General features: G+C 36.6%; 6 protein-coding genes across 6 annotated transcripts; all 6 read right to left on the bottom strand.

Annotated features, from left to right (window-relative positions):
• Positions 1-15863: 15863 nt before the first annotated feature.
• LOC113093054 (C-type lectin domain family 4 member M-like) lies at positions 15864-18810 on the bottom strand. Its single transcript, XM_026258884.1, has 5 exons — positions 18736-18810; positions 18326-18596; positions 16403-16548; positions 16224-16330; positions 15864-16045 (listed from the first exon to the last, which is right to left on the bottom strand). The coding sequence occupies exons 1-5, from the start codon at positions 18808-18810 to the stop codon at positions 15919-15921; spliced, it is 726 nt and encodes a 241-aa protein (XP_026114669.1). The 3' UTR covers positions 15864-15918.
• A 675-nt stretch (positions 18811-19485) lies between these two features.
• Positions 19486-20589, bottom strand: LOC113093081 (C-type lectin domain family 17, member A-like). The gene is made up of 4 exons (XM_026258928.1): positions 20294-20589; positions 20087-20214; positions 19887-19993; positions 19486-19784 (listed from the first exon to the last, which is right to left on the bottom strand). The coding sequence occupies exons 1-4, from the start codon at positions 20295-20297 to the stop codon at positions 19649-19651; spliced, it is 375 nt and encodes a 124-aa protein (XP_026114713.1). The 5' UTR covers positions 20298-20589; the 3' UTR covers positions 19486-19648.
• Positions 20590-22348: 1759 nt separating this feature from the next.
• On the bottom strand, positions 22349-23460 carry LOC113093082 (C-type lectin domain family 17, member A-like). Its single transcript, XM_026258931.1, has 4 exons — positions 23165-23460; positions 22958-23085; positions 22758-22864; positions 22349-22655 (listed from the first exon to the last, which is right to left on the bottom strand). The coding sequence occupies exons 1-4, from the start codon at positions 23166-23168 to the stop codon at positions 22520-22522; spliced, it is 375 nt and encodes a 124-aa protein (XP_026114716.1). The 5' UTR covers positions 23169-23460; the 3' UTR covers positions 22349-22519.
• Positions 23461-25287: 1827 nt separating this feature from the next.
• On the bottom strand, positions 25288-26675 carry LOC113093075 (CD209 antigen-like protein C). Its single transcript, XM_026258925.1, has 5 exons — positions 26537-26675; positions 26027-26404; positions 25820-25947; positions 25619-25725; positions 25288-25516 (listed from the first exon to the last, which is right to left on the bottom strand). Exons 1-5 carry the CDS (start codon positions 26673-26675, stop codon positions 25381-25383), a joined length of 888 nt encoding a protein of 295 aa, XP_026114710.1. The 3' UTR covers positions 25288-25380.
• An 11808-nt stretch (positions 26676-38483) lies between these two features.
• Positions 38484-41163, bottom strand: LOC113093076 (asialoglycoprotein receptor 1-like). The gene is made up of 5 exons (XM_026258926.1): positions 41126-41163; positions 40156-40295; positions 39134-39261; positions 38922-39028; positions 38484-38816 (listed from the first exon to the last, which is right to left on the bottom strand). Exons 1-5 carry the CDS (start codon positions 41161-41163, stop codon positions 38636-38638), a joined length of 594 nt encoding a protein of 197 aa, XP_026114711.1. The 3' UTR covers positions 38484-38635.
• A 3862-nt stretch (positions 41164-45025) lies between these two features.
• On the bottom strand, positions 45026-52348 carry LOC113093077 (asialoglycoprotein receptor 1-like). The gene is made up of 5 exons (XM_026258927.1): positions 52271-52348; positions 51902-52029; positions 51690-51796; positions 51518-51584; positions 45026-45112 (listed from the first exon to the last, which is right to left on the bottom strand). Exons 2-5 carry the CDS (start codon positions 51992-51994, stop codon positions 45026-45028), a joined length of 354 nt encoding a protein of 117 aa, XP_026114712.1. The 5' UTR covers positions 51995-52029; positions 52271-52348.
• Between the last annotated feature and the right edge of the window lie 14564 nt (positions 52349-66912).

Genomic DNA, 66912 nt, shown 5'->3' on the forward strand with positions numbered 1-66912 from the left:
CGAAATAATGAAGGCTAAAATGCCTGTAGTCTAAAGCAAAATGTTTACAAACATGATAAAAACAGCTATAAGTTTCTCTCGAAAACAAAACAAGTTTAGGCTATAAAAACGTAAATCCAAAAACAAATTAATTTAAGCTGAAGCATATTTAGTATATATGCCTATATTCGTTTTTATGTAAGCCTACATGGGTTCATTTTTCAGTTTTCTCCATTCACAGAAGTGTTGCAGGTGTGTTATCTGTTGAATTCATCTCACATATCCTCAGATAAACTCTAAGGGAGTTGCATTGCCATTGCGACTTGCCTATGATAAGAGTAATATGTGCCTTGAGTTTGCTTTCACATAAATCACACCAACCAAACTGAGGCCAGCGCTGTAGGATGTATGTACAGTATAGAGGAAGTCTTAGTTTCAGTACCCTGGTGATCTCCCAGGTTTGTATGACAGCTTTCAGCAATTTTGTGTGCTGTACAAACCATGACTTTTTCAAACCTAAATTGACATTTGCTATTTTAGTCAAATGAGTTTCAAAGTACCTGTGTTTTGAGTTGTTCTGTGTTTCTTGATGTCCTTGTACTCTTTTCCTGTATTGGCATCTCTGCGAATATTCATTTCTTCATATTCTTCTTCCATTCCATGTTTCCCAGAAATGTTTATATTGCCATAATAAGACATATTCAGTCTGCTGGTGCTGAGTGTGAGATTATTAAAAGTTGTTGCTTCAAGTAGACTGGACCACTCTGAACTTCTGCATTATGGATTTTAGTTTTATAAGTCAACACTGTGGTCATGTGACATCTTGTTCAGGCACTGTTTTTTTTTTTTGGGGGGGGGGGGGGTGGGGGGGTAGAATTCATTTTGACTATGGATGTGAGAGTGGCCAAATATATATATATATATATATATATATATATATATATATATTTTTTTTTTTTTTTTTTTTTTTTTTTTTTTTTTTTTCTGTGAAATTTATGTTGATTTACTCACCCTCAAGCCATCCAAGATTTAGGATATAATATTTTTTTTTTAAGATTTTATTTCAAGTGAGTTTCATGTTAACCCATTTAAGCACACCGGCAACTATAGTTGCTAACATTTTTCTAGATGTTATCAATGTTTACAGGTTTTGGTCTTATAATTAGAATATCATCAAAAAGTTTATTTACTTCATTAATTCCATTCAAAAAGTGAAACTTGTATATTATATCCATTCATTACACACATACTGATAGATTTAAAATGTTTATTTATTTAAATTTTGATGATTATAACTGACAACTAAGGAAAACAACCAAATAAATATAAAAAAAAAAAAAAAGTATTCACTTTTCTGTCACACGAGGCTGTCACTTTCCTATCCCTGCTTACAGGAACAATGGCAAAGGCAAACCCTCCCAAAGAAGAGTAAATTTCAAGTTACTAATTATTTTGTTTATATATATAAACTTAGAATCAGCTGCAGGGCGGGATTTGCGCTGAACGCGGAGACTTCCGACACTTGATATGTTATTTTGAAACAAAAAATGTACCTATGCTCCAAAAACAAAATATTTAATTCGGTCATTCGGTACACACGTGCACCGTACCGAAAGCCCTGTACTGAAACGGTTCGGTATGAATACATGTGCCGTTACACCCCTAATATATATATATATATATATATATATATATATATATATATATATATATACATACATACATACATACATACATACATATATATATATATATATATATATATATATATATATATATATATATGTATGTATATATATATATATATATATATATATATATATATATATATATATATATATATATATATATATATATATAATCATGAAGATCTCTAGAATCATCTAAATGAAACAAATCTTCCAGGAGATCTATAGTTTTCTTTCAGGTATACCTTTTTATGATATAGATGTAATATTTTCTTCATTCTTTTTATTTGTATTTTTATTTTCATTTAACACACTAAGAATGAACATATCTGCATGTTCAATAATAAGTACATAAATAAACAAACAATCATGGGTGCAGCCTACAAATTATATGTATTTAAATAATCATATATTTTACAAAATAATATTATTAATTTCATGAATGGCAAAGACTTTTGTCAAGGTTAATCCATTTGACCTAATCAAATTATTTAAATATATGAGATTGTATATATTCACATCACAAAGTGCATCTATGTTTTATGTTAATTTATAAAACTGTGTACCTTCACTGCATTACTCCTTGTAGGCTACTTCTACATAAGGGAAAGTTCACCCAAAAATAGAAATTGCGTCATCTTCAAGTTGCAAACCTATGAGATTATTTCTTCTGTTGAACACAAAAGAAGCTATTTTGCATATTTTTGTTGGTAACCAAACAGTTAAATGCATAATTTTCATTCAAGTATACCCTTTTTATTATATAGATGTAATATTTTCTTAATTCTATTTTTATTTATTTTCATTTAAAACACTTATTAATACACAATACCTTGTTAACTTAATGGCTGTACTGTGTTCTGCACTGTTACACCATTTTAAGACAAATGGATTTGTTGTGTTATCATATTCAAGAGATTATAAGTTAGATGCAGCCTTTTATGGGTTTGCATAAAATGTTCTTCGACTTTTATGGATGATAACTTTGTTTACGGATAAAGATTGATCTGTTGAAAACAGTTATTTTGAGTTCAATGCCAAATGATCTCCTCCTATTCATATTTGACATTGAAGGGGTGAATACAACATATTTGGCTGCACATTCAAATACACTATTAACATGACTATATGCATGTAACCATAACCATTCAGAACAATGGGTGGGTTTTCTTTAATGTTTCTTAATGTAACTGTTGCAAGTGTAATTGTTTGCTTGTTTGTTTGTTTGTTCATTCATTTATACCTGTGTGGACCTTCACCATGTGATGTAGTTAAGATGTGTGAATGGAAATGGCTGTGTTATGATGGCAGGACTATTGAGGTTGTTTCAAATGGGATAATTAGTATTTTACCGCTTTGGAAGTAAAGGTAAACAATTTACCTTGCACATTTGATGTACTGTATGCATTTAAAAAACAAAATGTTTTAACACTTCATACTTAATGTGTTGCAATAAACAATGTAGACAAGATGGCTAGACAGCCACACTAACCATAAGAACCTATGACTTGTGTAACATCTAGTCTTGAGTAACAAGATTGTTGTGTCTTCAGGACATATGTGACAGAAAAGACAATACTTGAGCATCTTGCTAAACTCTGTGTGAACAGTGTGTCATCCCACAGTGCTTCTCTTCTGAAGAATTCTGGCATTGGTTCTTGTCTAACTTCCTAATTATGATAGACGTGGTCAAATGAACCTAAATGAACCTCTTTGCTGTTGTTCTTCTTCATATGTCATTAGCAGATGAGTCCAAAGTGTGGGAAAGTATGTACATGTGTGAAGTCTTGCATAGAGGCCATAAGTCAGAAAAGTATTAATCTAAAGTATAAAACCTAGTCTAAAGTCATAGTCAGTGTTGGGAAGGTTACTTTGGAAATGTAATGGGTTACAGATTACAAGTTACACTATTTAAAATGTAATAGTAGTGCAACCTTTTAACAGATTACTTTTGATTACTTTTTTATTACTTTTCTAAATTTCTAATGAATGTTTATTTTCAACTGTTAATTATTTTCAAACATTTACACCACACAGGGTTAACCTTACAGCAGTGCTCAACACTGTCAGACTTTCACCATCTTTCATGACTTGAATTAAGATGATTGGAATGGGGAATATATATATATATATATATATATATATATATATATATATATATATATATATATATATATATATATATATATATATATATATATATATATATATATATAGGCCGAGAAAGCACACTCATACACCCAAAACATATTCTGAAACATGGACATCTCTATTTTTTTTTTTTTTTGTATGAGCTTCACATAAAACATTTTTTAAATCCTTAAGTTGGGGACATGCAAAATACTCAAAGTTATCTCCTGAACTGCAACTTCACTTCCATTTTTCTTTTCATTTTATTTATTTTGCCCTGATTTCTATTACTCTAATGACTTTAATACTCAAGATTTAACAAAACATTACTTTCTAAATTGCCTACGTTTCAAAATTAGTAATCACAACAATATATGTATAAAACAATCCTAGTACTGAACATGAGTCATGTTTTTACCATGTTTTGTGTAACCAAGTTTTTTTTTTTTTTTTTTTTTTTTTCGCAAATAAATTACAGTTTGTATTTATTTTAAATACAAAATTCATAAATAAACTATGGTTAGTGTAGCAAAAACCATGGTTAATGTTTGATAACCATGGCATACCATACATTTATTTTCATAAGGGTTGTGTTGTTGTCTGCCCTTGCTCCCCCTAAACCTATTATAAAATATGATTATTTTTCTGCTAAATTATTACTGTAACATTACAACAGATAATAATGATTTCCTTTATACAATATTTTGAGTGATTGTGAACAATGGGCTGCTGCTGCTTAACTAAGTGAACAAAGGCAAAACTAGAATAGCATATAGCTGAAACTGACCTGCACTTGAAACCCTAAACAGAAGTGTCAGTTCTCTGCTCCAGCTCTCTCTCGCATTGATTACTCAGAGTCTGATCCAAACCATTTGGCGGAGGCGAGGAGAGCATGCGAGCTGAACCATTGCAGTCATGACTAACCGATTCATGACTTATTAAAGATTTAGCTTATCAAATGGCGGATTCAGAAATAATTGCTTTAGTACATTCGGCGTGCAATTATACAACAATATAGTTAAAATAGTGGGCCAAATCAGCTGCCAGGCCATCGGGAACAATGGCAAAGGCAAACCCTCCTAACGAAATTTAAATTATTCATTTTCATTTTGCAACATACGTTGCACAAATGTATTGGAAAATGTAAATGTAAATACAGAAATGCATTGCAATTTTACATATTGCATTGTCCTTTTGCATATTACATTCCAAATTGGATATTGCTACCCATATGCTTCCATACTTATAAAACTACATAAAAAGAAGAAACCTACCTTTTCCAAAATTTGGAAGGTGGTCAGACTTGTTCTGATCTTTCTTTTGTGTCCAGTTTGTATAGATGTGGACAAACAGCACTATGACTGCAGTCAGCAGAAGAACACACAGCAGAACCAAACACACTACAGCTGCTCTGTAGTTTCTGATCCTCACTGAAATAAAGGTGAAATATAAGAAATGAAATGTTAAATTGACCATATATCTGTAAGTATGTTTTTTTTACACTGGACAAATTTGTTGTGGTCCGAATTCAAATACAATTGTTTCTAACAAGGATTAAAATATTTCAATCAAAACGTTGCATCCACTTTTACAATGAATTCTATTTCTCGTAGTTTAAATCTGTTATAAGTATCATATCTTGCCATTTTGCTTATGCTACTTTGTTTAAAGGGGTCAAAGACCACTTATAAGTAGTATTAATAATAATATTATCTCAAATAGCCATAAGATCAGATCAGATGAATGTGTAATATGACACATTTGCTTTGAACTATGTGGTGTTCATTGTGTGTTATAAATCTAATATAAATACGGGTTTCATAGAAAGTGATACCAAGTATTTTTCAAGATATTTAAAAATGTTTGCTGCATGGTTAATAACAAAACTCATATAAAATTGCGTTTTGATAGGAAAAAATAGTCGTGTAGGCTGTATGTTACAAATTTTATTAGTAGCCTACATTTAGAAATAATTTAGGCAAAAATGCCATAAAGCTAAATGTTTTAAACAATATTAACACAACTAGGCTATTAGTTCCTTTCTCTCAAAAACAAATCCCCTAAAGTTAAAGTCATCATGAAATCAGAATTTTAAATTCTTATTTTTTTATGGACTACTGCAGTGTTTTATATACATATATACTCAGAATCAGAATGAGCTTTTTTGCCAGGTATGTTTACACATACGAGGAATTTGTTTTGGTGACAGAAGCTCCGCAGTACAACAGAATGACAGCGACAGAACATAAAACACATAATAAAAGAATAAAAAATACAAATAAGTAGATAGTGAATGACAATATACAAATGACAATTGTAGGCAGGTATATTACAAAATGCAGTTATGTATGTACATATATATTGTGTGCAAAATTTAAGTGTATACTAAGTATGTGTGTTAGATAAATAAAGTGTATGTGTATATAAATATAAAGTGTAGTGTGTTCGCCGTTATTATCAGCTGTTCATAAGATGGATTGCCTGAGGGAAGAAACTGGTCCTGTGTCTGGTTGTTCTAGTGCTCAGTGCTCTGTAGCGTCGACCAGATGGCAACAGTTCAAAGAGGGAGTGTGCTGGATGTGAGGGGTCCAAAGTGATTTTGACAGCCCTTTTTCTCACTCTGGATAAGTACAGTTCTTGAATAGAAGGGAGGGTTGTACCGATGATTCGCTCAGCAGTCCGGACTACCCTCTGTAGTCTTCTGAGGTCAGATTTAGAAGCTGAGCTGAACCAGACAGTTACTGAAGTGCAGAGGATGGATTCAATGATGGTGGAGTAGAACTGTTTCAGCAGCTCCTGTGGCAGGTTAAACTTCCTCAGCTGGCGGAGGAAGTACAACCTTTGCTGGGCCTTTTTCACAATGGAGTCAATGTGAATGTCCCACTTCAGGTCCTGAGAGATGGTGGTTCCCAGGAACCTGAATGACTCCACTGCAGTCACAGTGCTGTTCATGATGGTGAGTGGGGGGAGTGCAGGGGGGTCTCTCCTGAAGTCCACGATCATCTCCACTGTTTTGAGCGTGTTAAGCTCCAGGTTGTTGAGACTGCACCAGACAGCCAGCTCTTTTACCTCCTGTCTGTAAGCAGACTCGTCACCGTCCTGAATGTGGCCGATGAGTGTGGTGTCGTCTGCAAACTTCAGGAGCTTGACAGAGGGGTCCTTAGATGTGCAATCGTTGGTGTACAGGGAGAAGAGCAGTGGGGAGAGAACGCAGCCCTGGGGAGCTCCGGTGCTGATTGTACGGGTGCTGGATGTGTATTTTCCCAACCTCACTAGCTGCTGCCTGTCTGTCAGGAAGCTGTTGATCCACTGACAGACGGAGGTGGGCATGGAGAGCTGATTTAGTTTGGGCAGGAGGAGGTTTGGGATGATCGTGTTGAAGGCCGAGCTGAAGTCCACAAACAGGATCCTCACATAAGTCCCCGGTCTGTCTAGGTGTTGCAGAACATAATGCAGTCCAATGTTTAATGCATCGTCCACAGACCTGTTTGCTCTGTAGGCAAACTGAAGAGGATCCAGCAAGGGCCCAGTGATGTCCTTCAGGTGGGCCAGCACCAGTTTTTCAAATGACTTCATGACTACAGACGTTAGAGCCACAGGCCTGTAGTCATTTAGTCCTGTAATTTTGGGTTTCTTAGGGATGGGGATGATGGTGGAACGTTTGAGGCATGAAGGGAGTTCGCACAGCTCCAGCGATCTGTTGAAGATCTGTGTGAAGAAAGGGGCCAGCTGGTCAACACAGGATTTCATACAGGCTGGTGTAACACAATCTGGGCCTGGTGCTTTTTTCCTTTTCTGCTTCCGGAAGACCTGGCGCACCGCATCCTCGCTGATCTGAATTGCAGGTGCCCCACCTGAGAGGGGGGATGCAGGAGGTGTGAATGGTGAGAGTGCTTGATTGGAGAGGTGTTCAGGATGGGTTGCAGGAGCTGTTAATGGTGTGAACGGTTGTTTGGAGAGGCATTTGGGGCTGGTTGCAGGAGTTGTGAATGTTGTGAATGGTTGTGTGGGGAGGCGTTCAGGGCAGGTGATGGGTGTTCTTTCAAACCTGCAGTAAAACTCGTTCAGATCGTCTGCCAGTCGTTGATTCTCTACAGTGCTAATCATTAAAACACTCCTCTTCATAGTTTTTTTTTTTTTTTCAAAATGACTCATCTTCTTTTCCGGTCACTGCCTATGGCGTAAGGGCAAATCAGAGAAAACATGACAAGTAACATTTTTGCCTTGTTTTCCTTTCCGGAAACCCTGCAAGAGCGGGAAAATTCGGACAACATGCTTGATAAGATAACATTTGATTTATGATACCCTGAGCCAGGACAATATCTGATTGGCCAAGACAACATTTGAGGTGTGGTCAACAGGCCAGTTTAAATACTTAGGACAACCATAAAATCTTGCTTTTAGTTTTAGCTTTGCTTTTGCTATCAGTGATGCCAGCTTTTAGTTTGCTTTTAGCTTTTAGCTTTTAGCTTGCGTTTATCTTCTGCTCTTAGTCATGCTTGCTTTTAGTTTGCTTTTAGCTTTGCTTCTTAGCTTTTAGCCATTCTGTTAGTCATCACTGTTCTTTGAGTGTGGTTCCAGCGTGCTTCGGCCTGCACGCCTGCTGTTACTTAGCCCCGATGAGAAGAAATACCGCCTAGTCTCGTCAAACTTTACTTTTCTTTCTGTATGAGAGTTTTGTGTTCTGAGTTAAGTTTTGTAGCGCCGGTCGTTGAGTCCGACCTCGACTGCCCGTTCAATTTCGATTGATTCAACTCAGCATCATCAGCCAACGCCAAACCACGGGCTTCCCAAGACGTCACTTCAACGACTACTGAACTTCCAGGCAATCAGCAACAAAAAAGAGAAGTATTGAAAAGAGAAGTATCTTGTGTTTTGTGCTTACAAGTTAATGTCTTAAACTGCCAATCTTGTTACTGTGCTAATTGATAGTGTTTTCACTAAACTTTGGATATTAATGTCCAGTGCAGATTTAATGTTAAACAGCTCGTTCAGTGAATCGCAGCACGTCTCAGTGATCAGCCGTGAAACAGTGATTCTGTTTAAATTCCCTTTAAAATCTTAAATGATTCCCTTTGAGCTAAATTGACCTGTTTCCCTTACATTTGTGAATCTGTGTTCTACTGCTCTATCATGCAATTTTAGCTGGTTTCAAGCAGCATAATATATAAGCTAAATTTGTGGAGGTTCATGGCATATTCTCGGATAAACTAACACCAGGGCATTGACTTGTCACAAGGGAGCACAGGGGTTTGACTCGTTGGACATCAACATCTTATTTGCATAGGCCGTACTACTTGAAATCATGATTGGTTGACTGCAAAATTCACATATTAAATCGAATGATAAAATAACGTCGTAAAACGGTTAATGGTCATTTAAAATTTTCTGGTTATGTTCTTGTCAAAATTTAGTTTGTTTCTGGTTTCCGGATTTGTTCCTTGAACTGATTCAGATCACTGGTTACGAGTGCTTTCTTCAGAGTTGGTCTAAAGTCCCATCTTCTCATACTAAAGGCACATATTACTCTAGGTACTTGAGTTTGAGTTTGCTTTCACATTCACATAAATCACACCAACCAAACTCAGGCCAGCTCTGTATGATGGATGTATATAGCAAGTCTTAGGTTCAGTACCCTGGTGATCTCCCAGGTTTGCATGACAGCTTTCAGCAATTTTGTGTGCTGTACAGACCATGACTTGTTCAAACCTAAATTGACATTTGCTATTTTAGTAAAATGAGTTTCAGTACCTGTGTTTTGAGTTGTTCTGTGTTTCTGGATGTCCATGTACTCTTTTCCAGTATTGGCATCTCTGCTCTGAATATTAATTTCTTCATATTCTTCTTCCATTCCATGTTTCCTAGAAATGTTTATATTGCCATAAGACATATTCAGTCTGCTTGAGTTGAGTGTGAGATTATTAGAAGTTGTTGCTTCAAGTAGACTGGACCGCTCTGAACTTCTGCTTTATGGTTTTTACTTTTATAAGGCACCACTGTGGTCATGTGACAATGTTCAGGAGCTGTTTGTGTTTTTTGTTTGATTTTTCTGGAATTGAATTCATTTTGACTATGGATGTGAGAGTCATCTTTAGGTGACTGTCTTTAGGTGATGCTTCTTAAATGACTCTTATGGCGGGATTTCTTCTTCTGTGTATTCTGACCATTTGAACCGTCAATTTTAATCATAACTAGATAGTTCACCTAAAAAAATGTTCTTTCTGATATACATTTTTAATTATATAGATGTAATATTTTCTTCATTCTATTTATTTGTATTTATTTATTTTCATTTAACACACTTTAACACACTAAGAATGAAAATACCTGCATGTTCAATAATAAGTAAATAAATAAACAAACAAGCATGGTTGCAGCCTACAAATGATACGTATTTAAAGAGCCACACCGATGGGAAATCAAAAATTACCTGTATTACAGTGTATGATGTAGCTGTCCATCTGTGTAAACAATGTGCAAAGTAATTCAACCAAAAAGTACACGATTTATAAAGTTATTGGCTTCTAAAGTAAGGAGTCGACTCTGAATCGCTGAAACGAGTCGTTATAGATTTCAAATCTTTTGCCCATCTCTATGTACGTCACTAGGAACACTTTGCATAATAATCTCCGCCTACCGTCTCGGGAGAAACGGAACTCTGATCTGCCCCACCCCCCACACAGACGCTCTGTTTGGTGTGAGAGCATCATGTCGAGGAGACAGTGTGTTTTTAATTGTAAAGGCAAGTTTGTTTTATTTTCACTGCCAAAGAATGAAAATCAGAAGAACCAATGGCTAAAATTCATTTTTACCACAATACTAGAGCAGTACAACAAATCCCTTTTGTTGTGTTCACAACATTTCACTGATGACTGCTTTTCTAATCTCGGTGAGTACAGCTGGATTTTTAAAGCGTTTGGCCATAAAAGATGGTTCATTACCAACTTTATTTAGAACAACGAGCATCTCCGAATCACAACACGAAGTATGATTATGAAGTTATGTGTCTGTTTTCTCCCGAGCGTCTTATCAGTATGTGTGCTGTCTGCAGCCTGTCTGCGCTGATCGTAATGTACAAACACGTCATTAAAATGAAGTGTAACTCCGTGAATACTCAACGAAGAGACATGAGAGAGATATCTATAGAAAGCTTGACATGTCTGCTTTAAAACTAAACAAGTGCTGCCAAAAACAAATATTCTGTGATAAAGTAATCCATATGAAAACAACGCGATGTCTGTTTTTCATGTCTCCCTTCGTTATATCTAATGTGACCACGCCCCCGTGCTGAACGCGCTATTCAGATTCAAACTGAAGTGTGCGACTTGAATACACCCACACAGAAGAAAAAGCAGCGAGACTGTTCAAGTTTTTTATTTTACTGTTTGCTTTGCGGTGAGAGGAATAAGACATAATTCACCCCAAACAGATGCTAACGCATAGTTTACCGTGGAGGTGTGTGCGGAACAACCAATCCAAACTGCTTATGTTAGGGATGCACCGATTGACCGGCCATAAATCGGAACCGGCCGGTTTTTGATTAAAATACGCGATCGGCAACCGGCCGGTTTTTGGTCTATTTTCGGCCGATTTTTCCAGAAGTGCGCTCGCGTGCACATACTACATTGTAATGGTTCGCTATGTCATTTGTGTGGAAGTATTTCGAAATCTGTGCGCAGGACACAAGCAGCCGATCAGAACTGGAAATGCAGAGCTTCATGTCTGAGGCACAGATAGCAGGAAGCGATCAGCCGTTGGTGTGCTGGTGCACAAATAAGAGCCCCTTTCCTGTGCGCACTAAAGCTGTGCGAGCATATACTGTACCGGACCGGTCCACGCCCTGAACACGAGTAGACCGTGAAGAGATGTTCAGATCAACTTCTCACGTGTTGGATGAGAAACGAAACGGACTAAACTGTGACAAAACTGTTTTTTTTTTTTTTTTTTGTAAAGTAGAACTTGCATACACGTTTGAAAAGCCAGAAGTAAACGTCAGTTCTGTATAGGATGATTATTTTTATTTTACCTTGAAATTACATAGACTTAATTTGATTTAAAAATCACCATGTAGCACATTCAAAGTGTTTCATTCATCCAATATTTTTTTTTTAGGTTAATGATTCAAATCTATATTTTTTTACTTCAGACAATAAATTATTTATTTTTCATTGGCTCAAGTAAATAAATATAGATGTGAATCATTTCCCTACATTTTTTTTTTTTTTTTATGAAATACTTTTTGCATCTTTGTTTTATTTGCACCAACATTATTTGATTTTAACATTTTGGAATAATGTATTTATATAGCATACTTTTGTTTAGTCTAACTGGTAAAGACCTTTTTTTTATTTAAAAGCAAATTTAAAAACTAAAACAAATACTGAACGCTGATTAAGAAACATCTTATTGAATGTGTGTTGATTTTGTTGTTTGGATTGTAGACCTATGCAGTTGTTGCCTTTAATTCACATGGTTACAGTTAATCTTTTAATTTAAGGCCTGTTCTCTGTAGTTTCAGCACAATTCAAAAACATAAGCTAAATGCTGATGTCTATATCATCCATGTTTGTATTGATTGTAGTCTTTTTGCTGTGCAGTTACTGCTGTTAATTTCAGATGGTTATGGTTATTCTTTTCAATAGCCAAAAGCCAGTTTGGCAAATTCAATACCAAATAAACATCTTGTTTATGCATATTTTCCTTCTTTCTTGTTTGTTGAAAGATAATTTTTAAAAAATCGGTATCGGAATCGGCCATGAAAAATCATGATCGTGCATCCCTACTTATGTTAGTTGACCCATCAGAACACAGTGTGCTACCGAAAGGTGGGGTTTAAGGAAACTGAATCTTTTGAACAGCTTCGCGCGAACCGTTTGGAGATCTCTGAGAATTGAGGTCATTTTAAAATGATATTTTGACAAAATGATAATGTTTTTTAACCTTGGATGGATTTAAAAATATTGTACAGGACTTATAAACAGTGATAGGAAGCTTAGAATTTTCATCTTACTGGCTCTTTAAATAATCATATATAAAAAAAGAAAAGAAAAAAGAAAGAAAATTAAAAAAAAAAGCATGGGACAAATAAATGCAGAACAGGTTCACATAGGACACTATTAACATGACTACTGTATATGTATGAAACCATTCAGAAAAATTTGGGCACAAATGGGTTAAGCACAAAGGGTGGGTTTTCTTTAATGTTTCTTCATGTTAATGTGGCAGGAGTAATTGTTTGCTTGTTTGTTTGTTTGTTTGTTCATTCATTCATACCTATGTGCACCTTCACCATGTGATGTAGTTAAGATGCTGTGTTGTGATGGCAGAACTTTTGGGGTTGTTTTAAATGGGATAATTAGTATGTTACCGCTCTGTAAGAAAAAGAGAAAGAAGTACAATATACAATTAATTATAGCTTAAAGTCCTGTAATATTAGAAGAACACGCCGCAGAACCATTGTGTGATCTTCACACAATCACTTACTGAACACCACAGACATGATGTTAAATGAAAGAACACATGCAAACTGGGATGATTTTCCATAAAAAAAATGACTGTGATAACCTGTACGCTGATGTGGTTGCTGTGTGTTTGTCTCTGTCCATAAGTCAGAAACTTACACACAGTCTGCATTCTCATAGATGACCACTGTCATCTTAGCTCTGTTCATCTTCATCCTCTCAGACTCAGCTCCGATCACATTGTAATACATATCATCAGACATTTCTATTTAGATGTTTTTGACATCAGTGCCATGTTCCTGTGTAGATGCACTTGCCTTATTTTTAAAGCTAGCGAGAACCAAACTTGAGGTCAATGCATGACAACTAAATGGAAGTTACAATATTCTTTCATTCCCTATTGTGATGTATGTCTAAGTGAAATGGCTCTTTAAACAAGAGAAAGTTTATGACGGGACATGATTTTGGCGTGGAGGGGGAAGATGTGTTTGCGTGAGTAAATGTAATACTTTATAATCTCAAAATGTGTGTATATAATCGATAGATAAGTTCTTCTCATTTGAAAAACATGCTGCCGCTGCTATTAGACTGTCCTCAGTCAGTAAGAGCTGAAACTTATAGAGATATGGAGACAAAAACACTACTGCATGAGTCCTTGTTTTTATTATTAACTTGAAATTTCAGCGATATGATATAACATTGTCAATAATGATGGTTTCACTCTCTTTTGCCAATGAAAATGGTTCTAAACAAAGTAAAACTGTTGCAATTCTTCAAGCAATACACAGCATTATTATGTTTCATTTCTGAAAGATGGGAATATGCATGAAAATTATATGCAGATTAAATTATGCATCTTTGAATGGGCATGACGCCTCTGGCTGCCACCCCTAATATACAGTATATATATATAATTATAACATTTGTACACTGCTTATCTTTTACATTTTACATTGGTGTTAGTTTAAGGTTTTTTTAAGAGCTTGATGTAATTATTATAAATGCTAACCACATCTTGTTCTTGAGAAGTTACTGAGACCACAACCAGACTACACAGAATGAAGAAACGTATCCTTTTTACAAAGAACTGAAAGTTGATTTATTATCTGGTTTCTCTCGTTTAACAGAGGTTGGTGATCTTGGTTAGTAGCTGATTTCTCTCTTCTGTGTAGTTTGTGTTGTTTCTATGGATGTGGACACAGCACTATGACTGCAGTCAGCAGAAGAACACACAGCAGAACCAAACACACAACAGCTGCTCTGGAGCTTCTGACCTTCACTGAATCACTTCCTGAAAATGACAGATATTTTCTAAAAATTGCGACGTCACCAGAATGATACAAATCTTGGTGTCTTTTTGCATCGCTTGCTATGTGATCACAAACACAAAAAAATCTTGACTTGATTTGAAAAAGTAAAATGGTCAATAAAAAATAATAATAATATAAATCAACATAAATAAATAAATAGCCGGCATAGCAATTGTGTGTGTGTGTGTCATCAACAATTCAATGAAAGGGTGAGATTCTAAAACATCAAGGGTGTAAAGTAGACATACACATACACAAGTACTTGTTTGAACTATTTTGTAGTATCCTAATGTCAAAATTAATTTATGGAGACTTTTAATTAGACAGCAGCAAAAAAAAAAAAAAAAAAAAAAAAAAAACATCAGGAGCCATTCCTTTCAGTTAAGTATAGGCAACTGAGCCTACAGTTCACACAGGCTTACCAAAACTGGACCATAGAAGTTTTGAAAAAGGTTTCATGGTCTGATGAGACTCGATTTCTTCTGAGACAATCTGATGACCGGGTCAGAATTTGGCATAGACAACAATAAATCCTTCCTTCCTTATATCAGAGATTCAGGCTGCTGCTGGTAGTGTAATGGGGTGGGGAACATTTAGTTTTTTGGACATGTTGGGCCCCTTTGAGCATTGTTTAAATGACACAGTCTATTTAAGTATTGTTACTGATCATGTCAATACCTTTATGACCACAGTGTCCCTACAGTATCTTGTAATGGCTTCTTTCAGCCAGAAAACACGCCATGTCACATAGTTCTAATCGTCTCAAACTGGTTTCTTGAACATGACAATGAGTCAACTACACAAATGGCCTTCACAAACACCCGATCTCAGTCCAATAGAGCAGCTTTGGGATGTGCTTGAACAGGAGATTTGTATCATGAATATGCAGTTGACAAATCTGCATGATATTGTCATGTCATATGGACCAAAATCTCTTAAGAATGTTTCTAGCACATTATTGAATCTATACCATTATGAATTAAGTCAGTTCTGAAGGCAAAAGGGGGTGTAACCCGGCCTGACAAGATACCTAATAAAGTGCCTTGGTGAGTGTATATGTATATAGTGATTGAGTGTGTTCTCTTATTATTAAATAAGGACAAATTGAGAAATATTACACACAAGACCTTGCATTGGGTTTTTTTTTTATTTGATTTATAATTAAAATATAAATATAAATATAATTTAAATTGTTCTATAAATTGATTAAAATGAGCATCAAAGATTCATAAAAAATAATAAGAACAGTAGCCCCAAATCTTTTTACTGTTTTTCACATTACAACAAATCTATTTGGTTACTGCTTTACTTAGGATGAACATAGTTGAAGCAACAGCTTTTTTAAACCTCTTAATTCCTCTCACAAATCCATACAAAGGTATAATGACATGGATTATCAGCCCAGCTATACTGAGATACAGCACAGTCCTCATTTCTTCCACCATTGGGCTCACTGGTCCCCCAGAAACTCCGGATGCTACAACAGATCATCAGTAAAACAGCTCAATTTTATCTGTCATATAATATATGTGGCTGAAGGGACTGAAAATGTTTGAAAGTTAATGCATGAATGCATTGATATTGCTTGCAAATAGATTATGGTTTAAATTGTATGGTTTAACAGTGTGACAGAGAACTGAGACGAAGCTGCTCACCTAGAGGTCAGTGTGCTGCCATCAACCCACTTCCAGTCCCCTTCTTTATAACTGTCAGTCAGACCAATCCACAACATGTTTGCACTAGTTATGGTGGTGATAAATTCCTAGAATGAAAAATGATACATTTAGACCATAAGCATTATTCATCACTGATTCAAACACAATCTTTCACCCACTTGTTCCTCTTTGTTGTTTATGATGACCAGATCTGCTCCTCTCTGCAAACAGACTTGTCTGCTTTCAGTCCAGTTCTTCCACTCAGAGGAAATGTAGTAGGAACTCTGCTTGTATGCTATCCATTTAGGGCTGTTAGAGCACTGATCTGTTCAAGAAAGAAATTCACCTAAACATTTATGGTAACACTTTCTATGAGGCTTTATAATGAATGCATAATGCATTATAACAAACCCTGAAAATATGTTATATCATCTCATGGATATTCATAAAAACAGTTTTAATATATTATAATTTTTACTTTATTTGTGGTTATAGCTTTTAAGAGTATGATGATTAATAACACAATGAACATGTTGCATCCACTTTTTCAATGGATTATATTTCTCATAGTTATAATGTATTATAAGTCTCTTATCTTTCCATTTTTCTGATGCTACTTTACTTAAAGTGCCCAAAGACCCCTTATAAGTCATAATAATATTAACAACAACTTTTTTTTTCTTCTCTCAAACAGCCATAAGATCATATAATATATCAGATGAATGTGGAATATGATACATTTGCTTTGGAATTTTTTTTATTGTAATATCAGTTTGATTAATCAACATTAGCTCCACAGAAACACTCAAACAGCACTCAACATCTAACCAATCACAAGCTGTAGTAAGATACTGTGCTGATCTGAAATAAACCGTGTCAAGATATGATTATCTTATATTGTAAATTAAGTAGATTTAATATGGTGCTAATTGTGTGTTATAAATAATCATACTCTTAAACTTATAACAACAAATACGTAAGTAAGTATTATGATGTATTATAATTGTTGTTATGATTATTCATGAGTTGATATAACATATAAGTTTTTTTTTTATAATGCATTATGCATTCATTATAATGTCTTAAAAATACCCTTATAATGTATTTTAAATACGGGCTTCATAGAAAGTGTTACCAAATTCATTTTCACCCAAAAATTAATTTACTGAAATAAGATCAGGCCGTCCAATATGTAGATGTGTTTGTTTCTTCATCCGAACAAATTTTGGAGAGGTTGACCATTACTTATGTGGTTTATACTTATTCGGATGCAGGGGCAGATCTACCACCCTAAAAGAAAGTCTTGCCACCCCTGCTGCCACCCCAGTTGGCACCAACGAATTAAAAGTTATGGCCAATTAGAAAATTTACGAGCGCGAATCTCCAATGTCCGACTGCAGTGAATGCAGCAGCACGAGAAGACGCCAGCGGCAAGAGACCATAGACAGTATGCAAGAGACTGATTTGTTTGGAAAACGTTCTCATTGTGCGCGAAGCGAGGGAACCATGAGACACAGGATGAAAGAGGTAAAAATGGATTATCTATCTATCTATCAAGAAATGAAGCTTTAATGAAAGCACAGACTTTGAGATGATAAATAGCTAACGTTACAGTGGTGTAATGTTAGTCTACTATGTGATACGTTACCCACTTTTAAAAAGCGTGAGGATACATAACTTTGTTTTGTGTCAGAACTTTCACACTTCCATTCATAAATTCATCCCTTCTGTGTTTGGAAAGCGGATTGAATCGCGGAATTCAGTACCAAATGGAAATTGCTGTATAAAGCAGAACGTCACGGAATTCGGCCATTTTGAATGAATAAATCAAAAGTAGAGATGTACATTTAATCAAATCTCGATATGGACTGGTGTCTGTGAATATTAAAGGTGTTCAGTACCGTCGCTCCCTACAAGCAGAGTACTACAAAGAGGAACCACTTGTAAATTTTTTACATATTTTACTTTAAATTGGTTTTAAATTCTTTCATGTTGTCCACTCTATGTGCACTAGAATTACTCTTGATGTACAAATACCTAGGAATACTAACCAGATATTTCTGTAACATGTAGCAACTACAAAAAAGACCAAAAAAACTCACCCACTTGACCAAGACATCTCTGAAGATCATTTTTCTCCCATTTTAGCTGATCTCTTTCATTGGTCAGGTTTGTGTTCTTGAGTGTCAGCTTCTCTCTCTCATTGGTCAGATTTCCATTCTTAGATAAGAGCTGTTGTCTCTCTTGAGTGAAGATGACACACAGCACTATGACTGCAGTCAGCAGAAGAACACACAGCAGAACCAAACACACAACAGCTGCTCTGGAGCTCCTGCTCTTCACTGAATCACTTCCTGAAGAACAAACATGCTGCTATTCTCTATGCTCTTAACACAGCACCCTTCATTAAAAAGCATGACAACTTAGTAAATGCTTCTACCTTTAAGCCAGTATTGACAAATTGCTGATAGAATGTTGTGTGATGAAATGTATTCTTAGTAAGTCTCAGTACCTGTGAGTTCAGATGACTGGATTCTCGTTGCGTTACTGTTTGTGGTTTCTTGTCCAAATTTTCCTTTCGTAACATCAGTATTTTCATAAACATCATCAATGCTTTTATGAGTGATTTTTCCATCCTCTTGGAACATTTTCCAAGTTTTTCTTGCTTCTATATTTTCAATCACCTACTGAAAGTATCAGTGTTGTCAAGATGCTGACGATCTAACACTAGTTCTCTTCTGGAGTGGACTGTGTTGTGATCCTCATCGATGTTGGTGTGGCCAGTATTAATACAGAAAGGAACTGTTTTTTTTATTATTATTATTATTTATGAAAAGGTACTTATGCATAATGGTACTTCAGCTCACCACAGAACTTCACCCTAAATATTGTTGATTGTTTTCATTTAAATGAGATTCAAATGCACATGTTGTTTCAGAATCAGTCAGTATCTACATGAAGTCTTCAGAGACTTGTTCAGTTTAAGGGGGTTTGAAAACACGTATGTTTCCAAACATGTATAAATGCACACACATACAGTATATTTTTTTAAAATATACCCATGTATTTCCATGTATATGTTTATAGTCATATAATTGATATTATATAAATATTGTAAGTCTATAAATTTTCCTTAAATATATACATGTTTGGATTTATTTATACCTAATAAATATACACAGTACACACACATATATTTTGTAAATGAAAATGTTTACTTTGGATGTGATTAATCGCAATTAATCATTTGACAGCTCTGATTTAAAAGTTTTTTTTTTTAATAATTTAAGTTTAGTGTTAGGGTTTACATTATTCCAAACACAGAGATTGTATTTGTATTTATTAACTGATTCATTATGCAATCACAAGTAAAACAAAGACCCAAACTACCCAAATATTAGTAATACATTTTTCTCTAATAAATATTAAATGTAATAATGTAAAACGCTCTTCTCACAGACCCATTTAAAAACAGAATTACATGGATAATCAGCCCATCTTTGATTATTTAGAGCACAGTTCTCTCCTCTTTGTCCATTTGGCTCTGTAGACCACCAGAACCTGCATCAACAGATCGGCATTAGATGTTTTTGTGTTTGATATGATACTGACTGTGAGAATAATTTATTACATAATAATAAGTTCAGGTCAGTGATTTCTCACTCAGAGGTCAGTGTGCTTCCATCAACCCATTTCCAGCTGCCCTCCACTTCAATGTCAGTCAAACCAATCCAGACTTGGGCACCACCAGAAATGGTATTAACAAATTCCTTAGAAGATTAAACAATAACACATTTCTATTATAAACTAACACATTTCATTACTCATCCAGCTAAACAACACACACAGTTTCTCTTCCTCACTTGTTCCTCTGTGTTCTTTATGATGATCAGATCTGCTCCTCTCTCTGTACAGTATCTTCTGCTTTCAGTCCAGCTCTTCATCTCAGAGGAAATGTAGTAAAAACTAAATTCATGGTAAATCCATCCATCTGTGAAAACAAATGTAACTATATAAAATGTATACTCTAAAACATGCTTTGTTCTTGTTTTAATATAATTTATAATTACCCATTTCATGAAGACTTTTCAAAATATCTTCCAGTTTAACTGGTCTCTTTGTTTAATCAGATTGTTATTCTTGACTATTATATCATCCCTTTCATTTGTCATATTTATGTTCTTGTTTAGTAGCTGGTCTCTCTCTTCTGTGAGCTCTTATGGCCAATTAGAAAATTTACGAGCGCGAATCTCCAATGTCCGACTGCAGTGAATGCAGCAGCACGAGAAGACGCCAGCGGCAAGAGACCATAGACAGTATGCAAGAGACTGATTTGTTTGGAAAACGTTCTCAGTGCGCGCAAAGCAAGGGAACCATGATACACAGGATGAAAGAGGTAAAAAAAGGATTATCTATGCATCTATCAAGAAATGAAGCTTTAATGAAAGCACAGACTTTGAGATGATAAATAGCTAACGTTACAGTGGTGTAATGTTAGTCTATTACGTGATACGTTACCCACTTTTAAAAAGCGTGAGGATACATAACTTTGTTTTGTGTCAGAACTTTCACACTTCCATTCATAAATTCATCCCTTCTGTGTTTGGAAAGCGGATTGAATCGCGGAATTCAGTACCAAATGGAAATTGCTGTATAAAGCAGAACGTCACGGAATTCGGCCATTTTGAATGAATAAATCAAAAGTAGAGATGTACATTTAATCAAATCTCGATATGGACTGGTGTCTGTGAATATTAAAGGTGTTCAGTACCGTCGCTCCCTACAAGCAGAGTACTACAAAGAGGAACCACTTGTAAATTTTTTACATATTTTACTTTAAATTGGTTTTAAATTCTTTCATGTTGTCCACTCTATGTGCACTAGAATTACTCTTGATGTACAAATACCTAGGAATACTAACCAGATATTTCTGTAACATGAAGCAACTACAAAAAAGACCAAAAAAACTCACCCACTTGACCAAGACATCTCTGAAGATCATTTTTCTCCCATTTTAGCTGGTCTCTTTCATTGGTCAGGTTTGTGTTCTTGAGTGTCAGCTTCTCTCTCTCACTGGTCAGATTTCCATTCTTAGATAAGAGCTGTTGTCTCTCTTGAGTGAAGATGACACACAGCACTATGACTGCAGTCAGCAGAAGAACACACAGCAGAACCAAACACACAACAGCTGCTCTGGAGCTCCTGCTCTTCACTGAATCACTTCCTGAAGAACAAACATGCTGCTATTCTCTATGCTCTTAACACAGCACCCTTCATTAAAAAGCATGACAACTTAGTAAATGCTTCTACCTTTAAGCCAGTATTGACAAATTGCTGCTAGAATGTTGTGTGATGAAATGTATTCTTAGTAAGTCTCAGTACCTGTGAGTTCAGATGACTGGATTCTCGTTGCGTTACTGTTTGTGGTTTCTTGTCCAAATTTTCCTTTCGTAACATCAGTATTTTCATAAACATCATCAATGCTTTTATGAGTGATTTTTCCATCCTCTTGGAACATTTTCCAAGTTTTTCTTGCTTCTATATTTTCAATCACCTACTGAAAGTATCAGTGTTGTCAAGATGCTGACGATCTAACACTAGTTCTCTTCTGGAGTGGACTGTGTTGTGATCCTGATCGATGTTGGTGTGGCCAGTATTAATACAGAAAGGAACTGTTTTTTTTATTATTATTATTATTTATGAAAAGGTACTTATGCATAATGGTACTTCAGCTCACCACAGAACTTCACCCTAAATATTGTTGATTGTTTTCATTTAAATGAGATTCAAATGCACATGTTGTTTCAGAATCAGTCAGTATCTACATGAAGTCTTCAGAGACTTGTTCAGTTTAAGGGGGTTTGAAAACACGTATGTTTCCAAACATGTATAAATGCACACACATACAGTATATTTTTTTAAAATATACCCATGTATTTCCATGTATATGTTTATAGTCATATAATTGATATTATATAAATATTGTAAGTCTATAAATTTTCCTTAAATATATACATGTTTGGATTTATTTATACCTAATAAATATACACAGTACACACACATATATTTTGTAAATGAAAATGTTTACTTTGGATGTGATTAATCGCAATTAATCATTTGACAGCTCTGATTTAAAAGTTTTTTTTTTAATATAATTTAAGCTTAGTGTTAGGGTTTACATTATTCCAAACACAGAGATTGTATTTGTATTTATTAACTGATTCATTATGCAATCACAAGTAAAACAAAGACCCAAACTACCCAAATATTAGTAATACATTTTTCTCTAATAAATATTAAATGTAATAATGTAAAACGCTCTTCTCACAGACCCATTTAAAAACAGAATTACATGGATAATCAGCCCATCTTTGATTATTTAGAGCACAGTTCTCTCCTCTTTGTCCATTTGGCTCTGTAGACCACCAGAACCTGCATCAACAGATCGGCATTAGATGTTTTTGTGTTTGATATGATACTGACTGTGAGAATAATTTATTACATAATAATAAGTTCAGGTCAGTGATTTCTCACTCAGAGGTCAGTGTGCTTCCATCAACCCATTTCCAGCTGCCCTCCACTTCAATGTCAGTCAAACCAATCCAGACTTGGGCACCACCAGAAATGGTATTAACAAATTCCTTAGAAGATTAAACAATAACACATTTCTATTATAAACTAACACATTTCATTACTCATCCAGCTAAACAACACACACAGTTTCTCTTCCTCACTTGTTCCTCTGTGTTCTTTATGATGATCAGATCTGCTCCTCTCTCTGTACAGTATCTTCTGCTTTCAGTCCAGCTCTTCATCTCAGAGGAAATGTAGTAAAAACTAAATTCATGGTAAATCCATCCATCTGTGAAAACAAATGTAACTATATAAAATGTATACTCTAAAACATGCTTTGTTCTTGTTTTAATATAATTTATAATTACCCATTTCATGAAGACTTTTCAAAATATCTTCCAGTTTAACTGGTCTCTTTGTTTAATCAGATTGTTATTCTTGACTATTATATCATCCCTTTCATTTGTCATATTTATGTTCTTGTTTAGTAGCTGGTCTCTCTCTTCTGTGAGCTCTTATGGCCAATTAGAAAATTTACGAGCGCGAATCTCCAATGTCCGACTGCAGTGAATGCAGCAGCACGAGAAGACGCCAGCGGCAAGAGACCATAGACAGTATGCAAGAGACTGATTTGTTTGGAAAACGTTCTCAGTGCGCGCAAAGCAAGGGAACCATGATACACAGGATGAAAGAGGTAAAAAAAGGATTATCTATGCATCTATCAAGAAATGAAGCTTTAATGAAAGCACAGACTTTGAGATGATAAATAGCTAACGTTACAGTGGTGTAATGTTAGTCTATTACGTGATACGTTACCCACTTTTAAAAAGCGTGAGGATACATAACTTTGTTTTGTGTCAGAACTTTCACACTTCCATTCATAAATTCATCCCTTCTGTGTTTGGAAAGCGGATTGAATCGCGGAATTCAGTACCAAATGGAAATTGCTGTATAAAGCAGAACGTCACGGAATTCGGCCATTTTGAATGAATAAATCAAAAGTAGAGATGTACATTTAATCAAATCTCGATATGGACTGGTGTCTGTGAATATTAAAGGTGTTCAGTACCGTCGCTCCCTACAAGCAGAGTACTACAAAGAGGAACCACTTGTAAATTTTTTACATATTTTACTTTAAATTGGTTTTAAATTCTTTCATGTTGTCCACTCTATGTGCACTAGAATTACTCTTGATGTACAAATACCTAGGAATACTAACCAGATATTTCTGTAACATGAAGCAACTACAAAAAAGACCAAAAAAACTCACCCACTTGACCAAGACATCTCTGAAGATCATTTTTCTCCCATTTTAGCTGGTCTCTTTCATTGGTCAGGTTTGTGTTCTTGAGTGTCAGCTTCTCTCTCTCACTGGTCAGATTTCCATTCTTAGATAAGAGCTGTTGTCTCTCTTGAGTGAAGATGACACACAGCACTATGACTGCAGTCAGCAGAAGAACACACAGCAGAACCAAACACACAACAGCTGCTCTGGAGCTCCTGCTCTTCACTGAATCACTTCCTGAAGAACAAACATGCTGCTATTCTCTATGCTCTTAACACAGCACCCTTCATTAAAAAGCATGACAACTTAGTAAATGCTTCTACCTTTAAGCCAGTATTGACAAATTGCTGCTAGAATGTTGAGTAATGAAATGTACTCTTAGTAAGTCTCAGTACCTGTGAGTTCATATGACTGGATTCTCGTCATACTGTTTGTGGTTTCTTGTCCAAATTTTCCTTTCGTAACATCAGTATTTTCATAAACATCATCAATGCTTTTATGAGTGATTTTTCCATCTTCTTGGAACATTTTCCAAGTTTTTCTTGCTTCTATATTTTCAATCACCTACTGAAAGTATCTGTGTTGTCAAGATGCTGACGATCTAACACTAGTTCTCTTCTGGAGTGGACTGTGTTGTGATCCTCATCGATGTTGGTGTGGCCAGTATTAATACAGAAAGGAACTGTTTTTTTTTATTATTATTATTATTTATGAAAAGGTACTTATGCATAATGGTACTTCAGCTCACCACAGAACTTCACCCTAAATATTGTCGATTGTTTTCATTTAAATGAGATTCAAATGCACATGTTGTTTCAGAATCAGTCAGTATCTACATGAAGTCTTCAGAGACTTGTTCAGTTTAAGGGGGTTTGAAAACACGTATGTTTCCAAACATGTATAAATGCACACACATACAGTATATATTTTGAAAACATATCCATGTATTTTCATGTATATGTTTATAGTCATATAATTGATATTATATAAATATTGTAAATCTATCAATTTTCCTTAAATATATACATGTTTGGATTTATTTATTCCTAATAAATATACACAGTACACACACATATATTTTGTAAATGAAAATGTTTACTTTGGATGTGATTAATCGCAATTAATCATTTGACAGTGCTGATTTAATTTTTTTTTTTTTTTTATAATTTAAGTTTAGTTTACATTATTCCAAACACAGAGGTTGTATTTGTATTTATTAACTGATTCATTATGCAATCACAAGTAAAACAAAGACCCAAACTACCCAAATATTAGTAATACATTTTTCTCTAATAAATATTAAATGTAATAATGTAAAACGCTCTTCTCACAGACCCATTTAAAAACAGAATTACATGGATAATCAGCCCATCTTTGATTATTTAGAGCACAGTTCTCTCCTCTTTGTCCATTTGGCTCTGCAGACCACCAGAACCTGCATCAACAGATCGGCATTAGATGTTTTTGTGTTTGATATGATACTGACTGTGAGTATTATTTATTACGTAATAATCAGTTAGGGTCAGTGATTTCTCACTCAGAGGTCAGTGTGCTTCCATCAACCCATTTCCAGCTGCCCTCCACTTCAATGTCAGTCAAACCAATCCAGACTTGGGCACCACCAGAAATGGTATTAACAAATTCCTTAGAAGATTAAACAATAACACATTTCTATTATAAACTAACACATTTCATCACTCATCCAGCTAAACAACACACACACTCATCTCTCACTCACTTGTTCCTCTGTGTTGTTTATGATGATCAGATCTGTTCCTCTCTCTGTACAGTATCTTCTGCTTTCAGTCCAGCTCTTCATCTCAGAGGAAATGTAGTAAAAACTAAATTCATGGTAAATCCATCCATCTGTGAAAACAAATGTAACTATATAAAATGTATACTCTAAAACATGCTTTGTTCTTGTTTTAATATAATTTATAATTACCCATTTCATGAATACTTTTCAACATTTCCTTTATCTTCCAGCTTAACTGGTCTCTTTGTTTAATCAGATTGTCATTCTTGACTACTATATCATCCCTTTCATTTGTCAGATTTATGTACTTGTGTAGTAGCCAGTCTCTGTCTTCTGAAAAGCTAGTAATCTTAATTAGTAGCTGGTCTCTTTCTTCTGTGAGCTTTCTATTCCTGGTTAGTAGTTGGTCTCTTTCTTCCAAGATGTTTTTGCCCTTTGTTTGAAACAGGTCGATGTTTGTAAAGACTTGGACACACAGCGCTGTGACTGCAGTCAGCAGAAGAACAGACAGCAGAACCAAACACACTACAGCTGCTCTGGAGCTTCTGATCCTCACAGAATCACTCCCTGAACAACAGAGACATGATGTTAGCATTAAATACAGCACAGGCACAAACTTGATCTCTCTCTTTAAAAGTTTGTGCCTATGCTATTATTTTTCATAATAAAGTGAAAAGTATTAATTATTAAATTCTGTACCTGTGTGTTCAGACGGATGGATTCTCGTTATCTTCAAATCTTCCATCTCCACTGTGATTTCGCCTTTCATTACATCAGCATTTTCATAGATATCATCTGTTTTCCTTCGTCCCTCTCTTGTGTCTATTTTCTGAGCCATAACTTTATTTACTTTCAAATAGTTCCAGTGAACAACAAGTAATTAACAATAGAAGCTTTTCTGAGGCGGACCTTGTTATATTCCTGATGTGTGTCCTGATGTCTGAGAATATTTCAAACATTAATAAGTACAAGGAAGTTCATGCCCCCTCAGAATGTCACAGAGGGGTTTGTTGTTCTATCAGAAGTTTAATAATTATACCAGGAACCTGCCATTATTTGATTATTCAAAATGTTTTCCAGGACTGATGTTCCGTACATGTCTCTCATCATTATAACTGGGCACAAACTATGTGACGGATAAAGAACTGCCAGACACATATTCAAATTAAATTTAGGTTGAAATTACGATATTATCAAAAGAACCTACTTGTGCAGTATTGCTTATGTTCAAGGACATCAGAAGCAGACACAACAGTTCAATTAACAAGAATTGAATATTGAGGAACTTATAGTTTATACACAGAATCAACAGTTACTTTGTTTATTTTTACTCCACCAATGAAAATAGTTCCAAAGGAGGCAGAAGCAGAATAAAGAGTTTAGTTCCCAGAGCAGCACACAGCAGTGACTCTTTGTTCCTGAGTGATGAGTGATGATGTAAATGTAAAATTGGTGGTTTGTGTTCTTGAGAATTAGTTGCTCTCCTTATTGGTGAGGTTTGTGTTCTTGAGTATCAGCTGCTCTCGCTCACTGGTCAGGTTTGTGTTCTTAGATAAGAGCTGTTGTCACTCTTGAGTGAAGATGACACACAGCACTATGACTGCAGTCAGCAGAAGAACACACAGCAGAACCAAACACACTACAGCTGCTCTGGAGCTTCTGCTCTTCACAGAATCACTTCCTGTGTATTAACAAGCATCAGTTTAATCAGAAAGTGCATGTGCCTTTAAGTCATTATTGATAAATATGTGCTACTATGTTGTGTGAATGTTCTAATGTATTCTAATCGTATTAGCTGTGAGTTCAGATATCTGGATTCCCGTTGCGTTGTTGTCCATTGTCTGTTTTACAAATACACCTTTTGTAGCAAAAATATTTTCATAGATATTGTCAGTGGTTTTTCCATCTTCTTTGTACATTTTCCAAGTTCGTCTCTATTCTATATTTTTCTGTAGTCTGCTTTCGACGTGGCCAAGATGCCAACAAACTTATAACTACTTTTTCCTCCTGGAGTGTATGATGTTCCTCATCTGTGTTAGAAATGGCCAGTATTTATGCAGAAAGGAACTATTTTTTTATTTTAAATGTTTTGAGTATTTATGCAGAAAGGAACTTTGACTTGCAGAATGTTACGGTAAATGTTTGTTGTAACAATGTGAATTGTGTTCATTTAAATGAGGTTCTATGACAAGTTATTACAAAATCGCTCAGTATCTGTAAGAAAGTTATGTTTACCTTCTGTGGCGAGTGGGGCGGGGCCGAGAGGCGTGGGAACAAGGAGTGAGGCCAGGTGTAGTGATTGAAGATGAGCTACACCTGAGCCCCACCGCTAGTATCGAGTCCCACGTAGGAGATGGAAGGATATAAAACTGGAGCGACGACCGTGAAGGACGAGAGAGGACCAGGCCTGGGACATTACTTTATGTTTTGGTTTTTATTTATGCGCACCAGTCGTCCGTGGGGGGCTGGTGCGCCGTTTTGTATTTATTTATGAATTATTAAAATGCTTTTTGATTGTGCGCCGGTTCCCGCCTCCTTCTTCCCGATGAATATGGAGATTTGTTTATTACAGTGGTGCCGAAACCCGGGAGAAGGAGGGACGCGCTGCTGAAGATCCCTCGCCGCTGTGGTGAATCCGCGGTGCCCTCGAGCTGGCGAGGTTTGTGCCGCCATGGACGCTCGAGGCGGTGGGCTGGAGCGAGTTGCCGGGGACGGGCGAGCTCGCTCCCGACCGCCCACGACAAGGAGGGGCGGCTGCCGTCCGTGAGGGAGCGGAGGAGTCGGCGCCGTTCGCCAGGGGGCCGGAGCCTGCCGCCTCCGTGACGGAATCCGGAGGGGCAGGGAACGGGGGACTCCTGCCGCTGCCCAAAATCGGAGGAGCCGTCGCCGTCCACCGGGCGGCGGAGGAGTGTCGTGCCGTCCGCCGAGGGCCGTCCAGTGCCACCGCCGGGCACCGCGGAGGAGATCACCCAGCCGGTGGAGGGCCGAGCAGCAGTGCGTCTGGGAACCGGATTTTTTTTTTTTTTTTTTTTTTTTTTTTTCTCTCTCTCCCCTCTCTCGTCCCTGTCGCTCCTCCTTCCATCTCCTTTTCTCTCGCCTCGTCTGTCCTACCCCCAGGTTCCCGCAGGTCCCCGTGAGCGGGAAGGGGGGGGGGGGGGGAGTAGAGCGCAGTCTCGGGAGTACCCCCCGGCCTGCGAGGGGCGATGGGGGTATGTGGCGAGTGGGGCGGGGCCGAGAGGCGTGGGAACAAGGAGTGAGGCCAGGTGTAGTGATTGAAGATGAGCTACACCTGAGCCCCACCGCTAGTATCGAGTCCCACGTAGGAGATGGAAGGATATAAAACTGGAGCGACGACCGTGAAGGACGAGAGAGGACCAGGCCTGGGACATTACTTTATGTTTTGGTTTTTATTTATGCGCACCAGTCGTCCGTGGGGGGCTGGTGCGCCGTTTTGTATTTATTTATGAATTATTAAAATGCTTTTTGATTGTGCGCCGGTTCCCGCCTCCTTCTTCCCGATGAATATGGAGATTTGTTTATTACACCTTCATTCTCAAGGGCTAACAAACATGTGGAAAAACATTTACCTCCCTATTAATGGTAAATTTATATCATGATAAATATCAATATCGTATGATATAGGTAAAATAGGCATTTTTTTTTTCTGAGATATTTATTTGATTGTTGAATTAAATAAATAAACAAATAAATATTTCAAGTTATAACAACAAGTATTATATCTAATTTGTTTTTAACGCCTACAGGCCGAAAAAGCAAAATAAGCATAACTAATGTTTGCAGACACTTTTTTTAAGTTTTGCAGCAGAGGTTTATAGTATATTTAGTAGCTTGTGCAGAACACACAGTTGATCAAATGTGTATTTATGTGTGTGGCTACATGCATGCACCATTACTTGATACACCATAGAGTACTTTATAGAGGGTGAACATCATTCTTATCCAATCAGATTACTTATTTTGCTGAGGGTTTTTTGAAGTTGCTTTTATTTATTTATTTTTGTGGAAAACAGGTGCTATACCATTTTTTTCTTTAGAATTGTAGAACTGTAGAATATCTTGTTAAAATAAAGTTTTTTTTTCTTTTCTTTTTTTTTTAAGAAGAAAATTATTTTAAAAAATTTGAAGTTATTCAAAACAAATATTTTTGATACGTTAAAGATTGTTGAGAAATTGCTCACAAAGAGTTCCCCAAACAATAAAAAAATAATAATAATAATTCAACAAAAGACTGACAGGTTAATCATGCATGGTCGTAAAGTGCCTCCACAATTATTTATTGAAATGTTTTTAGAGTACATTTAATCAGTTTTTGTTGCATTTGGGTAATGTTACGAGAAAAAAAAAAAAGGATGATGTTCCTAGCACACAGCAATCTGAAAAGTACTCATCTCACAGATCCATTTAAAAGTTCCGTAACATGGATAATCAATCCACCCCGAGCTATAACTTCGAGCACAGTTTGGACTGCCAGAGTATCTAGGATACCAAAACCACCAGAACCTGCATCAACAGATAAGCATTACAGTAAATGTTCATTGATGCTTTCTGTGAGAAACATTTGTTACATAATAATCAGTTCAGTTCAGTGATTTCTTACCCAGAGGTCAGTGCGCTGTTATCAACCCATTTCCATCTGCCTTCCACATCAATGTAAGTCAGACCAATCCAGAAATAATCATAACCAGAAATGCTCTTAACAAATTCCTTAGGAGTTTGAGCAATAACACATTTCTATTATAAACTGACAGTAGACCTATTTTGTCACTCGTCCAGCTAAACAACACACACACAGTATTTCTCACTCACTTGTTCCTCTCTGTTGTTGATGATGATCAGATCTGCTCCTCTCTCTGTACAGTATCTTCTACTCTCAGTCCAGCTCTTCACCTCAGTGGACATGTAGTAAAAATGGCATTTATAGTAAATCCAGCCTGTGTAAAACAACCATTTTTTTTAATTGCAGTCTACTCTAAACTGAGCAAGTTATGAAGTGTCTATTTACACAAGTTCAAAAAGCCTGTTTTACTAACTTGGCGTGGAGTGTAAGAACAGTGAATTTCTTTAAGATGATCAAATCCATATTCCCATTGTATATATCTCCTCAGAGAGGTGTTAATTTTAAATAAAATGGGTGGCTAAGAGATATCTGATAGGCTTATAACTGAACTGGTATAAGACATCTTGTTGTTGATCAGAAGGGTTAGCATCAACCGTAAATCATGCAGATCATATTGTTACCACATTCAGAACCATTCCTAGACCAGTGAAGGCACCTTAAGTGATCAGCAGGTTCAATATTAGGGGTTAATTTTAGGCAAAGAGACAAGTAGGAGAGCATTCATTTATGATTTTAATGAATAAAAACACATACACCTAATGTTATTATTGTGTATTCACACATATTTTAGATAAAGTAATATATTTAAATTAAATCACTTAACCCCAGCACAGCGGTAACTTTGCATGGTGATCTGTGACCCTACAAAGAGGAAACACTTGTGCATTTTTTACATATTTTACTTTAAATTGGTATTATATTAGGGATTCTTTTAAATTCTTTCATGCTGTCCACTCTATGTGCACTAGAATTACTCTTGATGTACAAATACCTAGGAATACTAACCAGATGTTTCTGTAACATGAAGCAACTACAAAAAAAGACCAAAGAAACTTACCCATTTTACCAAGAAATCTCTGAAGATCATTTTTCTCCCGTTTTAGCTGCTCTCTCTCATTGGTCAAGTTTGTGTTCTTGAGTATCAGCTGCTCTCTCTCATTGGTCAGGTTTGTGTTCTTGAGCATCATCTGCTCTCTCTCATTGGTCAGGTTTGTGTTCTTGAGTGTCAGCTGCTCTCTCTCATTGGTCAGGTTTTCATTCTTAGATAAGAGCTGTTGTCTCTCTTGAGTGAAGATGACACACAGCACTATGACTGCAGTCAGCAGAAGAACACACAGCAGAACCAAACACACAACAGCTGCTCTGGAGCTTCTGCTCTTCACTGAATCACTTCCTGAAGAACAAACATGCTGCTATTCTCTATGCTCTTAACACAGCACACATCAATTAAAAGCGTGAAAACTTAGCAAATGCTTCTGCCTTAAGCCACTATTAAAAAACTGCTGCAACTATGTTGAGTGATGAAATGTATTCTTAGTAAGTCTCAGTACCTGTGAGTTCAGATGACTGGATTCCCATTGTGTTACTGTCCGTGGTCTCTTGTTCTAATTTTCTTTTTGTAACAGCAATATTTTCATAAACATTATCGGTGCTTTTATGAGTGATTTTTCCATCTTCTTGGAACATTTTCCAAGTTTTTCTTGCTTCTATATTTTCAATCACCTACTGAAAGTATCTGTGTTGTCAAGATGCTGACGGTCTAACACTAGTTCTCTTCTGGAGTGGACTGTGTTGTGATCCTCATCGATGTTGGTGTGGCCAGTATTAATACAGAAAGGAACTGTTTTTTTTATTATTATTATTATTTATGAAAAGGTACTTATGCATAATGGTACTTCAGCTCACCACAGAACTTCACCCTAAATATTGTTGATTGTTTTCATTTAAATGAGATTCAAATGCACATGTTGTTTCAGAATCACTCAGTATCTACATGAAGTCTTCAGAGACTTGTTCAGTTTAAGGGGGTTTGAAAACATGTATGTTTCCAAACATGTATAAATGCACACACATACAGTATATATTTTGAAAATATATCCATGTATTTCCATGTATATATCTATAGTCATATGACTGATATTATAAACATATTTTAAATGTATAAACGAAACATATTTTTTCTCCCATAAAACAAAATACCTCCTGTTACCAAGGCATAATTAAAACATAAGTGATCATGAAAGACATAATAACATTACATTTTTTATTTTAATTTTTATTTTTTTAAGATGTATGGGGTGAAAGTGAACTATAGACACTACCTGAAACCCATACATATCGCATTATCCTTTCTGAACTGACCCTTTGCAAAGAGCTTGATTGACAGGTGATCTGACTAATCATAACACTGAATCTGCCATTTTGTCCAACAAACAAATCAGACCAACTTCAGCTTGAAAGTAGTTTGTACTGACGTCTTTCCGTGGTTGAAATAAAATATGCTCTGATAAATACAGTAAACATGAAAAGATGGCCAGTTCAAGTGCCACTTGAACTGAGGCACCAAAACGATCTGTCATGACACATTAAAAAGCCACAAAATGTTTATTGTTTAAAGCAATCTGTCATTACTAGTGGTCGACTGATTAGTTTGTTTTTTTTTGACAGCTAATGCCGATATCATGGAAATCAGGGGACCGATGGCCAATAGCCGATAGCCGATATCATTTTTTATTTTTATTTTAATGAATATTTAAGAAATCTGAAATAATTTGACAAAAAAAAATTGTAAAATAAACATACTTATACTTTATATGGCAGAGTATTTTTCATAAATAAATATTTAATAAAAATAGAATTAAAAAGGAAGGGAACTCAGTATTCTGGGAAGTTTGTGTGCACTGGGAATCATATTTTTCAAATAAAGCCAGGGTAACACTCAGTTTACATACAGCTCGCAGTGAAAATGCCATGAATATGACAGTGGGCAAAAAAAAAAAAAAAAAAAAAAGCAGCTTTATTATGAGAAAGTCATCGCCTAATGGTTAGAGAGCTTGACTCCTAACCCCAAGGTTGTGGGTTCGAGTTTCGACTGAGGTGCCTTGCTCACCCCCGACTGCTCCCTGGGCACCGCAGCATAAATGGCTGGATGGATAAAATTGCACACTTCATAAGATCTCACAGCTGGATTCGATTACATTTGCAAGATTTGTGAAATTAAATGTTCATCAGCCATTCAAAGATTTGTTTAAATGATATAAGGGCATATTTGCTTAGTGCTGACGGAAAAAGAGAAAGTATTATAATGTTTGCCTTTCTATTACTAATAATATAAAAGCAATCGTTATAATACTTTGTGTGTACATTAATTCCTTAGTTTAACTATTCTATCTGATTATTAGACAGAACTGTTAACGATGACACCGAACAAGTAGGAAAATGTGAGCACTGTACACTCAAATTTTATTTATCAAAATAAAAGTCTCCCCTCTAACACATCGGCCAAGCAGAAAAACTATATCTGCCGATATATCGGCCTTGGCGATATCGGTCGACCACTAGTCATGACATATTAAAGAGCCACAAAATGGTATTTGTTTACATCTTTGTTTTCTGACAAAATTTTAAAGCTGAGACATACCAGAAGCTTTCTCATACCAGAAGTAACTTGCTCTGTCTTGTCAAATCAGATTGAACACGGAGCTAAAATCAAATTGAAACAAAATCCTAATAAATTAAGTGAACTTTGCAGAAGTACTTGACCTATACACATTATAGCTTTATCCTCGCTGTTGGATTCCGTTGTACGGCCATTGGGTGGCTTTACATTATAATTGCTTTATGAGCTTTAATCGCTTTTTTCAAATTTACCTCTTGTATTTTTTTTTCAGTCACTTTTTTTTTTGACAGTTTTGCCATCATTAAATGCCAACATACTAGTGAACTGTGTTGCACTCCTCATCTGTGTTTGTGTAGCCATGGGAGGATTTTTTTTTTTTTTTTTTGGAAATGTTTTAAGTATTTATAAGGTAATGAACTTCATCTCACTGCAGAAGGATGCTTGAAATATTTCATTATTACAGAAATCTTGATTGCGTTTATTTAAATGAGACTTATATACATTTCTTATCATCTGTATAACATCTTCATAGGCTTAATAATTTTGATGCTAGCTGGTGTTACATTTACAGCTTTTGAAATGTTAAGGTTGTTGCTAGTACATCAGGAGTTAAGACAGCTGATTTATTTTTTTCTTTTGAAAGAGGTTGTTGAATTAGTGAACTTTATACACATAATGTTTTAAGATTGTTTAAAGTATATTTCAGTCTCAGTGATTATTACCTGTCTTGTGAAAGATTTTCACTAAATTCTCCTGGAGTGGACTGTATTTTGTTCCTCATCTTTGTTTATGGAGCCAGTTTTTACTATGCAAATACAGTAGGAACTGTTTTTGTGAAAGTATTTTAAATATTTATTCATATAGGAACTTAATTTACCGCAGATGGACATTATTTGTTTTAATGTTTTTCAACAATGTGGATTGTGTTTATTTAAATAAGGTTCAAATGCATATAATAATCTTAATAATGGGTAATGTTTTCAAAATTTTAATAACTTTTAGGTTGTTGCTGGTACATCAAAGTCCAGAGAATTGATATATAGAATTGTGTATAATTAACGGTTTAAGCATCAAATGCATTTGCATGCCCTTCCATTAGTGTGAATTATTTTGAGGTTTTTAAGGAGGCTGACTTTTTAAAGGAACTTTTGTCAGTAACATTTGGGCAAAAGCTTACCATTCGTGCTAAACATAATGAGAGAATTGTCAAAAATAACATCAGCTCATAGTATTATATTAAAGTTAGTTTGTTAAAAAATAACAATACAACAAATATCTTTCATAACATCAACAGAAATATTTATATTCCATATATAATTTATATTGCAAAAAAAAGTACTTAAAAAAGAGTAAGTGATTATTTTCATTTTAACATTTTATTTCTCCAGATAAAAGGGTTTAATAAGTATTTTAGATCAATGGTGTCCATTTCTACCCATAGAGGATCACCATCCTGCAGTTTTATTCCAACACTCTTTCCTGACAAGTTTTTGCAATCCTGAAAACCTTGAGAGCTAAACTAAAATCAGCTGCAAAGATTTCTTTGCAGGAGTAGGATTGGACACCCCTGCTTTTCATGATAATCATTCATTATAAAAGCTTTGTAAAGGTTGTATGATGTTCCTAGGGCCATATGAGAGGTCAATTCTCTTCTCACAGATCTATTGATAAGTATTAACACATCTAGCATCAAGCCACCCTAAAAAAGGCCAGTTTGTCAAATACGTCACAACAAACTTCTCTATTGTTAGTCCAAAGGGCTTTCCAAATGCCCAAAACCTGCAACAACAGATCATCATTAAATGTTCAGTGATGCTTTCTGTGTGTTATGTGAAGTGAAGTGAAGTGACCCATACTCAGAATTTGTGCTCTGCATTTAACCCATCCGAAATGCACACACACCCGGAGCAGTGGGCAGCCATTTATGCTGCGGCGCCCGGGGAGCAGTTGGGGGTTCGATGCTCAAGGGCACCTAAGTCATGGTATTGAAGGTGGAGAAAGAGCTGTTCATGCACTACCCCCACCCACAATTCCATCCGGACCGAGACTAGAACCCACAACCCTTCGATTGGGAGTCCAACCCTCTAACCATTAGGCCACGAATTCCCCTTATGATTCCCCTTATGATTCCCCTTATGATTATTAGTTCAGTGATTTCTCACCCAGAGGTCATGTTGGTGCCATCGACCCATTTCCAGCTACCTCAGTCAGACCAATCCAGAATTCTCTTTTATCAGTAATTTTCTTAACAAACTCCTGAGCAGATTAAACAATTAAATGCTTTTATATAATAAACAAACAACATTCCATGTGCATCTTTCATTTAGAAGCTAAAAACCACACATGTACACAAAACTCACATTTTCCTCTCTGTTGTTTATGGTGATCAGATCTGCTCCTCTCTTCTGACAGTCTTGTCTGCTGTCGTCCCAGTTCTTCCTCTCAGTGGACAAGAGGTAAAAATGTGAATGCCATCTTTAACTCCATGCTTTAGCAATGTCTGCTATATAGCAAATACTTTACCAAGAGTCAGAAGTTCATTTCTTAGCTGCTCTCTCTCACTGGTCAGGTTTGTGTTCTTAGATAAGAGCTGTTGTCTCTCGAGTGAAGATGACACACAGCACTATGACTGCAATCAGCAGAAGAACACACAGCAGAACCAAACACACTACAGCTGCTCTGGAGCTTCTGATCTTCACTGAATCACTTCCTGAAAAACAATCATACTGTTATTCTCTTTATTTATCCAATGAACACAGCACACATCAATTGAAAGCATGAAAACTTAGTGTATTATTAATCTTAGTACCTGTGAGTTCAGATGACTTTCCGTGTCTTTTCCGAGTCTTTTCCAATTTGATCACTTATGACATAATTTTCATAGATATTATCAGTGCTTTCCACATCTTTCTCTGTCCATTTTCTATATTTACTTTCAGACCGTTTTGGTGTCTTCAAGAAACTAACACTGGTTTCTCTTCTGGAGTGGACTGTGTTGTGTTCCTCATCTGTGTTTGTATGGCCAGTATTTATGCAGAAAGGAAATCCAACCCACTGCAGGACACGGTGGGATTCTACATTTTGACAGTGGATACGTTCTTCAAGATGAGTTATTCAATGATTTTATAGGAGGGAAACTTTTTAACAGATCTACTGTCATTAACTGTTGGGGTTTGTCAATACTGAAACATATTTTAGTGACCTTGATGCAGTTCAATTTTAAATCAAATAAATGGAGCAATTTCAATAGGGTCCTCGCACTGCAGTGCTCGGGCCCTAATAAAAACACTTTTTTGGTGCTGAGTGAAAGTAGCTTATGAAAAGTCTTTTGAAAATTGATAATGAAATATTATGAACTATCAGGGTTTCCTGTCCTGACAGGCTTCTCAGGTGGGATTTAAATATTTAACATATTTAAAGCAAAACTGAACACCTCTACAGGGATCTGTTCTCCATCTTTTGGTTCTTCTTCTTTTGGTTGCTTATTTTATTAATGCTATGCCAACATGCTATGCCTTTTACTAAGAGAAAGGATAGTTGCACTAACTGTAAACTTCCCAAGGTTACGAATGTAATGAGACACTGGAATGAGGAATGAGACACTGCGTTGAATGCTTTAGGAAAACACCTTTGGCAAGATCAACTCTGAATTTCGTGTGCAATCTGTCCAATGGAAGGGTGTGGCGTCACAGGCGGGGTGACGTAGCGACCAGTAAGCTATGAAGTCACGTGCCGCGCAGTTGGCTGCAGCTTCAGTGGGTTAACACTGCGTTGCACTTTAAGTAATTAACTCAAATATTATCTGGTATATCAGAAAAAGAGCGACTTGTGATAACTGCTGGAAATAATATATGAATGAAGATGTGCACTCTTGAAAGTATATGTATATTTAAATCAGAGATATGTTAAAGAAATGTTTTACCAAGCTTAGTTTAATTAAGCTTTTCAGAATTACATTAAATCAAGAGAGCTGTCAAAACATCAACAAACAGAGTTTTCTCTAAAAAGATTTTAATCAATAGTCCACTCTTATTCTATTCTAGGTTTGCATGCTTGTTTAAAATGATTGAAAGCGGTCAGTTCAAAGTAATATATATGTATAATAAAAACAATAATAAGCTAACTTGCCCTTTAATTGGTTAAGCATGTGTGCTTGTAAACATTTTATTTTGGATCATCTTAACTTAAGTGTAATCATCTCATATACTTTATACCATTGAAAAAAGGTTTACAAACCAAACCTGGGATGAAATAATAATGTATAAATATTTTAAAAACTACTGAAACATTACTAAATGCTGACGGCACTACTAACTCCTAAAAAAAAAAGTCTTTCTAATTAAACATACATGACTCAACTTATCAGCTCATTAGAAGAAACACCGGCACATGAAATGTGTGTCTGACAAAGGGGAAAAAAAAGATTAAATGTTCAATGTTATAGGTCCTCCTGGAACAAGATTGAGAAAATCTGCTTTAGATGAGAATCAATTACAAAAGTTTTGTATTGTTGAACTTGTGTCAAGAGGTGTGTGTGTTCTTATGGAAGTATGAACTGTGAAGTCCTCTTCTCACAGATCCATTTAAAAGCTTTATTACATGCAACATCATGCCACCCTTCTATATTAGCAAACTCTGGCAGAGGCACAGCTACCGTCATAGCACAGTCCTCGTCTACTGTGTTGTATTCATTTGGCTGTCCAGGTGCCCAGGAGCTGAAACTACAGATCAGCATTAGATGTTCAGTTCTGCTTTCTGTGTGATATGATACTGACTGTAAGAATTATGTATTAAATAATAATGAGTTCAATTCAGTGATTTCTCACCCAGAGGTCAGATTGCTGCCATCAACCCATTTCCAGTTGCCTTCCACTTCAGTGTCAGTCAGACCAATATAAACAGCAGCAGGACCAGACTTGTTCTGAACAAAATACTGAGCAGACAACACAGTTGCACATTTCTGTCATAAATAGACACGTTACATCTGACCATTTCACATTAAGCTGCCAAAAACTATAAGATGCATTATTACACTCACATATTCCTCTCTGTTGTTTATGATGATCAGATCTGCTCCTCTCTTCTGACAGTCTCGTCTGCTCTCAGTCCAGTTCTTTGTCTCATTGGACATGTAGTAAAAACTGGACTGATAGAAAATCCATCCAACTGTAAACACAACCAGTTCAGCTATAGCTTTTTATCCTCATTTATAATCATATGCTATATGCACTAAAGTTACTAAGACCGCAACCCAATTTAACCACATCATGCTTTAAAAATATCAGCTCTTTTCACACAGTTTTTCAAGGTGGACATTAACTAGTTTTGTGAATGTGTGGAAACTACCAATTCATTAACTGCTATACCACAAATTGCAGGAAACAGTAAAAAAATTTTTGGTACAGACATTCTTTATTTTGTGTTTTGGTTCTGTTTGTACACAACAGTCGTCCGCGAGGGGCCGTCGCACTTTGTGTTTATTAAAGTCTAATTTAAATGTTTGCTGGTTCCCACCTCCTTCTTCCCGTGACTACGAATGTTTGTTACATGTACATTAAAATAATATGGTAATAAATACCAGTTTGCATTGTGAAGCAGCATAACGATTAGGGGTGCTCCGATCACGATCGGCTGATCATTATGCGCATTTCGTCAGTAAAGCCGGTTCTCTAATCAGCGGTTAATTCCATCAGGTGCGTGATTTCACATAGAGCAGCTGTTACTTCACAGAGCCATTGTTAATAGAGAAGATGCGCAAATCCACTTCATTTTCAGCGTTTTTGGCGCATCTTCTCAGTTAACAACGGCTCTGTGTAGTAACAGCTGCTCTATGTGAAATCACGCACCTGATGGAATTAACAGCTGATTAGAGAACCGGCTTTACTGACGAGATGCGCATTAACGATCGGCCGATCGTGATCGGAGCACCCCTAATAACGATCTGTTTTGAACAATAATAAGTGGAAGCAGATAGCACAAGAAGGGAAACTCATTCAACCTACATATACAATTAAAAATAAGTTTAATAGCAAATAACTACATAGAAGAAAGAAACTTTACCACAAATCAGAAGTTCACTTCTTAGCTGCTCTCTGTTATCGGTCAGGTTTTTGTTCTTGAGTATTAGCTGCTCTCTCTCATTGGTCAGGTTTGTGTTCTTGAGGATAAGCTGCTGTCTCTCATTGGTCAGGTTTGTGTTCTTGAGTATTAGCTGCTCTCTCTCATTGGTCAGGTTTGTGTTCTTGAGTATTAGCTGCTGTCTCTCATTGGTCAGGTTTGTGTTCTTGAGTATTAGCTGCTCTCTCTCATTGGTCAGGTTTGTGTTCTTGAGTATTAGCTGCTGTCTCTCATTGGTCAGGTTTGTGTTCTTGAGTATTAGCTGCTCTCTCTCATTGGTCAGGTTTGTGTTCTTGAGGATAAGCTGCTGTCTCTCATTGGTCAGGTTTGTGTTCTTGAGTATTAGCTGCTCTCTCTCATTGGTCAGGTTTGTGTTCTTGAGTATTAGCTGCTCTCTCTCATTGGTCAGGTTTGTGTTCTAGAGTATTAGCTGCTCTCTCTCATTGGTCAGGTTTGTATTCTTGAGTATTAGCTGCTGTCTCTCATGGTCAGGTTGTGTTCTTGAATTAGCTGCTCTCTCATTGGTCAGGTTTGTGTTCTTGAATATTAGCTGCTCTCTCTCATTAGCTGCTCTCTCTCATTGGTTAGGTCTTCAGTCTTGGATATTAGCTGCTCTCTCTCATTGGTCAGGTTTGTGTTCTTGAGCATCATCTGCTCTCTCTCATTGGTCAGGTTTTCATTTTTGGATAAGAGCAGTTGTCTCTCTTGAGTGAAGAAGAAACACAGCACTATGACTGCAGCAAGCAGAAGAACACACAGCAGAACCAAACACACTACAGCTGCTCTGGAGCTTCTGCTCTTCACTGAATCACTTCCTGAGGAACACAGAGATGCTGTTAGTCCCTTCACTGGCATTCAATACAGCACATGTACATACTGTAACTGCTTTGTCTTGCCCTAGGCAAGATTTTACCTGTTGCCACTTCCCTCACAACCCATTCCATCCAACATTGTGTTTAAACAGTCACACAGAAACTGCATAACTAGATATTTCAAAAGTGGATATGAAAAGAGAAATGTAGGAGTATATGTGACTATTGGGTGTTACATTTTCTTAAAAACAAAAACAAAACAAAAATGATAAATACAGAACTAAGGTAATCATTTGTTAACATTATCTAACTTGAACTAACAAAGTACAATACATTTAAGCCCAGTTATATACAAACATTACTAAATTAGCAAATTCAAATTTAAAATACCTTACATACCCAAATACTACACAAATATAGATTAAAAATATTATTAAAATGTACAGAGCACTGCATGTGACACGCAAGAAAAAATTTAAGGCTGAATTGAAATAAGGCGAACGCAATAGTAAATTGATCAAACGCAATAGTAAATCGAGGGAACACAATAGTAGTCGTGTGCACATTTTAGTAAATTGAGGGAACTAATGAGTCAATCGTGTGCACAATTTATTTTTATTTTTTTTTCTTGCATGTCATGTGCGGGGCTCAGTAAAAATGTGTAACTGATGTTTGTAGAAGTGCGGCTGTGCAGGGAATATTGACCATCCACTGGGAGAGCAATAAAATAGTTACGTTTTTGTGGGACGATAGTTTTTTTTTAAATTTATTTTAAATTCATAGTATTGAAGTAGTGTCGGTTATAAGAAAAAAATTTTTGTTTCCGCCCCTTGCATTTGTCTATTCCACCTATACCATGGGCCGGCCCTGTCTGTGGCATTATTTTTTATGAGGAAATATTATTACAGTCTGTATCTATCTGTTCAGATGGCTGGATTCTCATTGTATATGAGTCTTTTATCTCCATTGTGAATTTACCTCTCATAGCATCAGCATTTTCATAGAAATCTGTCTTCTTTTGTCTTGCTCCTGTGTCCATTTTCTGAGTCATATCTAATTCAGATTAGGTAAGAGAGTTTCAGTGAAGACAAAGGTATTCTAAAATGTAACCTAAATGTAGGCTATTTTTTTTTAAGATATCAACAAATAATACTAAAAAAAAAACAGCTAATACTAGCATCTTATCAGATCTGGACCCTATTATACTCCAGATGTGTGGAAATATTTCAAGTATTTATAGCAGTTCAGCTTACTTCAGAATGTTTGTTCTGTCAGACGTTCAAATGTTATACCAGAAACCTGCCACTATTTGATTATTCTAATTGTTATCGTCAAACTTTCCAAAACTGACATTTCTGGAAGCTAAAAAATAAAAATAAATAATAAATAAATAGTTATAATAAAAAATACTATGACCCCTTTCCTCATGTAACCCATGTCATTACAACTAGTCTACTAAAAAGACCAAAGAAACATACACAATTTACCAAGACAACTCTCAAGATCATTCTTCTCCAGTTTTAGCTGCTTTCTCTCTATAGTCAGATACTCATGCATGGATATGAGCTGCTTCATCAAATTTGTGCTATAATTTTGTGTGATGAAATGCATTCTCAGTACCTGTGAGTTCAGATGACTGGATTCTCATAGCATTACTGTCCACGATCATTCTTCCAAATTTACCTTTAGTAACAAAGTCATTTTCATAGATATCTGTGTTCCTTTGCCCATGTTCTCTGTGCATTTTCCCTTTTCAATATTTTTGTTCACTTTTTCTAACTATGTTTTTGGTGTTGTTAAGATGTCAACAAACTAACATTAGTTTCTCTTTTGGTGGACCGTTCTGCTCCTTATCTGTGTTTGTGTAGCTATTTAATTATGCAGAAAGGAACTGTTTCGTGGAAAAGTTAAATGTTATTTACACATAAAGGAACTTGCTGCAGAGCATCATCATAAATATGTTTCAACAATGTGTATTGTGATCATGTAAATGAGGATCAAATGCATTTATTATCACAGATTACTCAGTATCTGTATAAAGTCTTCAGAGGCTTGATCATTTGATGTTGGCTGGTGTTTGGGAACATTTTAAAGATGTTTTGAAAAGAGAGCTGATCTTTCTTTATGCTTGATGGTTTAGGAGCTCTTATTCAGTGATTTTAAGAGGGTTGAATTTTTAAAGAAACTTGTGTTCATAAATTTGGGCTAAATCTGTTCAGGTTCTGTTGCATCCCTGTAGAGCAGTGAGCTAACTGTCAACTTTCTTACAGATTTTTTAAATAAAATACTTTTTTATAGATATACTGTATTTGTTAAAATAATTTAAGCATTCTACTGTTGCTATTGTTAATTATCAGGCCTTCATCTATAAGTTACAGTTTTTTTAGTTTTTTGGTACAGAGTTTGTCTCAAGTACAGTTGTACTTGAGACAAACTCAGTGAAAACACTAAGCACAGTTCTGTACATTAGACACATCTTTAAAAACTAACGTCACATGTTTTTATATTGTGTAAACACTGCCTATTAAATGCCATAATTATTTACTGATTACTTATACACTCCATCATGTGTAAAAAATATTTTCCACACTTTGCTATGAGCATGAGTATATGAAAACAGTCTTTAATCCACGGAACACAAGGTATATCAACGCTTGAGACAGCAGGAAACACATCAACGTATTGAGTAGACAAAACCGACAAACACAGAACACAAAGGCAAGGACTTTAATACTGGGAATAATTAACTAACACAGGTGTCAGGAACCATAAACAAACTAAATGAGCACAGGAAAAATTCCAAGAACAAAGACGGGCAAAACACAACAAACAGGTCCGTTATCCTGACATCTCGCCCCCTTCCCAACAGACAGAGTCCAGGGAGGAGACAGGAGGGGCTTGGAGCAGGAGGAGTCCAGCTGGACCTAGGCAACCGCCATAATGTTGACCAATTTTGGAGCTGACTGAGGGAGGAGCCATGGAGGAGACGGAGAGCCAACAAGCCAGTTGATTGCAGAGGGCTCTGGTGACCGAGGTGGAGATTCAGAGATCTGTATTAGAGCCAGAGTGACTGAGGACCACGGTGGAGCTAGCGGGAGGAAGGAAACTAATAAAGCTGGTTGAACGGCGCAACGAGGTGCAGCCAGAGGAGCAATGGTGGGTAGATGCCCAACCAAGGTGGAGCAGAAAGGGACAAGGGAGCCTGGTGAAGCTGGCGGATCGACAGGTGACTGTGGAGGCGAGGGAGCTAGGAGCCAAGGTGGAACACCTGTTCTAAGGGCCGAGGCGGAGTCCGGGCCTCAGAGGCTGAAGGGTGAGGAGAGGGATTCTCCAGATATGGCGACAATAGAAGGTGGCAGACTTGCGGTGCTTGCACCGTATTGATGGTTGGCTAAGGGCAAGAAGAGGGGCTGCCAGACAACAGGGGTGGAAGAGGCAGGAGTGGGAGGGTATTCAAATATCTCTGGGTTCTCAGGCTAAACTCAGGATCAGGAGCCTCTTCAGGGGTGAACATGGGGTCTGGGCTGGATATGGGAACAGGAATAACAGGGGGCTCTGAAGAAGGAGGGAGTAGAATGAGCAGGTCAGCCCCCCAGTCAATTAAATACTTTTCTGCCTCTCCTCTATCCAGGTCCATCCTAAGGTCACCCTCAGCTGTGGTACAGTGGCAGAGCTCCACTCCGCACTCTCACCATCCATGGCTTGCTCCCTTATGGTGGGCATGGTCGTTGGCTCTTGCACCTCATCTAATGGGTTAAGCTCCTCGTCCATGGCGATCCTCCACCTGGTCGCTTGGGGTGATGATGAGCTGGGAACTGGGTCTGGAGTGGAGATGGAGATCCATTTCTCGCCATTATCCACTCCATGAAGGCGTAGAAATTCTATATCTAGGGCTATATCTGGATGGTGGTGCTCTACATCAGGTCTTAGGCTTGCATTGCAGAACTTGCAGAACATGTCATCCGGATAGCTGGTGTAATGTGGTACCTCCAGGAACAGTCTCATATGACCCGACCCTCAAGAGATCTTTCCCCCTGCTCCAGCAGGAAGAAAATGTATTCAGGGCGGATGAGGGATCCATAAGAAAACTAAAAAAAAAAAAAAAGACAGACACACAGATGTAATGGTTTTGGTCTGTTCTTCTGTCACACTTTGTTATTTTGGAAGCACACGAGAGGCACGAGTAAATGAAAACAGTCTTTAATCCATGGAACACGTGAATTTTTTCATGAAAATAAACTGATGAAAAACAATTCGGTACTGAGCTTGTCTGAATTTATTATGAAATGTAAGAGAAAAATAATGTTTTTGGACATGAAAGCATGCTTTTATTTTTTTTATTTATTTTTTTTATATAAATTACTCAATAAACGCAATACTGCCAGTACTGGGAGACAAAACGCCTGTCATTCAGTGTATTGCATTAATAGAAAGCCAAATAATATAATGATTTGTAATACATAGTATTTTTCCAAAACTAAGTTTTATTAGTATTTTACTTTATTAGTACGCACTTACTAGATTGTCTCATTCTAACATTTAAGATGGTCTCATGGTTATGGCTGAGGATCTACTTCATTACTTTCAAAAAACCAGTTGTTATGCAGGAACCTCTAAGACAGGTGGATTTCAGACTGGAATAATTAATTGATAAATCGTTAGGGATCATCAAGAACAAATATGTGAATGAAGATGTGAACTCTTGAGAAACTAATGTCAAGCCCAATTAAGCATTGAGTAATTAACAATACTGAATAATACTGCTAAATAATTTCCTAATTTCCACTTCCATTTCTGTTAATGTCTTGATTATTTGTGAAATGGTTTTGTTTGTTTATTTCATTAATACATATGTGTAATTTAAAAGAGGTTGTTTTAACTTGTACTTTATACGTACACACAATGTTTTTATTATTGTTTAAAGTCTATTTCAGTCTCTGTGATTATTACCTCTATTGTGAAGCATCAGCTGCATCAACCCACACCTTACAATTTCTTGTAATCCTGAAAACTTCAGGTTCAGGTGTGTTTAATTAGGATTGAAGCTAAAATTAGCTGAAAATATTGCTTTCATCAGTTTATTTTATACAATTTAACTTCTCCTGGTCTGGCTCCCGAAAGGGAGGAGGGCAGAAGGCCTGCAGTACTATGAGTTGTGGCGTAACAGAGGGAACTTTAGGAACACAACCCACTGTGTATAAAAAGGGTATAAAAATGCTTTGGCCATACCAGGGGCAAAGTCTAAGTAGGTAGGGGCCACCGAGGAGGCCTGAAGGACTCCAACTCTCTTTAGAGAAGTAATAGCCAGTAATACTCATGAATCAGCACAAATGGAGCTTTACAAAGAGCCTCTAACACCACAACCAAGTCCCAGGGGGGAACACAGGACCGTACTGGAGTTCTCAGCCTCAGCGCACCGTGGAGGAAACGTGTAACTAGGGGGTGTCTACCCACTGACTGACCGTTGAAAGGGACGTGGTAAGCAGCTATGGCTCCCGGGAGCAGAGCAATAGGGGGAAAAGCGTACAGACGAAGCCTCGGCCAGGTCTGTACCATAGTGTCCAGTCCCAGAGGAGCTGGATGAACTAGAGAGAAACAGAGGGGACATTGTGATATCTCTTGAGTCGCAAAGAGGTTCAAAAACTCTCCATATCTACTTCACCACCTTGGGGTGAAGCCCCCCGGGCCTCGGCCCCTGTCTCGACAGTATGTCTGCTTCCACAGTCAATGTCCCAGGAATATACACTGCTCCGAATGAGAGGAGTTTGTCCTGGGACCACAGAAGGATATGGTGTGCCAGCTTGTACAAGGGGCACGAATGCCAATCACTCTGGTGACTGATATAAGAGATCGCCAATGTGTTGTCGGTGCACACCAACATATGGTGACCTCTCAGGTCTGGGAGGAAATATTTAAATGCTCGATGCACAACTAGCATCTCTAGACAACTGGTATGCCATGTCAGATGGCGACCGCTCCACAGACCAAGGGCAGGGTGGCCACTCATGACTGCACCCCAACCGGTGAGGGATGTGTCTGTCGCTAGCATTACACGGCGACCAAGAGCTCCCAGCACCGGGCTCTGATTCAAGAACCAAGGTTTCTTTCACATGTCTAAGGCACAAAGGCATTGCCGCGTGACCTTGATAGCTCGTAATCGATTCACCCCACAGGGAAAATCCCTTGGTCTTGAGCCACCACTGTAGGGGTCTCATGTGCAGGAGGCCAAAAGGTATCCCGTTGGACGCAGCTGCCATAAGCCCTAACTGAAACTGCTTGACAGTGAGTGACTGGCCTTCTCTGACTCTCTTGACTGAGGTAAGGTTTGACTCGATCCGAGCAGGAGACAAATGTGCCTGCATCATGGTCGAATCCCACACTACGCCTAGATAGGTGGTTCTCTGAACTGGAGAAAGTACACTCTTCTGGGCATTCAGTCTCAGACCTGGCTCCCCCATATGTGCGAAAACGACATCTCGATGTCGAACCGGCATTTGCTCTGATTGAGCTTAAATGTTTGATATAGTTCAGAATGCAGATGCCCTGCATACAGGGGGATACCAGAGCCGCATCTACACATTTCGTGAACGTGCGGGGTGAGAGTGCAAGGCCGAAGGGAAGTATTCGATATTGGTGGGCTTTGCCCCTGAAAGCAAACCTCAGAGACTTCCTGTGTTGTGGAAGCATGGATATATGGAAGTATGCGTCTTTGAGATCTATTGTGACAAACCAGTCCTCGGATCTGATTTGAGCTACAACCTGTTTAACAGTGAGCATTTTGAACTTCCGTGACATTATCGAGAGGTTTAGATGACGTAAGTCTAAGATCCGACGCAACCCCCCATCCTTCTTTGGAACTATGAAATACCGGCTGTAAAACCCGGACTCCCTGTCTAGAAGAGGGACCACCTCGATGGCCGCCTTCCTTAATAGGGTATTCACATCTTGTTCCATCACCAGAGCCTGCTGGGGGCCGACTACTGTCGGTGTAACCCCATTGAATGTCGGCGGTGGATGGCCAAACTGAATGCGATAGCCTCTTTCTACCGTGTGCAGGACCCATTGAGATACATTTGGCAGTAGTTTCCAAGCTGCTAACTCTGGTGTAAGAGGCCCACCCAGCAGTCCCTCCAGTACATCTAACTTCAAATGTTCAATAACTGTCATTATATTGCTCAGAATTTAATGCAATCAAACAATCAGAAAAGTAAACACGGTCTGGATTGAGATACAATTCACATTGAAGTGATATATTGAACTTCTCGAAGTTAGATAACGGTCATTAGATTCCTCAGAATCTAATAAAATTCAACAATCAGACAAGTAAACACGGTCTATATTTAGATAAAGTACACATTGAAGTGATAGAACTAACTCCTCCTTAGTGGTCGGGTATGGAAAAAATCACATCAAAAAAATGATGTAATACACGCGTTGCCTCGACAGCGCGTGAATAGCTTAGTCATACAAACAATATTAATCGATTAATGGAGATTAAATAGCTGCTCGTATAGTGTTAGGCATAACACTGTTTATTGTATATGCTTATGCAACTTTATGTTTGTGCAACTAAAAGCTCGCCAACGCCCTCCGTGTCAATCTCCTCGGAGAAAGAAATGCGGAGCGTCAAGCCCGATGCTCGGGAGGGAAGAACCGAAGCTCAGGCTTCCGAACCCAGGAATCGGGCAGATCTGATGGGTATGGTAGGAGATAAGGACGTGCCCGTCTCCATTCCCTCCAACAGATCGATCTGCGAACCCAACGAATGCCAGCACCGTTCCGCCTCGGCGAAAGCGTGACCGGTATCGCGAGGAACGCTGGCGAAGGCTCCCTCCTCGAAGAGAGCCCTCCGGGATCAAATCGTACACAACGGCCGGCCTGAAGAATAATTCTCTATTCTTAGTCCAAAAGGCTTCTCCAAATGCCCAAAACCTGCAAAAACAGATCATCATTAAATGTTCAGTGATGCTTTCTGTGATTGTTAGAATCATTTATTACATAATATAATTAGTTCAGTGATTTCTCACCCAGAGGCCATGTTGGTGCCATCGACCCATTTCTAGCTACCCTCCACTTCTTTGTCAGTCAGACCAATCCAGAATTCTCTTTTTTCAGTAATTTTCTTAACAAACTCCTGAGCAGATGAAACAATTAAATGCTTTTATATAATTAACAGACAACATTCCATGTGCATCTTTCATTTAGAAGCTAAAAACCACACATGTACACAAAACTCACATTTTCCTCTCTGTTGTTTATGATGATCAGATCTGCTCCTCTCTTCTGACAGTCTTGTCTGCTGTCGTCCCAGTTCTTCCTCTCAGTGGACAAAATGTGAATGCCATCTTTAACTCCATGCTTTAGCAATGTCTGCTATATAGCAAATACTTTACCAAGAGTCAGAAGTTAATTTCTTAGCTGCTCTCTCTCACTGGTCAGGTTTGTGTTCTTAGATAAGAGCTGTTGTCTCTCGAGTGAAGATGACACACAGCACTATGACTGCAATCAGCAGAAGAACACACAGCAGAACCAAACACACTACAGCTGCTCTGGAGCTTCTGATCTTCACTGAATCACTTCCTGTGTATTAACAAGCATGACTTTATTCTCTTTATTTATGTTCTTAACACAGCACATATAAATATAAAACATGAAAACTTAGTGTATTATTAATCTCACAACCTGTGAGTTCTGATGACTTTCCTTGCATTGAGTCTATTCCAATTTGATCACTTATGACATCATTTTCATAAATGTTATCAGTGCTTTTCCCATCTTCTCTGTCCATTTTTCTATATTTACTTTCAGACCGTTTTGGTGTCGTCAAGACACTCACAAACTCACACTGGTTTCTCTTCTGGAGTGGACTTTGTTGTGTTCCTCATCTGTGTTTGTGTGGCCAGTATTTGTGCAGAAAGGAAATCCAACCCACTGCAGGACACGGTGGGCTTCTACATTTTTACATTGGATGCTGCTGGAATACTTTTTGTAGCTGCTACATCAAGAGTCCAGAGCAGTGATCAGTTTATGGTTTTAGCTATGGCTGCATTTAGTTACTATTTACTGTACATTAAATTTCCATTGTGTAAATGTAACCACTCATAATTTTACATTCAAATATAAACTGACACAAAAAGAAGATTTTTTTCAAAATGTTTTTGTTGTTGTTTGTTTGTTTTGTTTTGTTTCAATGATGCTATTTGCATTTTAAGTAAGTAACTCGAATATCATCTGGTATATCAGCAACAGAGAGACTTGTGATAACACTCCTGGAAATAACATATGATATGAATGAAGTTGTGCACTCTTGAAAAACGTGAACTGAATGATGAACCACAGTAAGTAGTGTGTGTGTGTGTGTGTGTGTGTGTGTGTGTGTGTGTGTGTGTGTGTATGTGTGAGTGTGTGTGTGTACTGGTATATATGATTGATAGGACACAAATGTGTATAATGACATGGGTACTTTAATGTAAACATGATTTATGAGTAAAGCATACAAAAAAACATACAAAACAGTGTATTATGTAATTAAAAAATTGTACTCTGTGAGGAGGTTTAGGTTTAGGCTTGGTGTTGAGCGAGAAAATATAGTTTGTACAGTATAGATACCATTATGGCTATGGAGAGTCTCCGTAAACCACAAATGCAAGAAATTAGAGTGATTTTAAAGAAATGTTATACCACATTTAGTTTAAGTTTTACAGAATTACATTAAATCAAGAGAGAGCTGTCAAAACATCAACTAACAGAGTTTCAAAAGATTTTAAGCAATATTCCAGTCTTATTCTATTCTAGGTTTGCATGCTTGTTTAAAATGACTGAAACCATTAAATTCAAAGTAAAAAAATAAATTAATAATAATAATAATAGGCTAACTTGCCGTTTAATGTTTATCTGGTAAAGCATGTGTTTGTGAAGTACTGTATTGATTTTGGATCATCTTAAGTTTACTGTAACTATGATGTTTTATTGCAACTTTTACATCACATATACTTTATACCTTTGAAAAAAGGTTTACAAACCAAACCTGGGATGAAATAATAATGTATAATGAAAAAAAAAAAGTACAAATAATAACTGAAGACTGGAATCTCAATTATATGATAGAATGTTCTTTGATTCTCACTCACAAGGCATTTCTGGTCATATAAAACACTTCTGGAATCCAATTTTGCACACACTTTGTATGTCTTTCTAATTAAACAAACCTGACTCAACTCATCAGCTCATTAGATTATGAAATGTGTGTCTGACAAGAACACATTAAAAATGTTCAGTGGTTAAACGTCCTCCTGGAAAAAGTCGAGAAAAATGCTTAGATGAGAATCAGTTACAAAAGTTTTGGATTGTTGAACTTGTGTCAAAAGGTGCGCGATGTTTCCTACGGAAGTATGAACTGTGAAGTCCCTTCTCACAGATCCATTTAAAAGCATTATTACATGCAACATCATGCACCCTACTAAATTAGAAAACTCTGGCAGAGGCACAGCTACCGTCATAGCACAGTCCTCGTTTACTTGATTGTTTACATTTGGCTGTCCAGGTGCCCAGGAGCTGAAACTACAGATCAGCATTAGATGTTCAGTTCTGCTTTCTGTGTGATATGATACTGACTGTAAGAATTATGTATTAAATAATAATGAGTTTATTTCAGTCATTTCTCACCCAGAGGTCAGATTGCTGCCATCAACCCATTTCCAGTTGCCCTCCACTTCACTGTCAGTCAGACCAATATAAACAGCAGCAGGACCAGACTTGTTCTGAACAAAATACTGAGCAGACAACACAGTTGCACATTTCTGTCATAAATAGACACGTTACATCTGACCATTTCACATTAAGCTGCCAAAAACTATAAGATGCATTATTACACTCACATATTCCTCTCTGTTGTTTATGATGATCAGATCTGCTCCTCTCTTCTGACAGTCTCGTCTGCTCTCAGTCCAGTTCTTTGTCTCATTGGACATGTAGTAAAAACTGGACTGATAGAAAATCCATCCAACTGTAAACACAACCAGTTCAGCTATAGCTTTTTATCCTCATTTATGATCATATGTTATATACACCAGTTACTAAGGCCCAATCCCAATTCTACCACTTAGACATTGCCCTTTTATAACAATCTGATTTGAACAAGAATAAGTGGAAGCAGAAAACACAAGAAGGGAAACTCATTCAACCTACAGATGAATAAAATTAATAAGGTAAATAGCAAATAACTACATATATGAAAGAAACTTTACCACAAATCAGAAGATCACTTCTTAGCTGCTGTCTCTCATTGGTCAGGTTTGTGTTCTTGACGATAAGCTGCTGTCTCTCATTGGTCAGGTTTGTGTTCTTGAGTATTAGCTGCTCTCTCTCATTGGTCAGGTTTGTGTTCTTGAGGATAAGCTGCAGTCTCTCATTGGTCAGGTTTGTGTTCTTGAGTATTAGCTGCTGTCTCTCATTGGTCAGGTTTGTGTTCTTGAGTATTAGCTGCTGTCTCTCATTGGTCAGGTTTGTGTTCTTGAGTATTAGCTGCTGTCTCTCATTGGTCAGATTTGTGTTCTTGAGTATTAGCTGCTCTCTCTCATTGGTCAGATTTGTGTTCTTGAGTATTAGCTGCTCTCTCTCATTGGTCAGGTTTGTGTTCTTGAGCATCATCTGCTCTCTCTCACTGGTCAGGTTTTCATTCTTAGATAAGAACTGTTGTCTCTCTTGAGTGAAGATGACACACAGCACTATGACTGCAGCCAGCAGAAGAACACACAGCAGAACCAAACACACTACAGCTGCTCTGGAGCTTCTGACCTTCACTGAATCACTTCCTGAAAAAAAACAGACATTATATTAGTCTATATTCTTCTCCATCCAGTTTACATCAGCTTTAATGAGTAAATGTATTAACAATTAATCTCAGTTACCTGTGTGTTGAGATGCTTGGGTTTTCAGTGTTTGGGTGTCAAAGTCCTCTTTGTCTTTCTTATGTTTCATAACTCTTACAGCCTCGGCACTCACATAAATATCAGCTATCTTCTCTACTCTTTCTTCTAAGTCCATTATCGAGCCTTTATCCATACTCTCATTCACATGCCCAAACATCTTCAGTGCAGTTTAGATGTCTACAACCTTTTAACTATGAAGTGTATATGTGAAGCATTAAACAAAGCTTTAAGTCGTATTTAACTAAATAATATCCTTCCTACTTCATTGTACTCCTGATGTGAATGTGTTTGTGGATATGGTTCAAGTATTTATGCAAAAAGGAACTGGCAACATGTTACAATCTTCTGTGATTGGACTGGTGAACATAAAGGAAAGACTTATTTTCTGTAACTGTGCAACCGCTTTTAACAGAAAAAAAAGTATTTTCTATAAAAATGTAATTTTAATTTTAACATTAGCATCAAACTTGGAAGTTAGCAGGTTCATGAGAACTACGGGAATCCTGAAATATATAGAGATAAGGCGAGATTGTACTTTTTTATCTCTCTCTCAGGATCTCTATCAGTATCTGGAAAAAAAAATACTTTGAAAACTTCACAACTACTCATTCCAGTGTCAGAAAATCAAGCACAGAAGACAGATGAACTCAAATTATAATTTTGGGAAAGCAAATGTTCTTAATTTCGTTTTTATTCAATTGCTCACTGGCATGTTACTCACGGGTTCATTTAAATCAAACAGATATTGAATGCACACAGTGTCAGACATTTTTCTATATTAAAGAATGGTTCTAACTACCGGCTGTCAAGATGCTTCGTCTGGGTCGCTTTGTTCTGTGACTTCAGAAAAGCCAAACTCAGCAGGCAAGCCAAAACTATTATGTTGCTAAACTGTCAGACAACTTTTCGTTCCTCCACACAATTTCTTCCACCTGAAGTTTTAATTGTCGGAGCTACTGAAGCGACGTGACAGAAGTCATGATGTTGTCTACTATGTTTGTATGCAAAAGACAGGTCCAACAATTAGCATGTCACTGAAAAGCATTGTTCTACACTTCCCAGTTGTTAAAAGTAATCTTCCTGAAAAATGCACTCTTTGCTTCAGTCATCGGCTTCTTATAAGTTATATGTCTCTTAACGAGACACAGTGAAAAATTTGTATTTATTTATTTATTCATTTATTTTTATAAATAAAATATATCTGAAAAAAAAACACTGTTTAAAAACCATACATATAATATACGTTTTTGGTCATTTAATGCATAAAACTTGCTAAATGCATTATGTGTTTTCCCCCTTTATTTCTGCATGAATGTGTGAAAATGGTAATGGTAATTTGAAAATGAATCTCTTATTTTGACTTAAAAATAGATCAAGTTTTCATTATGTCAGATGAACTTTTTTATTTTAACATTTAGTCATGAATTGTTTTATAAAAGGTGTTTTTTTTTAAATCAGTAATGTTGTTTCTGCTTTGTTTCTGTCAGGAGTGCATTTCTGCTGTGTAAAACATTATAAACATATATTACTGTTTTTACCTTATATATGCTCAAACAAATATGGTTTGCAGGATGTCATGAAATGCTTCAAAAAAAGTGAGAAGTCCTGTTAATGTTGTTTTAGGAAAATAAAAAGGTATGAGAAATGAGTTTCCTCTTTTCTCTAGTACAATCCACAAAGAAGAGGAAGCTGTTCTTAGCACTATCAACAAACATAACAGACTCATTCTCATATTTCGGATGGGCAAAATTAGCTTAAGAGGATTGCTGTGCTTCTGTATTGTCACACTGGTGGAAATGATTTTCCACCATTCAATGAAAAAATATATTGAATCTAAGAGCTTATATGTTCCAAATTATACATTCAGTGTCCTTTCCCACAGTTTTCCACTGTCAGTCAATCTTAAATGCTGTCTGTACAGAGAGGGAGTTTAAAATGGCCCCTGCATATTTTCCAACTATTTGATTGGCTGCTATCCTGGAGCATGTATCAGGTCTTTGTCCGGGTTGACAAGAAGTCAGGCATGAAGGATATGACATCCTAATGAGTCACCGTTATCGCGGCCATTAGAAGGCCCGCACGCCGAAGTTTGAGTGACTGCTGTAGGAAGGCAGATGCTAACGGCCCGTGTGGATCCATCAAGTGCCTGCCATTGTTCATCCGCATTAGAGGGGCAGCTTTCTAATGGTAATTGAGTTTGTTTCGTTTGGCAAAAGCAGTAAAAATGCCACCGGCTCCACTGATGAGGGTCCTTGATTAGGCCTCAGCTTTATTTCCCATTCTTTTTACACAGCCGGAGAGACTGCTCCACATAAATGATGAGACAGGCTCTCTTCAGCAGGGCCTCGAGAGGGAGTCTCGCAGTCCCAGCGGGTCCCCCACGCACGCGTAATGTGGGAACTTTATGCTGATGTGAAATGCCAAGGGTGCAGGCAACCATCAATCATCGTTATGGCTGTGGCTTCTGTTTGGACTCAATACAGAAGATACATTTTACTTACAATATTAATTATTTTGAACTCTCATCGCAGCTTTAGTTTACTTTCTCTCAGTGCGTCTCGATTAGTGTTGCTCAGAACAGATTCTTCAGCTCACATTCCTCTGATAACACTGTGCTTTTTACTGGTGAACGTTAATAGATTTCATATCCTTTTTCCCAGACATTAGTGGCTAATTATTTAATCCAGGGTCTACCTAAATTTACTCTACTCCAAAAACCCACCTATACATATCAACTCAATCACATGACAATTCATAACTACATTTTGGCAAATTGATTGCTAATTTGTATGAATTCATTCTCATTTGTACATTTTTGTAAAATCTTCTTACACCCTAGTAAATGTTATATCTATTGTTGGGGTGGACCTTCATGTTTCATGTGGACCTAAAGTTTTTTGACATTCACTCATAAATACAAATTAAATGACGTCAGGTTGAACATATAATTAGCTTAATCAGCGGTTAACAACCAACAACTGTTATTCCTTTTCATACAAGTTATGATTGTGACTTAAATAATGAAGGAAATTGGCTGCAAATAAAATTGGTAGCACTTTATTTTACAGTCCTGTTCCTCATGTACATACTATGTACTTATTATAGTAATACAATAACTATCTAATAACTAGGTACTAACCCTGAACCTACCCCTAAACCTAACCCTACCCCATGTAGTTACCTTGTGTTACCAGAACTTTCTTAGATAAATACACTGTAAGTATACTATAAGTACATGTTAGTACACGTACTGTAAATAAAGTGCAACCATAAAATTTCATACCGCTAAATACTATGTTACTTCCTCAAAACCGCTTATACTGTATTATACATTTTAACGTTTCTAGCACATATCTAGCTCCATGTGTCTTGATGGTGTTTACTGTATAAAGGGTATTCTATTTATGAATGAAAAAGAGCATTAACTTTTTAGCACCGCTCAGTTTACTAACTGTATACATATGGTTATGAATCAACACAATAAAATATTAGTATAGTTACTTTTATCTGTTTTGAAGAATTTTGATGGTGCTTTTTAGCACCATTCAGACGTTTTGTGCAAAATATACAAGAAGTAACATATTTTTGTTACCACAGGAACTTTTTTTATGAGTGTAACCATTTAAAAACTCCATAATCACGGGAAGGCGGCGGTGGGAACCAGTGAACATTCAATTAAAAGTTTAATAAAAAAATAAACACAAAACAGCGCCTCACGGACGACTGCCGCACACAAACAAATCAAAACCAAAACACAAAATAAAGCCCAGGCCTGGCCCTCTCTCGTCCCTTCACTGTCGTAGCTCCTCTTTTGTATCCTTCTGGTCTCCTTTGTGGGACTCGAGACCGGTGAGTGGCGCAGGTGGCACTCATTTCCAAATCACTCCACCAGCCTCCCTCCATTCCCACGGCACTCGGCTCCACCCCACTCATCACAATGAGCCTTAATTATAATTGTCTGTCAAAAGTCTTGTTCAATAAACCAGTGTTAAGAGAAAGATAGAGAAAGGATACTGTACATAATGGTTGAGGATGTGACACAAGCCACATTCTGCTGGAATTCACATCTTATAGCAATAAACATTCGTTCTGTGAATGGTAAACTCTTGAAGAGAGAGCTGATCTGATCTGTTACAGAAACCAGTTAAACCTGAACGTAATCTGATAAACAAAGTGTCCTTTAACGTCAGCAAAAAGGTCACTGTGTGTTCCTGCTGAAGAATATTGAGGGGCTGATTTGTAGCAGTGAACTTTTCGCTATAAATTTAAATCATTAATACTTGTCCGTAAATGTCAAATCGGTAATAATACTCAAACCAATAACATGATGTTGTTGTTAATGAGTTAAAAGCAATACACTAAATGAGCTCCTTTATTATGAGTTGTGTTATTATGGGATGCTTAGCTTCATCTTAAATATGAGATAATCAAACATTATATTTCACAAAGGTGCAATAAGTTGTTCCAGGACTGTCCATACTGGGTTACTGCCCCAGAGACACAGAGCATAATTTAAGCATATTGATGTTTAAGTCTTTTATTCCAATAATTCCAGTGTTAGACATAAAGTGAAGCCTCACTGGACTGCTTGACTCAGTGCTGCTGCTCTATCCAAACTTCATTAGAGGCACATAGTTGAAGCAATCTCAGATGTCAGCGAAACAGCAGTGCCCCATAGACCACAGTAACTGAAACTAAAAAGAGAAAATCAAGTATTAGATTGAGTCTCATTTGATTTAAACTATTAAAAATCCCCCAGTGAAGCCTGCAGACACCCACCCTCACATGAAAACACAGTACGCCAGCATTTCCAGCCCTCCTTCTTTAATGTACCTGCCCTTGTACATGAGAGAAAAAGTGTTGCCAGGTCTTACGTTATTTTATGCTTTTCAGAAGAATATTAAAGTCATCAAACCTATAAAACAGCACTAATGAAAATGTTGGAATTATATAGTGACCAAAATATGTTAAATACAAGCAAAACTTTTTTGTATTTCACTTTAGTAGATGTATCCTCAGATGATTTTTAAACTGTAAAGAATTTTTGTGTCACCATATAGACTTTTACTACGTAGGCTTGTGCAGATTTTATTTATTTGTTTGTTTAACGGTAACATTGTGATATATTATTACTTTAAGTGTAAGAAATGATCCAAACAGGGTAGCAAATAATGAAAGAGAATGAGAAACATTTTCTGGAGTTATTTCTCCTAAATAAAGCCAGCGATAAATGTGAAATTTATTATAATGATTTATAATAGCGTGACTGCTGTAAGTTAAAACATACTTGACTTGCTATATTGATTCTACACAAATTTGTCAGTGTGGTTGTTTACAAATTAGGTGCAATTGTTTAGTTGAAATAAACTAGTGATAGTTTTTTTATGATTAACAAGCATAATAAATGTATAGAAAATAGAGAATTATCATTGTTTTTATGTGTAAGTGATAATTCATTGTGTTTTGGGATATAAAGGTCAGTCTGGTCATAAGGAAGTGTTTGGCAGGTTATGCAAATAATCACACATACACACACAGACTGGCCTGAAAACTAAAGTCGGCACTACTGTGATTAATGTTGTATCTGAAAACGACAGAGGAAGTTCTGAATAATGCACAATCCAAGAGGTCCATTTTTGCTTGCAGCGACACTGCGTGTGGTTACAGTATGACTAGAGAGATGTTTCTGCTGACCTCGATTCCATCTCCATGAACACATCCCAGGTGTCTTTGTGCTGTCGGACGCACTCTAAATTGCTTTATCAAGTGGCCCCTCATGTATTTATGAATGCTGTGTGTGGATTGCGTGCTGTGAATGAGGGTCTGTGCTTCTGTGTGGTAAATGAATAATAGACGGAGTGGAAGGGAAATATGGATGAGTTATACAAGCAGGCCTTGGGGTGGATGAGGGCGGATAAACTTCCCCTTCATCCCTCTTATGACAAACCACCCTGGAGAATCACCAAAACATGCTGATTTGTTCAAACACCATGATTTCTTATTGAGAAAGTCATGTGGAAGTGAAAAGCCATGCTAATATTAACGGTAGGTGAAAGGCAAAGAAATCTAAATTTTCCTTGTCATCTAAAAGATGATTTCTTAGAAACACCTCCCTCCTGTGATGGACCATGTCCTCACACTCTTTCTCTCTGTCTTTCTCTTTGAGGGTTTTGCACTATCCTCATTGCAGAAAAGCCGACACGCTGTTGAATGGCTGCTTTATTGGCATTGATTTCACTGGTCATTGATGAAGAGCCTACCCTCAGGAGTCGTCAAACTTCAAAACTGCGCTCAGAAGTCTTTGTTAGCGAGTTTCCACAAAGTGACAGAGTGAAAAGAAATAAAAGTATCCTAAAAATGAGAGGCCAGGTCTTGTAATGAAATATTGACAGTCTGACATCTGCTCTCTATGGTGCGTTTTCATTCTTTCTTCCGTTCCTCTTCAGATTCGGAAAGATAAATATGCCACACTTCCTCTTTTCTATTGCTCACTTTCAGTGTGGACAAACTTGTATTTATTTTAATATTTCTAGAAACTTCTCTTGAAGGAACAGCTCACCAAAAATTAAAACTCTGTCATGATTTTTTCACCCTTATGTCTTTCATAACCTTTTCAAATGGAGATATTATATTATATTATATTATTTGAGTGAACTGTCCGAAAGAAGTATTGGTAATCCAAAAACCGATGCAACCGGTTCTTCACTCGTGAACTAGTCAGTCTATTGTTCGTTATCTGGCTCGGCTCAGTGTTCATCTTCAGTTCTCTCTTCACAGCAGTTCAGTCAGTGTACTGTTTGAGTAAATGAATTACTCCAGGATATTGGTTTGTTTTAACTCAGAGGGAGTGTCAGCCGCATTAAAAAAGTTAACAGCTTAAGTCATTTGTGGATTAATGCATACTGGAGATGCGAACCATTTTAAACGATTCAGTTCGATTTGGTGAACTGGTTCAAAAAGATCCGGTTACATCGAATGATTCATTCGCAAACCGGATATGACAAACTGCTTTGTTTTGAACTCTCTCTCACAACAGACATTGAAGAGAAGACAATGCTGAATAAAGTCATAGTTTTAGTTCTTTTTGGACCAAAATGTTTTTTCCATGCTTCAAAATATTTTAACTGACCCTCTGATGTCACAAGGCCTCTTTGGTGATGTTTTTCTTACCTTTCTCGACATGGACAGTAGACCGTACACACAGCTTCAATGGAGGGACTGAGAGCTCTCGGACTAAATCTTAAACTTTGTTCCAAAGATAAACAGAGGTATTACGGGTTTGGAACAACATAAGTTATTAATGACATAATTTTGCTATTTTGGTGAACTAACCCTTTCAGAGCATGCCAAGCTAACAGGTGGTGATATAATATCAACCATAAACCCATGTTGGCAAATCAGAAGCCTGAAAAAGTTTCCAGTAGGCAGAGGCACTGTCCCTAAACCCTTGTGGTCTTCCTCTGAGTCTGCACTTTCGTGACGTAGTGGAGTTGATGGATACATGCATGCGGCGGCCATTGTAAGTCTGCATTGGGTCACACTTTATATTAGGTGGCCTTAACTACTATTTACTGTATTTACATAAAAAATAAGTACAATGTACTTATTGTGTTCATATTGTATTGTAAAACACTTTTTCTGCTATTGAGGTGGGATAGGGGTAAGGTTAGGGAGAGGGCCGGAGGTATGGGTAAGTTTAAGGTTGGGTTAAGGTGTAAAGTATTGGTCATCAGTGTAATTATAAATGTAATTACAGAAATTAAATACAGATGTAATTATGTGTAGTTTTATATATAAGTACAATGTAAAAACATGTATGTACACAATAAGTACATTGTACTAAATCATTAATTAAAATGTAAGTACATTGTAGTTAAGGCCACTTAATATAAAGTGGGTCCCTGCATTGTAAGTCAAACTAGGAAAACTAGGTCAAGGCAGGTAAAACAGAAACGCAGGGAAATCTAAACCAAAACAGAAAATAAATGTGACAATATGATACAATAATAATAAAATACTAAAAAAGCTGCAGTAAATCTCCTTTTAAAAAGGTTTATTCTGATTCAGCCTGAATATGTCTCTCTTTGAGGCAACTATTTCAAACCTTCTTATTTTATTACTCTGATGGTGTCTGAAGAAATCTCCTCTTTGATGTGCAGAAACATTATATTTTATAGTCAATGGGCCTCTGCATGTGCTGCGTTTTCACTCATGTCTGTGGAAACAATTTTTCCCCCCTCCATTCATCAATCACAAGATACAAGCTCGCTCTAAACTATTCATTTAAAGAAACAGAGCGAAATGCATGGGGAAAAAATATGCGGTTGAGTAATGGGCATGCCTGAGCTGTCTGTCATTCTTAGCAGTACCTGTTTGACTCCACTCGTTTGAAAGATTCATGATTTCTATATCCTTCAGCTTACTGGAAATTGGAAAATGTAACACCAGCACATAAGGGATTTTTTTTAATGTCCAAAGTGTCAGTGTTTTATAGAGCTGCCGGCTGCACCCGTCACTGTAGGGGGTCCAGGGTTTTACTGAAGCATTGTGTGAAACAAAGCCTGGGGAGACGGGCGGAATATGTAAAGATCAAAGTTCTGACTTCACTCTACCTTTTAAGGGGAAACGTGGCAGAATGTGTAAATGGTGGAGACATTTGTACATTGTAACTTCAGGCTGAATTGTTGCATATTGACTAGAAAGTTTGGTGAATAGTCAGAAATATTGTAATTTTATTGATAATAATTATTAATGGTTATTTTAAATAGCAAACACAATGTTACTTTTTTGCTGTATTTTACATCAAATAAATGCAGGCTTGGTAAGAAGAAGAGAATTAACATATATAGGATGGATTTTTACTTTGCTACTTTTATTCTTTGCTATTATAACTTTCTAAATATCAAAGACTTATTAAACATGTTTATCATGTCTCATGGCAACAGATCTTTTGTGTTGGGGCCAAAATGTAAAATTAGTAGTCAAAGTTTGATCTTTAAAGAACCAGACCGGTTTAACTTCTCACTTCTTATAATAACTTCACAGATAATTTTCTTTCTGATTCACTCTGCCATGGAATTTGTCTTATCATAAAATTATCAAAACTAAAAATGGACTTGAAGTACTTCTTCTTCATAGAATGAGAATAATTATCTGAGGTGTTTTCAGTTCCTTAAAGCTCAGATGAAGTGCATAGAACAAGAACTTGAGACAAGTGACTTCCATTCCAAATGTCAGCCATTATGCCAGAGTTGATTGTATTTGGGCTTTTGATGGTTACTAAGACTTTATTTGAATCTGATCCATCCATTTACCTCAAATCAAGTCTCTGGCTTTAAATATAACTTATCTGTAGGGTCAAAGAATATGTTCCATGTTCATCCAGGAAACTATTTGTGTAATCCAAGTGGCCACAGTCACGTATTGTGTGTGGAGGTGATTGTGTTTACGGCTCAGCTGGGGCTTTTTGTTTATTTAACTGACATGCAGGTTGGTGCTGAGAAATACCAGCATAATCACTTTAAGCAGGATAAATCAAATATTCCAGATTAAATGAAAAACAAACACAACAGTGCCTCTTTGTAATGTGAGATAACAAGGTAGATTTGACGAGATGTAATAAAGATGACTGTGAAAAAAGCTCGTTTAAGTGGGCGTGATTAGATTTATTTGCCCATTTGCATGAAGATGGTCACCGTTTGCAAGCAATGATGACTCATGGGTTCGTAGCGGGGAACACAAAAATACCCAGATGAAATAATTTCAGTCCAATTTATGCGATTGCGCTCGATCTAATTTGTTTTCTTCAGCTTCTTCAGAAGTGTTTACCTTATCATTTATGCCTGCACTAGCATGCTAACATACCGATGAAAATCATGATTTCAGACTTGATTTGAGGTAAACTGAGTGCTGATTTATGACCCAGACTTAAACGGTGGAAGAGATGCTGACAAGATGATTTTTGAGTGTTATACAGATGTCAGTGACAGAATGGTAAACCGTGCTTTACGGTTTCATGAATGTCTGTGTTTATAAAGTGTTGTTGTTTTTCTCAGCAGCCCATGAGCAAAATGTACATGAAACCCTAGCTAGATTTTAGTGATTAATATCACACTCTGTCAAAGAACTGACTCAGGTCAGCCATACTGAACTGAAATGTATGAATGTGTAATTGTATGCATCTTGATAAAGTTTCAATGAATCTACGAGGGATTCTGTTGCCGTTCTAGTAAATCAGCCGTCCCAGGTTGGAGGAAAATGGGGATTGTGCCAGAATATGGGCTCGCTGTGGGGGGTGTTTGTTACAGAATCAACCTGCTCACATCCAATTAGTTTTATTTATGTCCAATTATGTTAATTGCTGCTCCATGTGGCAAAAATCTTTGCTTTTTAAATAGAATTATGCATAACACATCCTTTGTTGAACCAATGGCACCTGCTGCAAAGATATTGCAATAAAACATAACCAAAGTGCCAGAAGCATTTTACAGGAAATCATTTATAATTTAGCTGGCCTATTGTATTAATAATTTCATTCAATACCCCTTGCTAGGTTTTCTTTTCAAACAGCCAGTCAGAAAATGATATTAACGGCCATTTCAGGTAGAGTTCACCTCAAAATAAAAATGTATTATTTATCATCATGTCATTCATGTGTCCTACTTTCCGAACATAGAACATATTTTGAAGGATGTTTTTAACTTATGTTCTTTAGACACAGTAATAATATTATTAATAATAATGAAATAAAGCTGAAATTTCATTATTCATTATTTTCATTTATATTATCACTGAAATAAAGCCACTTTAAATTCTACCAAACACAATAAAAACTAATTAGAAAGGCTTTTTTTTTACATTAATTTGTTTGTTCGTTCATTCATTGATTAATTATTTCCGTCATTCATTCATTCATTCTTACATTCATTCTTTTTCTACAGTGGTAATCTGTTTTAACTAATGGAAATAGTAATGTAAAATATAGTAATGTAATAGTAATGTAAAATATTTAACTTATTCCCTTTAAAACAGTTGGTTGCTAGCTGAAAAGTGCAAAATTGAAGTGTTTTTCTGGATAAAGTAGGAAATATATGTATATATATGTATATATATAGAAGATATATTTATCTTCTCAGAATATGTTTAGCTGACCGGTTTGCATTTTTTTCCTTCTCTCTCTTTCTCTGTGCATCATATGCCTGGTGGAAGATCGAGATCACATTTAGGTCAGCATGTCATTTGTACTTGTTTAAACGCAGGTTTGGATGAAAGCCCTGCGATTCTTGAAAAGCCCTCGTGTGACATTTATAATATCTCAAGTGAGTGACTTGGATTAACCTGGATCCAGATCGCACTCTATGTGTCAGCCACTGCTCCCTTTTGATTATGAGCATGAAATATGGAAAGAGGAAGTGTGTGAAAGAGACAGAAGGATAAAAGAATGAGAATGGTACTGAAGATGCAACTACAAACAGAATGTAACCAAAGGAAATCAGATTTGTGTGTGAGAGAGTGAATAAAAGAGAATACGTCAGATCAAATGCTTTCTTATCACTGTAGCATATAAATATTTGGAATATAAAGAAAATGCAATGATTTTTTCTTCCTTTTTTAAAGTTTTTTTTTTTTCTGATTTACTGTACTGTATGGTGATAAAGGATTATGCCAAAAAATTCTTTGTCCTGCTTGATCCATGAGGTCGCTTGCTAATCTTTTAATATATAAACTGTTAATAATCCTTATTTACTATTAATTACCAATAAATACTATTAAGTTTTAGTTTTTTTTTCTTTACCTTTTTATATTTTTTATAATTTTATATTTTAACTTTTATAATAATAATAATAATAATAATAAATGTTTATGCAAATTCAGTTTCTGCAATTTTCAATAAAGAGAAAGGGTGCTTTGTACCCTACTCTCTCTCTCTCTCATTCTCATCACTACACTAGCTTGCTCTATTCTTATTTTGTTTTATTTGTTTTCTTTTTATTCTTCATATAATTTTTTTAAAACTTGCTACGTGTTCTTTTAGGGTAACTGAGACTTGCTATAGCACTATCATTGTTCTTTTGATGATTTGGATTGCTTCTATTTTCCTCCTATGCAAGTTGCTTTGGATAAAAGTTTCTGCAAAATGACTAAATGTAAATGTTATGTTGTATGTATTCTGATATTGTGAGCTGTAGTGTCTTATGTCACTCAGAGCTGTATAGCTATAATCTTATGAGAACATATTATCACTCTAGGAAACACAGAGGATCTTTAAAGCGAGAAAGAGAGGGAGTAAGAGATGCTGATTTTATTTTGCTAATTTAAGTTCACCAGAACCCTCTGCAGGAGTGGAGAAGTAATGAGCCCTAAACACTGGCTCTTCCTGATTTTATTTCATGTTATTTTATTTGATTTTATGCTATTTATTTCTCGCTCTCACTGGGGCGCTATAGCGCGGCAAGTGCTTGCGGCTACGCTAAATTACCAAATTGCCATTCTGAAACAGCACAAACAGGGTATTAGCAATCAGGAGCCATTGCCACGCTGTCACCACTCGAGCACTTGAAAGGTGCAGAGTACGGACTTCTGCTCGTGATTTGCACTGCATGTGGCCTGACTTTGGTAAAAGGCCTCGTTTTAAATATTTAAAGGGCCTGAAGGAGAATAAATAAAACTTTGAATAAATATAGATCTATAGTCACAGACAGTAAAATTAGTGTGACCCACAAATCCAACTCTTGAAAAACTTGATATGACTTTATATTTAGACACATTGGTTAAAATTTAAGTATGTAGGATATGCTTAATCTCCATACTAGTAACGGAAGCTTTAGTCCTCATTTATCTGTCCTCTTTATCAAAGACCTGAACTGCCTACAGATCTGACATCACTTTTAATGTTAAGAGTTAACATGAAAGTTAAAATATACCATTTCTACATCACTATAGCACCACCATATGGATTGGCAAAAACTGTTTTTTGCCCAAACACTCTCTTCATCTCCTACTGGTCGGCCAAATAGATAGCCCTGCCCCCAAACCTAAGTCATTGGTGGAGCAATTGACCGCACAACTCATGGTTAACATGTTTCTCAGGAATTAACCTAAAAGATTTTAGTATCATTTTAGAATTATTATTATACTATTTATTAATATTTTGAATGTTTTAATTTTATATTTTCATATTTTATTTAAATAGTTCTGTTTTATTTGCTTTCAGCATTTATTTATTTATCTATTTATCTATTTATTTATTTATTCATAGGGTTCATTGTTTTTTCTGTTGAATGTTTGTTTGTTTGTTCCGTCATTTATTTATTAATTTTTCATCCTTTTTATATATTTCATTTTATTTTATTTTCTATATGTACAGGGTTCCATATTATAAGCCTTTTAACTTTAATTACTGTTTTTAATATTTTAAGTTTTAGTTTTAAACCCATCGATATTCTAATAAGCATAAGGAATATTCAGGACACAAAAATGATCTCTCTCAGATGGTGTGTAATGCATCTAAGATCATTTTTCTACGTTGTCACAATGCAGTGAGGAATTGCCTTCTTTGTGAACTATGCACGTTATACTGATATATAATTTGGTTAAAATGTGGTATCTTAGGACACAGCAGTCACATCTGAAATGTCCCTTAAATGCCTTAAAATGCTTTATTTTTATGCGGCTCATTAGGTTTTGGAACACAGGTTATATTTTCCACGGAATAATCAACCTTTCACTTCCATTATCTCAGTCGGCTTCACCTTAAATATTAAAGTCACCTCAAAACTGTTCTCACATTAGCAAAAATTTCTGCAAATGGTAGTACGAACTGAGTTAACTTATCAGTGGGCCAAGACAGATGCCTGTAATTCCCCCACAAATAGCGTAATATTGAACTTCCTCTGAGCAACATGTTCTGGAACATCATCTGAGGAATGAGTTCCATTCTATAGTCCATAATACTGACT

Source organism: Carassius auratus, unplaced genomic scaffold, assembly GCF_003368295.1.
Source record: "Carassius auratus strain Wakin unplaced genomic scaffold, ASM336829v1 scaf_tig00214857, whole genome shotgun sequence".
Taxonomy (NCBI): domain Eukaryota; kingdom Metazoa; phylum Chordata; class Actinopteri; order Cypriniformes; family Cyprinidae; genus Carassius; species Carassius auratus.

Coding starts and splice junctions, on each gene's coding strand:
- LOC113093054 (XM_026258884.1), bottom strand. CDS start 18,810: ATGTTACGAAAGGAAAATTTGGACAAGAAACCACAAACAGTAACGCAA. Junction 16,331..16,402: donor TAAACAACAAAGAGGAACAA/GTGGGTGAAAGA, acceptor TTTTCATTCTAG/GAATTTATCACCACCATAAC. Junction 16,046..16,223: donor GGCAGCACACTGACCTCTAG/GTGAGCAGCTTC, acceptor GATCTGTTGTAG/CATCCGGAGTTTCTGGGGGA.
- LOC113093076 (XM_026258926.1), bottom strand. CDS start 41,163: ATGTTGGATGGAATGGGTTGTGAGGGAAGTGGCAACAG. Junction 40,296..41,125: donor TGTGAGGGAAGTGGCAACAG/GTAAAATCTTGC, acceptor GCTAATACTCAA/GAACACAAACCTGACCAATG. Junction 39,262..40,155: donor AAGTGAACTTCTGATTTGTG/GTAAAGTTTCTT, acceptor TTGTGTTTACAG/TTGGATGGATTTTCTATCAG.
- LOC113093081 (XM_026258928.1), bottom strand. Junction 19,994..20,086: donor TAAAGAACACAGAGGAACAA/GTGAGGAAGAGA, acceptor TAATCTTCTAAG/GAATTTGTTAATACCATTTC. Junction 19,785..19,886: donor GGAAGCACACTGACCTCTGA/GTGAGAAATCAC, acceptor CTGTTGATGCAG/GTTCTGGTGGTCTACAGAGC.
- LOC113093075 (XM_026258925.1), bottom strand. CDS start 26,675: ATGGCTCAGAAAATAGACACAAGAGAGGGACGAAGGAAAACAGATGAT. Junction 26,405..26,536: donor CCATCCGTCTGAACACACAG/GTACAGAATTTA, acceptor TCTGTTGTTCAG/GGAGTGATTCTGTGAGGATC. Junction 25,517..25,618: donor GGAAGCACACTGACCTCTGA/GTGAGAAATCAC, acceptor CTGTTGATGCAG/GTTCTGGTGGTCTGCAGAGC.
- LOC113093077 (XM_026258927.1), bottom strand. CDS start 51,994: ATGTCCAATGAGACAAAGAACTGGACTGAGAGCAGACGAGACTGTCAG. Junction 51,797..51,901: donor TAAACAACAGAGAGGAATAT/GTGAGTGTAATA, acceptor TTGTCTGCTCAG/TATTTTGTTCAGAACAAGTC. Junction 51,585..51,689: donor GGCAGCAATCTGACCTCTGG/GTGAGAAATGAC, acceptor GCTGATCTGTAG/TTTCAGCTCCTGGGCACCTG.
- LOC113093082 (XM_026258931.1), bottom strand. Junction 22,865..22,957: donor TAAAGAACACAGAGGAACAA/GTGAGGAAGAGA, acceptor TAATCTTCTAAG/GAATTTGTTAATACCATTTC. Junction 22,656..22,757: donor GGAAGCACACTGACCTCTGA/GTGAGAAATCAC, acceptor CTGTTGATGCAG/GTTCTGGTGGTCTACAGAGC.